General features: G+C 38.2%; 1 protein-coding gene and 1 pseudogene across 4 annotated transcripts; both read right to left on the minus strand.

The window, feature by feature from the left end:
- Window positions 1-8,968: 8,968 nt before the first annotated feature.
- Window positions 8,969-18,118, minus strand: LOC147848810 (uncharacterized). 3 transcript variants are annotated; one of them, XR_015531871.1, is made up of 17 exons: window positions 17,961-18,118; window positions 17,273-17,364; window positions 17,088-17,193; window positions 16,298-16,426; window positions 16,118-16,209; window positions 15,982-16,035; window positions 15,840-15,911; window positions 15,601-15,675; window positions 15,411-15,503; window positions 14,819-14,968; window positions 13,921-14,019; window positions 13,231-13,335; window positions 10,418-10,513; window positions 10,215-10,294; window positions 9,478-9,565; window positions 9,090-9,405; window positions 8,969-9,027 (listed from the first exon to the last, which is right to left on the minus strand). XR_015531871.1 is itself a non-coding variant. In XM_087338086.1 (16 exons), exons 1-16 carry the CDS (start codon window positions 18,082-18,084, stop codon window positions 9,322-9,324), a joined length of 1,539 nt encoding a protein of 512 aa, XP_087194212.1. In that variant the 5' UTR covers window positions 18,085-18,118; the 3' UTR covers window positions 8,969-9,321. The 3 variants fall into 3 exon arrangements, 2 of the variants coding, with proteins under 2 accessions (XP_087194212.1, XP_087194213.1); XM_087338086.1 differs by having other exon boundaries at window positions 8,969-9,405; XM_087338087.1 differs by lacking the exons at window positions 8,969-9,027; window positions 9,090-9,405; window positions 9,478-9,565 and having other exon boundaries at window positions 10,215-10,336.
- A 2,430-nt stretch (window positions 18,119-20,548) lies between these two features.
- LOC147848811 (BEACH domain-containing protein C2-like) lies at window positions 20,549-49,855 on the minus strand (annotated as a pseudogene). The gene is made up of 34 exons (XR_015531870.1): window positions 49,759-49,855; window positions 49,416-49,475; window positions 49,129-49,262; window positions 46,045-49,017; window positions 45,165-45,961; window positions 42,966-43,650; window positions 42,744-42,878; window positions 38,851-38,955; window positions 38,630-38,755; window positions 38,008-38,084; window positions 37,123-37,204; window positions 36,680-37,015; window positions 35,884-36,548; window positions 34,720-34,804; window positions 33,927-34,121; window positions 32,504-33,055; window positions 32,272-32,415; window positions 31,674-32,180; window positions 31,437-31,585; window positions 31,117-31,186; window positions 30,870-30,953; window positions 30,613-30,669; window positions 28,003-28,071; window positions 27,831-27,917; window positions 27,564-27,680; window positions 27,052-27,201; window positions 26,524-26,608; window positions 26,332-26,452; window positions 26,142-26,238; window positions 24,860-24,973; window positions 24,393-24,762; window positions 23,469-24,298; window positions 21,261-21,383; window positions 20,549-21,154 (listed from the first exon to the last, which is right to left on the minus strand). The product of XR_015531870.1 is annotated as a BEACH domain-containing protein C2-like (transcript).
- Between the last annotated feature and the right edge of the window lie 2,104 nt (window positions 49,856-51,959).

Raw genomic sequence — 51,959 nt, forward strand, 5'->3', positions numbered from 1 at the left:
AAGACGACGTTCTTGCACGTTGACCTCGAAGAAGAGATCTACATGCAACAACCAGAGGGGTTTGTCAAGAAAGGGAAGGAGCATATGGTATGCTAGTTGAAGAAGAGCTTATACGGACTAAAGCAAGCTCCCGGACAATTGTACCGGAAGTTCAACTCCTTCATGACCGATCAGGGATACCACAAGACATAGGCTGACCACTGCATTTTCGTGAAGAAATTTAACAGAGGCGACTTCCTGATACTTCTGTTGTATGTGGATGACATGCTAATCATTGGACCAGACCGAATCAAAATCAGGAATCTAAAGAAGGCCTTGAACCGGACCTTCTCAATGAAAGTTCAGGGTCCAGCGAGACAGATATTAGGGATACACATAGTCTGGGACCGGACGAAGAAGTTGTTGTGGTTGTCACATGAGAAGTACGTGACAAAGGTGCTCCAACGATTCGGCATGTCGGATGTTAAGCCGGTCATATCAACACTTCCGGCAAACTGCAAGTTGTTCGGGAAGCAAAGCCCGAAGACAAAGGTAGAGAAGTTGGAGATGATGAAGATACCATATGACTCTGCCATGGTGTGTACCCAGCCAGATATCAGATATGCAGTCGGAGTGGTTAGCTGGTTCACGAGTAATCCGAGAAGAGAACACTGGACCGTGGTCAAGTGGATACTCTGGCACTTGAAAGGCACCTCGAGTATGTGCCTCCGATTCGGCTCCGGTAAACCCCTGTTGGAATGCTTCACCGATTCAAACATGTCGGCTGATGCGGACACCAGCCAGTCTACATCTGGATATGTCATGACATATGCAGGGGGAGTCGTATCGTGGCAATCGAGGCTGCAGAAGTCCGTTGCACCGTCGACAACGGAAGCGGAGTACATGGCAGTCGTGGAGGCTACCAAAGAGGTAATCTGGATGTAGGACTTCATCAGAGAGCTAGGGATTCAGCAAGAGGAATTCCGGCTCTATTGCGACAGTCAAAGTGCCATCCACCTTGTGAAGAATGCGGCCTACCACTCCCGGACTAAGCACATCCAGAGGAGATATCATTGGCTTCGGGAGAAGGTAGAAGACAAAGAGTTTTCAGTGACGAAGATTCATACAGAGGAGAACGGGTCGGACATGCTGACAAAGGTGTTGTCAGCCGACAAACTGGACACGTATCGGAGACGGATCGGACGAATGAGACATCCTATGCCAGAGTGAAGGGGGAGTTTGTTGGGAAACAGGTCCCTTTGGATGGGATCAGGATGAGAACCAAACGAGTCGGAAGACAAGACGAAGGAAGGGACCGAGCCATATGGATCCGGAAACTATCCGGGTACCGGATCAGATGGATTCGGAAGCAGTCTGATTGGACTTTGTATGAACCAGCAAATAGGAACATTTTAGTAAATATGTTCAAACGTGAACGTTGATGTCATATTTGTGAATAGTCCTAAAGTTATATAAGTATAAATATAACTAGGGCAACAACTTTTTGTAAGGGGTCGTAGTGATCATCATTGTAGTTGCTATCTTTGTTGTATCATTGTACACACACATAGAGAGAGAGAGAGAGAGAAAGAGAGAAAGAGAGAGCCTAGATGGATGTAGCTTAGTCGGTAAGGTTGCCCAATGGAGACCAGGTGGTCATGGGTTCAACTCCTACATTCCACAGTGGCATCTAGTGAATTAAGAGATATATATGAAGTATATAATAGAGAGAAGTGAGAAAATTGGGTTTCGAACCCAAGACGTAGTGCTTGCTTGTAGTGTTAACAACTTACCACTAGGGTAAGCTAATTACGATAAAAAAGAGAGAGAGAGATACAGATACAGAAAGTATTTTCTGTTATAACCGCCGACTAGCAAAGACATAGAGCTCGAGGTCATTGCCTCCGAGTCTCGCATTGTATCCTTCCTCTCATAATGATAGTTGGAATCTATGGGCTCCCGTGGTTTTTTCCGATTAGGGTTTTCCACGTTAATATCAGGTGTCGTCTTATTCTGTGTAAGTGTAGTAAGTCTTTATTTCTATTTTGATTCTTCCATTGTGATTAAGACTCAATTGTGGCCGAGCACTATTTCTGCACATAAGTAATATTGCGCGTAAGCCATGAATATAGATTGCACTATCCGCAATCTGACATGGAGTGGCCATGTTGCAATCTTCCAATAGCTTAGCTTTTGTCTCACTTTTTTGTAGAACCCATTCAACCTTTCTTTTCTCTGTTTTGGAAATCATGCGCTCGACCTTCATTCTTCAAATCGCTTTTGAATGCATTGTGTCTTTTTGGGTTTCGGAAATCTTGTGCTCAACCTTGATTCTCCAAATCACATTCATTTGCATGCATGCATGTATCAAAAGGTGTTTGGGAGATGGGTTTAGGGTTCAAGGGTCATGGGTGTGGGTGTAGGTTTATGGTTTAAGAACTTGGTTCTTGTTTGCCAAACATGGGTTTAGGGTTTAGGGTTTTGAGTGTTTTAAGGAAACGAAGATTTTTGACAATGATGTGTGCACGCACGCTTGTCGAGATTAGGCTTCAGAAATAGCTAAGCAACCCAAGGTTCTGAAACCCATTATGCTCGATCTTTTCTTGGAATTGTGCACACTCCTAAACACATTGTCTTTTCTTAATCACGTTAGAGAATCTATTACAACTTTTCAGTCGTTTCGTTCACACAGAGAGAGAGACTTTGGTTGGAGGGTTGCACATCAATTGGAGAACGTCTCGTTTGATCTCTTGTACTAAGATCAATTTACAAAGTTTGGGATGGCTAGGATCAATGCTTTATAGGGGTATACATTTTCAACATCTAGGGTATCCATCGGGAGTTGATGTGGTGAATTCTCAAATAATTGAGTGGATTTACAAAAAGTTGAAAGACAAGTTTATGTATTTGAAGTCTCAATCTTGGGCATTCAATGTATGACTCGAAGTGGTGCAATGTATTTTGAAACCCATGCTTCTATATTTTTTTACCATTGTCTCCTTGGACTAAGAATTCCTTATTAAAGAAGTGTCTTCTTTGATTTATGTTGTGGTGAAAGAAGGAAATTAAGATGGAATTGTATGGAATCATTTAGCTACTCTTATGTGATGAGGTGGTTTGGCAATACTAAATTTGGATATGCATTTGATGGCTCATTGTTCTTCATTGTTACTAGATATATATGATACAACAATTTATTGAGAAAAAAGGATTGGTGCATGGGAAAACTAAGATTAAGGCATCATGGTAGCAATAGGCACACTTCTCTTAAAGTTTGACACTTTGTATCAGTAGAGGAGTTAGTAAGATTGTAGCAATAAGCTTTGCCATATTTTGAATGGGCACCATCAAATCATCAAGAGAAAATTGGTTGTTTCGGTTAAGTGTTGTTTGAAATTGGCGATGTAGTTCAGAAGAAGTGTCAAAGGTTGTTAGAGTTTGATGATCCTATAAGATGGTTATGTATTCCACCAAATTAGGGTTTTATCTGGCAAAACTTGTGAAGTATGACATTGTTGCAATGATGTTTGCCTATGAAGATGGATAATCAATCTTGGGTATTCTAGTGGTACAAGATCGTTAATGGTCAGTAATGATCATTTTGTAAATTCACTTTCATGGCTCTCATCTAAAGCACAAAAGTTTGGGGATCTAAGCAAGTTTGATGCAAGGCAATGGAAAAGGTTAAAACATACTTTACATGAACTCTTTTGTAGTTTTGATACAAAGCTTTGGTTTGGAGAATGATGATTTTGACCTTTCTTTAGGTTCAACCCTTGAGAGGAGAGGGTTGATGTTACGAGCATGACCATATAATATCTCGTGGTAAGATTGTACCATAGTATTCTATACATGTACATAAAGTGTGAGGGTTAAACGAGAGTGTAAAGAAGGGAGGATTACTTTTAATCCCAGGAATTGAGACAACCCATAAGAGCCAAGTGTGAACTTGCTTGGGGCCCGTAGGTCTAACTATAAATATGAGGGCTAGCTACCCTCATTGACACATCATATTGACTACATCGAGACTCTAATCATGTGGTGAAGAGACTCTTGTAATGAGTGGGCCAGTACCAGGTACGGCTCGTTGCCACAATGGTGGTATGGGACGCCGATCGAGGCTCGAGTCCGTCTCGATCCCTTCGCTCGGGAGTGTTCGGGTGGATCGGCACCCTTCTTTTGAGTCTCACTTCTCTATCTATCTATCTATCTATTATTTCCCTATCTTTTGCTTACATTAGGATTAAGCTCTAACAATTGACGTGAGGCATATTTTTCCTTTAGACGATCCAATTGGAATACAATATACATCGATTCATTTGATTTCCTATTACACATGCTATTAGAAAATATTTATCAGAAATATGGCAAGTTTTGCTATGTATGATGCATAGACAATGGAACTTTAGTGAATATGTGCATGGACCAACATATGAGATGGAAATCAACTTCCAAAATTTAAGGCATTGGGATTTGCAACACCATTGGAATATGTGTAGTGATTTCATGTTTGATGGTAGGCATGGAGTAAATGCATATATTTGAGACTTGAAAGGCATACTTAAGTGCGGTTGCCAAATGTGGATGTTAGTTCATGTGGGGATTGTTTCGTCACGTGAGTATTAAACTTTTTGATGGCATAGGGGAATGTATCTCTCCCTACGCACAAAGAGATGACATCAATATTGTAATGGTGGTGGTTTTGACATACAATCAATTTATTTGTGCGGTTTATCGAGATAGATAGATAGATAGATTCTATAATCGTCTTTGGAGGTCAAATATGACTTATGAGACCAAAAATATTACATTTCATGTGGTACATGTGAAAGTGAGTAACAACTCTCGATGTTCAAGAACTTTACCAATGAATGTTGTAATCAAGAGTGCACATTGTGGTTGTGAGAGAAATTCGTGCAAGGATTGTGCTCAGTCAAAGATATGTGGAAAGCATGGTCAAATGCAGAGCATTGTATCAAAGTATGATACTCATACTCTCAAACTTGTTTAGAGCAAAGTGTGCATAGCCGACCACTCTCATCACTTGTGCCCCAACGACCCTTCTCACATCGCAATGCATGTGAGCTAAGTCGCATGGAAGTAATGGTTCAAATGGTAGATAACGGGATGGGTTCTAACATGTATCAATGTGTACGGTTTCCCCGTTCCGCGAAGAATATGGTTTTGTTGTTAGGTGCAACATGTGTAGTATAATGTTTGAAGCGTGAGCCTCCACATTTGTCCCATGTCATGATACATTAGTGCTGCAAAAAAGCCTTATTTACAGAGGAATCTAGGGATGCATCATGAAGCAAGTGTCTTGCATCCCATCCACCAAACCATTTTTCCATATTTTGCATCCAACCGGAACACAAAATTTTCTTTTATGTGTCTTTTGAATCTTTTGCTTGCTTCCCATACAATTCTAAGAAGTCGATGTGAGGGAATTTTTTGAACCTTAAGCATGTATTCAACAACCCTTTCCAAGGCCATGATCTCAATGGGAAGCGATCCCGTCTCAAGGAGGAGGGTGTTGGGCGTTTGTTTCTTAACTTGTAGAAACTTTGTAAGAAAATGTTTTTTGGACATTTTTAAACTCTTTCCATGTAGATTTAGGAGCTACCACCCCATAGAGAAGCATCAGTGTCACCAAAGCGTAGAAAAGATATTTCTTGAGGACCCAACACTTAATATCACCATGATTGCATGTGTTTTCAAATGCATAATATGCTCGCTTACCCGCCTCTAAGCGGCTTGTAGCACATTCATTCCATCTATGATTTGAAGGAACTTCAAGGCCAAGATATTTGAAGCTTTCCACACATTCAAGTGGCTCAGTATTGTACATAATGCATGGTTTATCTCTTTTTTGGGTCTTCACAAGCATAATCTTTGTTTTAGAGCTATTGACACTTAATTTAGTATGCATGCAATTTTTTTCCAATGCCTTCATAAACTTTTGTGCATCTCCTAAAATATTTGCAAAAAGCACTACATCATCCGCATATAGCAAAAGCATAATGACAACATTCCCAATTGTAACTTCTTCAACACTTTCTTCCTTTACAAACTTGGCAACCATTTCTTCCAATTCATCAATGCATAAACCAAATCGTGTTTGTGAGAGTGGGCATCCTTGCTAAACACCAATAGTGCTATTACAAAAATTTGAAAGTCTTATCTCTCATACACACAACATATCCTTCTCATATATTCGGGAAATTGCAAGCATACATTCACATGGCACCTTGAGTTCTTCCATTCGCCTCCAAAGATGCTCACGGGGTACCATATCAAAAGCTTTCTTGAAGTCTACAAAGCAACAACATAAACCTTTACCTCTAAGGCAACTTTTTTTCATTAATACTCAAAGGGTGATAAGGTGATCAATAGTGCTATGGTGTTTTCAAAAGCTAGCTTGTCCATAAGCTCTCTTGCCATTATTTTAGCCCATACACTTATCTTTGATTCCATTATACATCTAAATAGTTTTGCCATTAATGAGACAACCATGATGGTTCGATAGTTGTTTGCATTATTTACATCTCCACCTTTATGTAAAGGTTTGATCCAATTAGTAGTCCAATTATATGGCATACCATGTTGCAATGCATCATTAAACATATCGCTTATCCATACATGTGCTTCCTTTCTCGTCCATTTGAGCATTTTAGCCTTTATATTGAAGATTTCTTGCCTTTCGAGAGGCCAATTTCTTAAGTCCTATGCATATATCTTCAATTGTAAAGAAGGGAGACATATATGAAAGAGAACCATAACCAAAATGTGTTTGAAAAGTCGTTTAGTAAATACACCTCGTCACGTACATGACATTGATGTTATCCTAACCAAAGGTCAACTTTGGAAAAGGAATGAACATCTTGGAGTCGATAAGAAAACTAATCAAATTGCGTAAATCAATATCCTATTTCATACCACGATTGAGTTTAATGCAAGATCATTGGCATGCATTAGAATGTTTCCTTTGTTTTTCTTAGCTAAGAACATGGGTGAGGGGAAGAAGATGGACAAATGAAACATTGGTCTAAATGTCCCTTAAATTATGTTTTGCTTTGCTATGCTTTCCTAACACACAACTTCTTCACCAACATGTAATTGAGGAAATTAAGAGTCTATTTGTCATCGGTTGAAACATTTGCATTATGACCTCTAATAATGACATGAATAGGAAACAATTGCAAATCTCGATTTTTGTTTCCCTTGCGACAGACCCTGTAGGGGGGTACTTGCCATGTGTTTGCTTGAGATCACGTTGGTTTAGGCTTGTTTTGGATGCATAACGCTACATCAGTAGTTATATTTCACTTTAGTTGGGCTCAAACAAAGGTTGCCACATGCAAGGTGGCAACATTACAAAAATGCATCCGTTCACAATGACTCTCTTTTTCTTTTTCCCTAATATACAAGTTCTTGGCCAACATGTAATTGAGGAAATTAACTTCACTTGTCATGTGTTGAAATATTTATATTGTCACCATTAGTAGTGTTATGCATAGGAAACAAAGCCATGAGGTTCAAAAGAAGTTCGCCACATACAAGGTGGGAATATCACAATCATTCTCTTCCACTTTTGAAAATTTCAATGTCTCTACACAATAGTAGCAATGGGCCCGGTTCGGTTTCAATTTCTTTGCCTTGAAACTGAACCGAACTAAATCAAAACATTTATATAAAACAAAAACCAAACCAAACCATTTAAGAAAAGGTAAACCAAATCATTTAAACCAAAACTGTTTAGGGAAAAGTTGAAACCAAATTGAACCATGTGTAATAAAAAGTTTAAACCTAACCACATTTAAAACAAACTAATTTAAAAATGTAAATAAACAAAAATATAGTAAATTAAATAATATTTAAGTTTAAATAAATAAATAACATTAATTAAACCATTAAATTACATAAACATTTAAGGGAATAAAATTTTATCCCAAAAACCAATAAACCTTCAAACCAAACCACTTAAACCTATAAACCGATAAAACCCAGGTTTTAGACCACACCAAACTAAAATGGAACCATTTATTAATAATTCAAACCAAACCAAACCGTTTAATTATTTTGGAACTAATAAACCATTAAACCATGGCTTAATGGTTTAGTTCGGTTAGGGCCGAAACCGAGCCCATAACTACACGATAGCCTTCGTAAATCACAACATTACAACATGCTATTGACATCCAAAATATAGGCATCCCTCAATGCCCAAGCTTTATTCTTAGGTTTCACAAATGTGCAATTCTTGATTGACCCCTAAACATATGTGTATTGTGTATGATTATCATATAGGGACTATCATTGTCCTCATACAATAAGTCCTTGAATTTTAGAATGACCAATGGAAATTACATCTAAGGTGTGTCGCCAATTTTGGAATAAGTTATTCTAAAATTTCTTACATGCAAACAATTTAAGCAAGAGACTCCCCTTTAATTGTTTATACGTAGGAGGCACATCGTACTAGAAGTTGAATATTCAAAGTTAGTGAGATAGATCACCAAGTTGGAGAAGAGAAGGCATGAAATGATAGTGAGTATAGAGGATGGTAATTGAAAGGTCAAAGAGTTGAATGGAATAGGGAGAAATCACAACAGCCATATTAAAATATCTTACAAATTGCATGTTGATAGATTGTTCAAGATTCATAAATTTTGTCATTAATTGATTGGATCTTATGTACTCAAGTTATCTCAATAAATATTCACCATTACCATGCATATAGACAATTTCCAATACTTTTCATAAAGAAGTCAAGAAAATAGGTTGGATAAACATGACTTTTGTATGTATATTGATTTTTCTACCATAAATACTTGACATATTTAGCTTGTTGGTTTCGATAATTAAGGTCAGTTCCAGACATTTCATCAATGAGCAATGGCCTCTTCCAAAGCTTTTAGGCTTTTGTATGTATACATCTTATCACACATACTTTTAGTAATACATTATATTACTTTGCAAAACATTCACAGAAAGAAGCTTTATGATGAATCATTGAAATTGAGGAATACAAATACATCTGTCAAATAACTGTCATCTTCCTTCGAATGTAGTGAGGAATTTTTTTTCAACTAATGCAAGTTGCACTGGACGACAGCTTATCTGACCAAGATGTCTATCTTGACATTAATGCACCTTATTTAGTCGGGTGGTCAATATGTAATAGGGATTTGATGTTGGGGCATTTCAAAGAGTCATGAGACATGCATATAATACACTTAAAACAATGATGGTATGGTTTTAGGCTAGTTATTTGGATGGTCCTAGATATTATCCATTGAAGGTCCAGGAACAAATGGCAAAGGTTATCTTCGGTTATTCCTGCTATGGAAAGATGCCACTAACTTTGTAACATGTCGCAATCCTGTCAATTGCAATGAGATATGCAGCTGTCCGAAAGTTGCAACCCTACAAAAAGAATTTATTCTCACATCATATTATTTTTCTCTAAAATAAATGCTTCATAACACAATCTTTTACCATTTGTGTTGCTGTACACCTTACGTTTTCCCAGCTTACAAGCATAGTCTCCTCCAAACCAGAGGACACAAAATCTGCTTCTGTATTACTACACATCATAACAATAATCATATTTATAAATTAGATAATGAAGTTCACTGTTACTATTATTATTATTACTATTGTCAACAAACTCAACAATTTAGAGACCCAGTTAATAGAACATACACAATTTGTGGCCAACAATCGTAAAAACAAAAAATGAAGTTCTTATCAACATTCTCAAAAAACATTGGATACTGACCAGCTAAATAGAATATATCAAATTTGCAACCAACAATCACAATACAATACATTAATAAAATATACAAAAATTTGTGGCTCCACAACAATAACAACAATACACGAGACCCACTAATATAATGTTTTCACTTGTATCATTTGACTCTCATTCAATAAGTAAATAGAAACCTTTTATCCAATTTAATCTCAAAACATAAATAAGAGATTCAATGAGAGATCAACCAAATTAATAAAACCCTTGTTAGACAACTTAAAAAAACTTCTAGGTTTTCCAATTCATCAAAAAATTCCAGGTTGTCACTAAGTATTTTTTTTCTTTGACATGATGCTATTCTTAAATTTCCATTTTTGCCAAGGACCTCTTCTACAAGTTTTTTTAATTTCCAATCTCACCAATATTGTTTTTACCCTTTCACATGATTATTTTTTTCATGTTACTTTAATTTGTGTTTTACCCTTTCACAAGTTGTCGGCGAAGGTCTTCCGAAAGCCTATGCCCCTTTCCAAATTCAAGTTCCATTGCATCCAGAAATACCTAGTATAGTAGTAATAATAGTCATAATAATAATAATACAAACTAGTTCAAAAATCCACAGCATTCAATCAGCAAATTGAATTTTTTATGTATGCTCAACCTGTGTATCGAAAAAAATATCACCTGTTTGTCACGTTCCTCCATTCTTCGGCTCATCCGACCAAAGGGCATATGATTGAGATTCTTCAACCACTCAAAATACGATGCAATCACACCGCCCTTCCAAAAGAAAATACAGAAAAGAAAATGTTTTTTTCCTGTCTCTAAAATTCTTCTTAGGTATACTTTAGTCTATATGGGTGTGTAGATGTCATCCAATGAAATCAAAGTGATGCAAGAGTGTGTCTCTCTTCAATGCATGCAGGTCATGCCCATCTACACGACCACTCCAGTAATCCTAATCATGGACAAATAAATGCTGGCATAATCCAACCCGAAAGGTGCCTCCCTCACTTTGGAAAACTCTTCATCTTGGATTGACCCATGTTAGAATGTTAAGTTTCACTTCGTCTACGTTCAGAATCTTAAGTGTTTGGCTAATGAGATCCTTTGGAACCCTCGGGATTTATAATAATTCAATTATAATTATTTTGGCTTGCTGTTCTCAAAGACAAGACAACATTTTAAGATGCAATCTGTTGTTCAGTTTCATTGGCCATTTGGCCTCTCTCAGTAATTTGTCATGTACGTAGTAGGCCCTCATCTGGTGGACCACAATCTCACCACCCTTGTCATTCGATAGATAAAGGCCATTATTCCTGCCATTTCAGGTGTTTCCCTCATTTCGGAGACCTCTCCATACTGGTTGGATTCAACCCACGAGACCTTTTGAAGATAAAAATTACACTTTATCTCACTTGAGAATCTTACATATGTGTATAGATGACAAGATTCTTTAGTCATGTCTTATTCTCTATTTATTTACTTATTTTATTTAGTTACATTAATTTTGGTTTGTTGTTCTCAAAGATGAGACAACAATTTAAGATGTAATCCTTGTTTGTTCTTATACACCATTTTGGCTTCTTAAAAGATGTTGATCTCTCTTTATCTCTCTCTCTCTCTAAATTGGGAGGATAGAGGTTTGAGTCCTATATGGACCATAGGAGACCAAGTAGATGATTGAATGGAATGGTGGACATTATAATTAGCTTTGGTCATGGTGATGACTTTGAGAAATATGGATTGCATATAACACATATATGCACTGAGCTGAATCCAATTACAGAGTGTGGGAAAAAAGGAGATTCTGTTCTCAACCTAAGTAGTGCAATGCAAAAAAGAGGAAACCTTGTGGATGTGATCCTCCCTAAATATCCAACTTTGAAGTTGGATGAAGTTCAAAATGTGGGGGATTCAGAAATCTCTAGCTCTCCCCAATAGACATGGAATCCAATGGGAATCAACGAAAAAGATCCAAAAGCAAAAACTTGTGTACCATTTAGATGCAAGATATGGAAAAATGGTTTGAAAGATGGGATACAACGAACTTCTTCATCATGCATCAATAGATTCCTTTGTGAATGAAGCCTTTTTGTAATGCCTATGTATCATGACATGGGAAAATTGTGGAGGCTCATGCATCACACATCAGACTACAAACGTTGCACCTAACTACAAAACCATATTCTTCATCATTAAACAGGAAAACTGCACACGTCAATACATGTTATAGTACATCCCATTATTGTGCATCCAAACCATTGCTTCCATATCACTTATCTCACACTCACTAGGATGTGAGATGGGGAATTGTAGCACAAGTGATGAGACTAGTTGAATATGCACACTTTGCCGTAAACCAGTTTGGGAATTTGAGTATCACACTTCGATACAAGCTCTGCCTTTCATCACATTCAAGAATGCTGTCCACACATCTTTGACTAAACCCAATCCTTGCATGAATTTCTCTCAATGTCACAATGTGCAATCTCAATTACAATATTCATTAGTAAAGCTCTTGACCATTGAGGGCTGTTACTCAGTTTCACATGTATTATGTGAAAATGTTATAATTTGGTTTCATAGGTCATATTTGACCTCTGATGATAATAAGAAAATCTCTCTATCTATCTCCAGATGACCAAGAAATCCCCTTCATTCCCACCTGGGAAAACATGTCACTAAGTAAAACAGACCACATGTACTGTGAAGAGGAAAACAAACAATGGCCGTCTAGAACCAAGCACGCAAATATGACTTTGACCTTCAAAACTAAAATATGCCCAATTTGAGATGAAGCATAACAAAAAATCGGCCGTTTAGAATGAAGCACTCAAATATGATCTTGACCTTCAGAACTAAAATAGGCTCAAGTTGAGATGAGGCCTAGCAACCATTGTGGCCATTTTTTTTCATTAATGGGAGTGATATCAGATGGAAAAAATGAACATCAACTCTGTTTTGAAAAGTTTATATATATTACAGTTGGTTCAACTGGTGTCACCCCTGACATAATGGTAATGTATTTACATGATGTCAATGAGCAAGCTCTGGTATATGCACTGTGCACCATAGAACGGACCAACCTAGGCTCTGTCTACAACTACGTTAGTAGCTAGGATGGGAATTGTTAGTAGATAATCATGGGGTTTCACAGGACATGAAAACTTTCCAATGGCGCATTAATATACTGAATGCCAATAATGAAATGGCAGGGAAATGCTGATGGGACAATCACATGATTATGAAGACATTACAACCACCATAAGAAGGCTCACATGAGATATATATGGGATGACGATAAGGAATTCCATCTTGCCGAGGCAACCCGTGTTGCCTGGAATTGGAATGAGGCTAGCAGGCTCCCATAATAGCACTATAACATTATCAATTTGCATGGGTATTAGTGAGAAATGTTCTGTAGGGACCTAGACTGTGTTGATGCCAATAAATTCATATGATTACAAAATATACATGATTCTTCATAAGCTTACTGCATTGAGTAGCAAATCAGGTAGTATGATGATGCCTTTATCTTCAAGAATCTTTTCTGCAGGGGGAGTGACTGGTCCATTGGCAGCCTCAGCTATAATCTTTGCCTGTCACAGTCAACTAGCTGGGTGATTTATAAAAAAAGACAGTATTCATATGATATTTCGAGAATCATGAACTCCGAACAAATAAAGACATCTTAATAAATATACATCCATTGGTCATACAAAACAACATTAATTCTAAAAGCTACAAATCTACTTAAAATCTCTAAAATGTGAATGCATAAGTCATACCTATTACACCTATCAGTTATTGGTGGATGGATCATGCAAAGGTCACTGCTATTGAGAGACTTCACATAAGTCTCAATATTGAACCATAATCTTTTAATGGAAGAAGCTTGCAACACATAATTCAGCACTATGAAACAACTTTCGTATGATTCCATGATATAGTGCATTAAATAATCCATAGGTTTCAAGATATGAACTGCCAACCGTTATGTAAATACACTGCTAGTTTCCTTATAGTATGGAAGACAATGGTCATGTCTGAGACCATATTTGTCCTTATATAGCATTCACTCTAGAGTGGCAATTAAAAGAAAATATTAACAGATTAAGAAAGTCCTTATCAATCTGATTTTAGCAGCATTCCCTTTATGCATTTGACATCCCATATTGGGTTACCTTAATTTTAGTAGCATTCCCTTTATGTATTTGAGATTCTAAAGCAGCTGGGATCAGTATATCACAAGGAAGCTCCAAAATCTGGGAAGTATCAAAAACCTGAAATCCCAAGAACGCATTTAATCTGATGGAGACATAATTAGACATGACTAAATACACCCAATCACAGAAAAGAATCTCTGTTGTATGTCTAGAAGAGACATTTATGGTACATTCTGTTAAGAGAAACATGAGAATATGAAAGTATCCTCCAAACACTTTGAATTGTTTTCCATATCCTATTCCGCACGTACTTAAATGAAAGTAATTTACAAAAACGTTTCAACTGCTGCCAGCTGAGCTTGATGGTTGGATGCCAGAAATCTGATAATGACAAGAGAAAGGGCTACATGATGGAAAGAGAGAGCTTTATGGTTCAGATCTTAATATACAAGTTTTCACCGAGAAACTCCTGTATAATATTTGCATACCATGATTGATCAAGTTTGCACTCTGCATGAACGAGAAAGAAACATCCATATACTAAGACAGAAAAGATCAGATATGTACAAATCCCTGTATCTGTATTGGAATCCACTTGTTTTCTCAACAACATAATACATGTCTAAAAAACTTCATGTCATGGATTGGAACCAGTAAATCGCTGTTCTGATGCATGCTGTGAGAGTGGTACCAAATCAAGTCAAACTCTGAATACTGGATGTGACCATTCCACAACCATCCTGGCTGTGGAAAGTATGCCATTACGCTAAAACTTGTCCCGGATTTCAATATTTTCTAAAATCTTTCAGTGTCCAATAATTTTTATAAGAAAAGAGTAACTTGTTTGCCATGTGGAAACCTTCCTAGTTAAAAAAATTTAACCTGCCTTCCAAAGCAACTATATAAGATGCAATACCGTTTGGCCTCCTGGAAATCCGATGATTGTGCCATTTTCCTTGCGATATTTTTTAAGTTTTGCAACATCTAGCCCCTTTCCTGTCTCATCAATTATACCTCCATCAAGCTCAGCTATAGCAATTACACGTCCGCCTGCTGCCTGCACAAACTGAACGATGTACCATACCTCTACAGATGAGATAATGTTATAATGTAATTTGAAAGATTAAACCAAATTAATAGAGAGAAGCCAAAACCTAAAGACATAATGCATTAATGGGATAATTAGGCTAGTAATCATAGCCTCATTAACTTGTATGTGGCTAGATGGATAGCCACAGTTTTATGGACCTGTCTATGGCCTCAATGAAACCATTAATGCATGACTACTGAAATGTTAATAATGAATACCCTACATGACATTCATTTGGATAACAATCTCAGCATGTTCAATATCATCAATCTTAAGGTTGTATCTAATTTAGAGGTATGGTAATGGCTATTTTCTAACAGCCTAATTGACAAGAAATATATGTAACAAATCATCACGTCAGACCATCGAAAAATACAACACATCCATCAACAATAAAACCACCTCAATATTAACTCACAGTACTGGTATGTTGACCAACATTGCCAAATCCTTGTACTACAAAAGACTTTCCTCTAACACCCAAATTGAAACCCAGTTCTTTCATGCTTTCCTGAAAAAGATAATATGTTAGCTAAATTCTGGTGATCCTTCCTCTTCATGTTGATAATCTTAACAATACACAATGAAAAGACTCAGAATTTCTGGACCTGATGGTTCAGAAACTCCCTCAAGCAAAAATACACTCCGAGTCCTGTAGCCTCTTGCCTACCATGGATTCCACCCTAAATTGTATTGATTAAACAGTTTCAGTACTCATTCATCATTACCCAATGGTAGATTTTTCAACGAGATACAAGCTTATCCATCAGGTCTTGGCACTATATTATTTCTTCATTATCATCACATGTTAATAATGTAAGAACAAGCTGTTGGTTGTCAAATAGACCTCTTCAAGGGGCTTTCCAGTTACACAGGCTGAGCTATTGATATCATCACTGCACAGTTGCTCATATGTGTCCTGAAAGGGAAAATAAATGTTATAGATAAAATGCAGTGCAGACAAACCATGTGTGCAAGGATTATCTTACTTTAATCCAAGCCATTTCTTGAGATCCCGTTCCATAGTCAGGAGCTGGAACATCCTGCACTATATGCTCAAATAATGAGACACCTGAATACCAAAAGTGTAAACAGGATACTCAGGATGATCAATCACACACTCACAATTGCTGGACCAATAAAGTTCTTCTTCACCAGTTCACTTGTGTATCTCCTTATCAGTGATTCTTTCTCGCTTATAGAATACTTGGTAGGATCTGATAATATAAACATTCTACTCATATCAATGGAGATACACATTATCGTAGAGAGTTCATTGAATTTTTTTTCCAGACATAAGCATACCAACTCGAATGCCACCCTTTGCACCACCAAATGGAACATCAACAAGAGCACACTTGAAAGTCATTAATGCTGCAAGAGCCATGGTCTCATTGGCTTCCACATTAGGAGCCATACGAATTCCACCTTTCACTGATATCAAAATGAGAAGAAATTTGAGTTAGATCTACATATATCACATGCCATTTTAAAAAATATACGTTCTGGTATCTTAAGCTACCAGGTGAAATTAACTAGAGGAATCATGGCTTCATCAATTGACAAGTGATTAAAGTAGATTCCAGGTGATATACTGACAAAGATAAATTTCTAGCATTGATCCGTAAATAGGTGAATAAAAGAAATATGGAAAACACAATAAATTTCCTTTAAATATATGCACATTTGAACTATTTTTTAATAGTAAAATGTAATAAATAAACCCCCTACCAATGCATAAACAAATTAATAACGATACAATTTAAACCATGTCAATTGACGTTTGTATCCAACCATTCACAACAAGAAAAGACTTCAAACTGACAGAAATAACTCTTTGATGAAGCAATAACTACGGTAGTTAAACATAAAAAATATCATTTTGAAAAAAAACGAATAGACATCCATTAGAAGATGTATGTTATAGATGTACACTACGACATCCCTATTCACATGCTCAAGAGAAGAGATGAGTGTTGGACTTCTAAATACACATCAATCAAGAGTATTGAACGAATATAAAACTGATTTACCCAGACATACATTCTGTACATTTGGAAATGGAAATATATGGTTTTAGGATTTCGAAAAAAACCTGGAAGACGATGATGAGAATGTTGAGCTCTGTAGGCTTCGATAAGTTGAACTGTCCCATCAGAGCGTTTGAGTGGGAAATGAAGCTGGAGAATATTATTACAAGCCTACACAAGAAAACATATCTTACATAGGTATTCACATTCACTTAACCAATTGACAGTGTATAAAACCAGACGAATATACCTTGATTTGAGCAAGGATATCTGGTGTAGTTGATGTTAATTTAGCTGCTCTATCATAGTAAATATCAACCGCTTCAAGGAAAGACAGTTCTCCTAGAGAAATAAGGTGTGAATGATGAGTCCCATCATAGTTTTCATTTATATTATTATATTAACCAATGCTTCTGAGAAGCCTAAAAAAGTAATGAAGATTAGCGTTATTAGGTGCCTTCTCATGTCTTCATTCTTACGCATCAATGCATTACTTATAGTTTGCATTTACTTGAAGTGTATTAATCAATGCTTCTGAAATGCCTAAAAAGTTCATGAAGAGTATCTACTCATCACTTACGCATCGAGTTGAGAAAAGTGGCAAAAGGAATAAATAATAATGTCATGCTGCTGTTTTCTAATCATAAACACACACAGACCGATGCATAGTAAGTATGCAGACAAACACATGTAGCCATGTATCTGTGCCATGTGTGTCGAATTATTTATGCATATAAATACTCTGTTCACCATTTTGCCCAATGAGATGAGTGGAGAGATGATAATGTTGTCTAATTTTAACATTCAAAGTTGATAGAGTATACACATCAGTGCAAAATAAAAAATCAGATGCTAAAAACCCGTTCTTCCTCTTTCATCTAAATAAGAAATCAGATGCTAAAAACCTCTTTCAGCTAAATAAGGAAGCATACGCATACCTTCAGGACATCCATGCAAGAGAGCTTTCTGAGGAATGAAACGCTTCTCCGTTTTGAAGGCCGCATTCTGCTTCCATAAAGGAATGGTACGAAGAGAAACATACCTTGGCCAGGGCTTCCACATTTCAGTTACCTCGGAGGAGGAGGATAAAGAACAGCACGATTTCTGGTAACTTCTGTTCTTTCTCCTTCGATTGGGGAGAGCGGATCAAAATGTTCGAAGGGGAGGGAATGTGTTAGATATTTGGTGTGAGGCAGGAGAGGGAGAGGGGGAAGGGGAAGGGGAAGGGGAAGGGGAAGGGGGGGGCAGTTGCCATAGCCATAGCCATGGCCCCAACCCTAACCCCCAAGAAATACACAGAGAAAATCAGAACCAGAAACAGAAACAGAAACAGAATAATTCTAAGAAATTACGAAAGTAGCCCCCTCCCCCCCAAATTTGGTTGCTGGTTTCACACCTGTCCCTCACATTGTCCCACCCACCCACACACACTGTCTCTCTTTCTCTATATGTGTGATATGTGTGTATACAGTGTATATACATACATATATGTGTGTGTATATGTATATTTATATGTATATGTTTAGGTATATGTATATGTAGATGTATATGTATATGTATATGTAGATGTATATGTAGATGTGTGTGTGTGTGTGTGTCTTCTTTGTGTCTGTGCCTGTGTCCAACCCCGGTCTTGCTTGTGCACGATGGCTATGCAAGGTATACTACAACCAGACATTTGTAGGTACTTACCTGGGGGCTTCCTTCGAACGGATTAGAGAAAATGGGCGCACTGCAACTAGACATTTGTAGCGTTCCCGAGTATAGGGCTCTCTTCCCTTCGGAGCCCCTCCTATTTTATGAAACCTATTTACAACTTTGTAATTTGCCCCATGTGTGTTTGCATTGCATGTCTATTGTTCCATGTACATACAAAACTTATGTCACCGCTTTGCTTTTCGGACCAAATTCTGATATGAATGGAAGGTGTGAAAAACTTCCCCGGTGAATGAGATTCTAGATAATAATAAAAACTTGGACGTGATCTTTGATCGTGTTGAATCCTCTTCTAAGAAAAATCACATATTATTTGATCTTTCGTTCCACACATATCTAGCAAGGAGCACTTATGAATTCTGAATCAACTCATTGTTTTCAACCCACATTTCATTAGTAAAAGGCATACGAAGCTATAGCCTATGACGTTGTTTGAGATATCAAGAAAAATGATGGTCCATAATTTGTGAAATTCCATCAATAGACATCCAAATTGAAGATAATATAGTATGGACATTTAGATCCAAGGATAATTGCTATGAATATGGATAACTCTTGGTACGCTCTTTATCATTTTCATTTGGGATCAAGATGCAAGTGGCACAATTTGAATGCAACATATGGATAGAACCATAATTGGAAGGATAGCCATGTGATGTAAGCATAAAAAATATTTCTTAGTCAATCCCAAACGAGTTGTTTAATGAGCTATTGGTCCTTTAGATGCTTGAAAGGTCACATGGTTCCATAAATCGAATAATTCCATCCTAACTTATTGCTTGCACGAACCACATGGTTCCTCACAAAAGGTTTGTTGTGAACCACATGACTAGTATATTAATGTTTGTTGCATCATTTGAATAAATCTAGGCAAAACGAAGAGCATTAGGTGGATTGAGAGCTTGAGATGGTGTTAGGTAAAAGTGATCATGTGACATTAGATGCATCTACATTTTGAAAGACAAGCTCCCCAAAATAAGCTACTACTTCTTAATATATTATATGATCAATACCAGTTTGGAAATATGTAAGAATCAAGAGCACTATGTAATATAATTAATATATGCCAAAGTTGTTGCAAATTAGTTAGTTGTTAGTTATGTGGAAGATTGTTATCATCTTTTTTTTCAAGGCAGATGAACAATTCACTGAAGCATCAAATATTTACTATTATTAGGCATATTAATTTGTCATTCCAATGAACCTTCTAACTAATCAAACAAATGCAGGTTCAAATGATTCAATTCTTTTTGAGGCTGCCTACTTCTAATGTCAAGGAACCGGTGGGCAATGGAACCTTAGAAAATGGAATGCACAAAATGGAGATACCCACTCCTATGATTAATAGATAATATATGTTCTGGAACTTGCCAAACAGCCAACTCCTGTGATTAAATAGATATAGTGGCCGTAAGTTGGCCACTCTCATAGTTGGACTGGCAAGTCGAGCAGCTCAGATCAGTCCTAAACATAAGCCCTGGTGCAGGTTCAATGATGACTTTCCAATGAATGTCAACTAATTACTTCATCAGGTGACACAAAAACCATTACTTAGGGTATTATCCCAGTAAAAATAATTGTTTGAGCAAAGACAATTTATTTTTTTATCCTCCACTTTTCTAATTGATACACCACCTTTACTAGGTAAGGGAATGATGACTTTTAATTTTAAAAAAAAGATGGAAACCTCATGAGGTACTCATATGGTATGTTTTATGGAAAATTTGCAGTACCTGATCTTCGGTGCATATAACAAAATTCACATAATTACACATGATTCATGCTCAAACACATCAAACTCATTGGAACATTTAATGAAAAAAAATCAAATAATTTTCCACTGCATGTCTACAATGCTCATAATATTATCCCTCATTTGCTGAAGTCAAAATATCAGTGTGTAAGAGACCCCAGTCTCTTTGAGGCAAACCTCCAGACACAGGCCATAATGTCATTTATCATTCATCACACTGCATCTTTCGATATATAATATACAAAATAATCACCTCCCAGAACATTAAAACAGTCGGTATTAAAGAATGATGTACTACTTTCTCTTTCATCGCATGAGATGCAGAAACTTTGAAGATGTGTCCCCCATGGCCTCAAAAATGGTCCCCTGAATTTCTTTCTTGTGCTCGAAAATGATCACTAATGTAACTGCCGCAATTTATTAATAAAAAACAAATATATTTGCACCCATGGATCGAGAAGGGCTATACAAGGAACCTCCATCTTTGGACCAACAATTTGGGTATGTACTGATGATTGCATTTGGGGAAATATAGTGAACCAATAGATACAAACAAATATCGAGATTGTTGATTCTATTCTACAAGAGTCATCAATGATGAACTGAGAGACCCGCTCCTTGCCATCCAAGACGCAGCATTTTGTCTACCACCTTGATGCTCAACTACATTGCAGCACAAGAAAACAAAAATTCCAGATTATATTCTGTGGAGTCTGGAGATCGAGATACATCCTAGTCAGACATCTTCATTGATAACCTAGCAACTTACAGTTGGATCTGTGTAAACAAAAAGCTGCCCATCAACTGTTGAGACTACCAAGCTAGTTGAATCGCTATTCAGTGCAAGTGTAGTTACATCTTGACCTGGCTGTAACTTGATCTTATGCATGACCTGATTCATTGTTAATCAAAATTAACATAACATTAGACAAACAAATATTTTATTCCACACACATGCACTTAAATAAGCTAGGTGAATCACTTTTCAGTGCAAGTGTAGTTACATCTTGCCCTGGCTGTAACTTGATCTTATGCATGACCTGATTCATCGTTAACCAAAATTAGCATAAGATTAGACAAACAAATATTTTATTCCACACACATGCACTCAAAATAATGCTGCTAAATTTCCGAAACAAGGATTTGCGGCCTTGACGAAATGTAAGAGAACAGGCAACACATAAAATATGCAGAACAGGCAATACACTAAAGATGCATGTCCATCCATACAGGATAATAACAAACAGACAATCCAACTAGGAGATAAAACCACATCAGATCAATCCATCAGAGAATACCAGTGAAAACAGGACTACCGTAGGAAAAGGAAAAATAAGTTACACAAATAAATAAAACTTCATCTCACTGCCACGACCATCACGTATGCACAAAAGAAGATAGTTGCTTTACAGAAGCTATTACTTAAAAAACAGACAGGAACAATGAGATTTAACAATTGAACAAGAATAAAAGAACAGACTGAAAATGATGGGGATACAAGAAACCTAAACATCAGAGAAGGGTATAAGACTGAAACAAAGTTACATGCGACTGCGAAATTCATTTAGAGTTGGCAATTCAGAGGGTGTGAAATGGTACATTTTAAAAAGCCATAGGACTACTTTAGAATGATAGTGACCTTCGCTCAGACAACCAATGAATGGCCCTTCAAAACTACTGTAACTGCCATCCAAACTGTAACAACATGTGTAAAAAAACAATAACAGAGTTTGATAATAGAAAGTTATCATCTTAATCGTGTATGCTGTGTAATATATCTGCCATTGTCCCTGTCGTATATCAGTGTATAAGCATTCTGATTGATTTGGTGTAAATGGTCTAACTGGTGTAAGTAACAGTAAGCTACTGGTAGGCTTCCACCTTAACTCTCAGGTTCCGGTTGAGTGTGAGACAGGCATAGGGAGGTATCAGCTGAAAGGACGAGGAAAGGACATTCACAATAGGATGTTGCTCAAGGATCCTGACCCTCATCCAGGATAGTGGGCGAAGTAGGAAAACCTTTGGCTAGACAATATTTTACTGATATTAAGGCATATTCACAGTTGGTATCTACTAGTGATTGTTTTATGCAGAAGTCGGAGATTAGAGTTTCCTAGATATGACAGTCTGGCATAGTTTATAGTAGTCATTGTTTTGTCCAGAAGTCGGAGATTAGAGTTTCCTAGGTATGACAGTCTGACATACATAGCCAAACTCACGGCCAGAGGTAGCAAAAAAAATACTGACATACATTTAGCATCATACCTTCCAGTTTAACAATGCTTCCTAGTCGAGTTTCTTTAATATTTTTATGGGACCATGAGTGTGTATTCTCAATGTTGTAAGGTTTCGTTCTTTTCTGTTCTGGAATGGTCATCAGACTTGTGATTACATCTTTATAATCTTAATACAGTACATAATATGATACAATAGCTTCTACGAAAAAACAGGAATGACCACCCACTTGCAACAGCAGCACTCTATTCCACACTTGGGTCAACTCAAATTCTTAATATTTTCTACTTGCAAGGGAAACATTTATTTAATCTCACTTGCAATAGCTTCTATGGAATAACAAGAACCACCACCCGCTTGAATGGGAAGTACTCTATTCCATGATTGGGTCAACTCGATTTCTTGATATTTTGTTTTCGAGATTGCTTTCTTGCAAGGGAAGGGAAGGGGGCAGACATTGGCTGCTTTATATTGTACATAATATAATGCAACAGCATACACAAATGAAAACAAAACAAAATAAAAAGGTTGGCTGCACAGGATAAATTCTTATTGGCTTTCATCTTACGATTATCAAACGAATGGGAAAAGTGTTCACCACATTTCTTTTGATCTATATATATGGATATAAAATAGACAAGAGACACAGCAATATAAAGGTATTTAATCTCCACAACTGTATAAATTACAAATTTATTTCTACTTGCATGAAGATTATGGACAGTGAAGAGCATGAACTCACATGAAGGTCATGGACAGTGAAGAGCATGATTATTGGGGATGCCTGAAGGTCAGATTCTGCCTCTCCTTTGCCTTCATACTTCATGCTCATCTTGCCTGATGAGGACACTGAAAGCGTCATGTCTTCCATTGACTTTTGAAGTGGCTCATTAGATACACCAGCCTGTATGTACCAACTTGAATCTGGTTGTTGATGTTTTTTGCAGCTCGTACCAATAACAGCATATTGTCCATCCACAGACACAGCAATGCTTGTAATATCCCCATCAGCAGGAGATAGATCAATCGAATTCAAGAAAATGCCATTAATATTAAAAGTTGACAAACTACGATTGATCTTATTCCAGATAATTAGGATGCCCTCAGATGACAATCCCACAAGATTTGCATTTTCTATATGTAAAGATCTCACAAGCCTTCCTCTTGTGACAGAATGTAAAAGAACACCACCCATTCGTGCACAAGTCACTGCAATGTCCAGATCAGCATTTACACAACAACATACCAAATCGTCAGTGTGACCTCGCAGTACATGCAATGGACCCTCAATCCGGGTTCTCTTGGCCTCTGCATGAAGATTAGTATCAAGTTTATCTGTTACAGATGAAGTTGCTGAACTCGCTGATACCATTAATCCAGGTTCTGAATTTGAAATAGCTCTATTATGTATTCTCCATAGAATTGCAGTTGAGTCACGTGATCCAGTGAGACACACACTTCCGTCAGGAGATAGTGCAAGGCAGGTAATTGGAGCACAATGTCCCCATGCTGTTTCCACGGCCCTTGCATTTTCACCTGATATCAGCTTCAGACTGTTGTCTGCATGTCCACCTAGACATTACACATAACTTCAAGTTGAGATCGGAGGTTTTAACACATGATGATGTTAGTAACAACAGCAAATTTCCCAAAGCTGCATGTTTACCAGTCAATAAGTATCCATCCAGTGTGATAGCGACAATATGATTACTCTCAATCCCTGACGCAATACAAGCAACTGCCCGAGGATAGCGCCATTCTCCCAATCCCACTCCACTCTGCCTACTAAACATACGGCTCAAAGCTCCACCACCAGATGATGGAGCTGGTTTAGCATGCTGGAAGTGGAATGGCAAACCATGTCCATCAGGGGTATGTGGCTGCCACTTGTGTACAGCCACAGAGCAGGCAGGTGATTTCATATCCACTGTAATGACTGATTCAATTGTAGTGCATATAGCACCTGCTGGTACATTGCATCGTTCAGGGTAAGGTACTGCATAGCACTGGACAGCTGAAGGATTCCTGAAAATTGTCTGTCATGATATAAATTGAATAGCTATGGTTATATTTCCCAACACAAAATGAGGAAAATTCGAGAAAAACGGAACAAATGTATAGCTCTACTATCACCTGCATATGAAGGACTTCTTCCAACGCCATTCGTTTGATGTGAGGAGAAGTCAATAACTGAGATGGTGTCTGCCCAAAATACGCTATCTGATCTTGAGTACCTTCTCGGATAACCTGAGTCAAATATGTCACAGCACTGCATCATTCATTTTCCATACTATTGTGTTTATCAGCAATGAGGGTCATAGAGAATTTTGTAGTCTTTAGAGATTAATCGTTGTGCATGGACTTGGATAAGACATTGAGTTAACGGCTGCAATACTGCCATATTTGATTGGGTCCAAGTCTGAAATGCATTCTTATTCCGCCTCTTCAATCGGCAAAAACAACCAACCGGGAAGCGCCACTCGAAGAGCTGAAGCTCCGGTCAAGGGCCATCCGTTATAGAACGAGTATAGACAATTGTCAACTCGTTATAGAACATGGTTTCTCATCCCTTTTATTGCTATACGTAGCAAATAAATATAATGTATGTATGCTTAGATAACCACACAATAAACTTTCGCATTCAACTGTTGACAAGACATGGGAGCTCTTCACTATTGACTTATGGAAGTAGAGCTCCTCAGACATATGTCCCATCATATACTTCGAAGAAATGAAGAAAACTAAATCAATATACAATATAGATAACAGGGTGTTCAGTGATTATAGCACTAGACTTGTTCAGAAATAAGTTCATGCCCATGCTTTATTGAGCACCCGTATGGTTGGAACTACATATCCCTACAATCGCACTTTATTCCAAGTTTACAAATTTTCATTTCTTCTAGCTGCCTATATTATGTTTAGCAATGGGCACAGTTTCGGCTCAAACCGAACCAAACTGTTAAGCCATGGCTTAACAGTTTATTGGTTCAAAGATAAATAAACCATTTGGTTTGGTTTCAAATATTATGATCTGGTTTGGTTCGGTTTTGAATTTCATGGTTTAGCGGCTTATCGGTTTATAAATTTGGTTTGGTTCTAAATTTTTCATAAACGGTTTGGTCTAAACGGTTCAGTTTAAATGGCTTCATAAAATTTAAACAGTTTGGTTTGGTTTTTAATATAAATAAATGGTTTGGTTTGGTTTCAAGGCCAGGAAACCAAACCAAACCAAACCGAAACTGAACCGCGCCCATTGCTAATTATGTTCAAACATATAGTAGGATACTTCAAGAGAGCCCCCTTTTAACCTACCAAACTGGTCAAATTGTTTGTCTTTTTATTGATAAATATATCAAGTTCACAATTATAACCAAAAGAACATAATGTCAAGAAAAAACAAAATGCAACTTACTGGATCCGTTATTTTGTCTATGTCTACGGCACCCTCATATGTCATGTAAAAGAAGACATTATTAGCAGTGACAGCATCCTTCCCTCTTTGCTTATATCTATACACAAAACATATAAAATTCACCAGGTTTTGTTTCATAAAGAACAATTGTCAGTAAAACAGGATTTATACTCCCAAATATCTTGCTCACCCAAATATCAGATCAATCCACTCATTAAGATGATTAGAAACATGTTCACTCTCAAGAGCTGCACGATGTTTGTGGATAAAGTCAACTGGATCTTTTGCCCAAGGAGGAAGTTTGACATCACCTGAAATTTTGATGAAGATTAGCACTGTAACAACCTCAACAAAAACAAGAATATCAAGTGAGAACACTTACCTATCTGTTCACCTTTCTGAGTCTTCCCTAAATTGATGTTGTTAATATTCATCAATGTCTCTGGGGAGTAAAACAGCTCTGGAACCTGCACTTTTGATTACAGAAATCAGGGATATTCATGAATATTTGTCATAATGCACTAGAAGAACATATATGGTGTGGGTTATAGGCCATCTTATATAGTCTACATTATCATTGACAGAGCCCAGAGATGGATATTCATGACAATTTATCATAATGTACTAAAAGAAGTTATCTAGTGTAGGTTATTGACCATGTAAGACCATTTTTAGCAATCGTCCGTTTATGAAATAAAAGAGATGAGACGATAGAGAGAATAGTTTCAACCTCATAATGATGTGTCCCACAAGTATAATTATGTAGTACCAAAAAAAGACCATATGTATTAACTTTAGCAAACAATCTTACAATGAATAACAAGCTCATTAATGATGACCTTACCAAATACGTCACAACAAAACAATATACTGGAATTCATACAAAAAACTACAAAAGAGAGAACTGTACCAGCTCCTTGACATCACTCATGTCCTCCAATACACCATTCCAGGTTGCTCCAATATCCCCAAACATACGATCTGCGTGGTCAAATTTCCCCCCTTGCAACTGAATAGAGAGTGTAGTGAAGGGCTCCACACGAACCAAATAATATAGAACCTGTAAAATAAGTATAAATGAGAAGAGAATTGATTCTGTTCACAGGTTCATGTCACTGTAAATACAGTGGACTTGTGAGTTGGATTCATAAGACTTGTAGATTGAATTCATACAACTTGCTAAATAATACCTTTGCCATTTACATCATTTAGTTCAACATGCCCATTTTTCTTGCAAGTTTTATTACATATCGAAAATATGTGCACAGAATCTTGATATGAATGATCTACTTCAGAAGGAAAAATCTAATTTTTTAAGCATCACAGAGTAGCAACAATGAAAGACAAGAAATCAAATAATCCCTGACATTCTCAACTTCAGACCACAGACAATCTCAAAAAACAAGGGAAAGGTCACCTAACTGTACCAGCACTTGAATAATGAGAACCATAGTGAAACTGGGGAATCACTGGGTCGTCGAAGTTTTCATATCTATCCAAAATTTTATCCAGTCGAGTGGGATTCAATGCTCCAACAGGCTGCAAAAAGGAGCACAGTTCATACAAAACAGCACTAATAATATTTTCACCCTGATGTAGTCTTTGAGTACAAACTTTCAGTGGCCCAGCAAACACATGGACAAATAGATGCAGAAGATACAAATGGGTATTCATCAATGTGATTATTACCTTTGAGAGATCTCTATAAATGGCAGGGTTATCCAATTCAAGAGTCTGTGAAGAGTAATCAGCAAGAACCCATGGGAAGACAGGGTACTGTCCAACATGTAGCTAAAATGTCAAACCCAAGAAATAACTTGCATACGAAGTACAAAACTGTGTTTAAAGTTCAAAACAAAACCTGCGTGATGTCATTGTAGCTTCTTCCAGCCAATGTATTCAATTGCATCAGATACTCAAAGTTGCTTATCTGAAAATCCATATCCACACATGAATACCTATTCTCCACAGCACAAACCTACTAATACCTATATTGATGTTCTAATCATTGATTAATTGAATACCATAAACCTACTCTACTCAGGGGCCCATCGAAAACTATCATAATAAGAAACATAGCTTTTAAGCTATCAATAAAATGTACCTGTTTTGTTCTCTTTGAGAAAGAAAGAACACTATACTAATGTCTTTTAAGAGGCCAAAATGGCCAAACAAATTATTACATCTTAAAATGTTGTCTCGACTTTGAGAACAACAAACCAACCAAAATAAATGTAACCAAGTAAAAAAATAAATAGAAACAGCACAAGACATGAATAAAGAATCTCGTTATCTATACATGTAAGATTCTCAATTCACATATATTGCATTTTTGTCTTCAAAATGTCTCTAGCATAGGTTAATCAAGAATGGATAAGTCTCCGAAGTGAGGGAAGCACCAGTGATGGCAGGTGATAATGACCTTTTATCTATCAATGACAAGGGCGGTGAGATCATCGTACATGAAACCGGGGCCTACGTGTACGATAAAACGCTATTGCTTGACATATTGTAACTCCTTTGCAATGTCTTGGTTGGAAGTCCATTTTTGCAGCCCTTGATTGACTTGTAGCATGAGTAGGAAAGAAAGACAGAAAGATATATTAACGTCTTTTAAGAGGCCAAAATGGCCTATAAGACCAAACAAGATATTACATCGTAAGTGTTGTCTCGTCTTTGAGAACAACAAATAAAAAAAAGAGAGAGTAAATAATACCCTGTAAATATAAAAGTATATAAGATAAAAAGAGACGAGGGAATGTGGTTTTCGGCAATGTGAGATTCTCAAGTTAGATATATTGTAGCTTTTGTCTTCCAATGATCTCTAGCATAGGTCGATCCAGAATGGAAATGTCTCCGAAGTGAGGGAAGCACCTGCGATGGCAGAAGATAATGGCTTTTATCTGTCAATGACAAGGGTGTCAAGGTCGTGGTCCATGGGACCAAGGCCTATGGGCATGGCAAATTGCTATTGCCCGATCAATTGTAACCCCTTTGTTATGTCCTGGTTGGGAGCCCATTTGTGTATCCTGTGATTGACTTTTAGCATTAGGAGTGATGGGGCTAAAGAAAGTTGTGACTGTTCTTTGTGCATGAGCTTGTGTGGCTGTATTCTTCAACAAATTTTCCCCATGTCTCTTGAGCTCTAGCAAGAAAAGTTCTAGGCATCGTTGGTCCTCATATTCCATTACCTTGCGTAGTGGGCCAAAGCCTTGTTTAAAGAGGCAATGGTATCTCCCTCTGATTTCATAAAAGACACTACAGTGACAAACATAGTGTTCTTCGGATTCCACTCCTTGATGACACAATTGGCAAATTCTCTCTTCTAGGGGTAGTCGTGTATATCTGCCTATCTCAATCTGTAACTGATGTGATGAAGTTCGCAGCTGCCCTATCACACTATGCAACACATAGGATAGATATATGTCCATATAAGGTGGCCTGATGATGAATCCCTCCTCCGATGTGTGTAAGAAGTGTGTCTTATAGTGGGCCATGTTTGTACCAAGTGGTATTTTGGGGCTGATCCATGTTATCTTGTTTTCCAAGTTAATAATATCAGGAGTGGTGGGGTTAAGAACGTTGTGTTGTTCTTGGTTGATAAACTTGTGTGGCCTTACTGTCATCATATTTCATTACCTTGTGTAGTGTGCCAAAGGCTTGCTTAAAGAGACAATGGTGTCTCCCTCTAATTTCATAAAACCAATACAATGATGTGAAGAAGTTCACAGTTGCCCTATCACACTACACAGCACATTGGATAGATGTATGTCCATATAAGAGGGCTTGATGACGAATCCATCTGATGTATGTAAAAAGTGTCTTACAGTGGGCTACCAAGAGATGTGACGGGATGATTCATGTTATTTATTTCCAAGTTGATAATATCAGTTCAGACAACTCTTTTCTTTTCCTCTTTGATCATGTTTAGATGAGGGATAATTCAACCTATATTGGAAAGGTGGTATTGCATTTATGCTTATGCCATATTATTGTGTTTCAACATACAAACAGAACTAGATATCTTAATCACTACTCTTGGCATCTCTATTTGTGTAGTATTGTATAATGATCCCTGACAAGCACCATCATGCCATATATTAGAATCTTTCATTGTGTGCAGGTCCTCTGATTAGGTCTACGCATCAGATAGGTGTCTCTTTGATTTTTCGCCCAACAATCAAAAGCTGTCTCAATCTCTTCGAACCCCCTAGAGTTGTGATCAATACATTATACTTACCTTTGTCAACATTAACAGGCATAATCCCTAAAATCTTAAATGGCTGGATCCAGTTCACAAATCTAAAGCAGCCAAACAGCATACCAAGAAGAGAAGAAATTAGAGCATAGGATTTCTATCAAAAAAAACACAATAAGCTGAATTTTTTTCCACAATTCTACAAACACAAAGAAATGCAAGAAGTTGAAATCCAGTCTAATTAAAATCATTAAAATACAGGGTAATGCACACCTCCCATCTAGCCCATCGTTCTGTCAACTGAGTCCTCTTCAATAAGTGCTCTGGTCTCTGTGAAAAATGCACCAGCAACAGAATAAGTTCTTGCAAGATTTAAAATTGGGAAGAAACAATACATTAAAAAATTCAAACTTCAGAGCATAATCACAGATCATCCTATTATTTGGTGCATCAATTTTTGGTCCCATATGCCTAACGATCATACAAGTTGTAAATATGATTTTCTCAGTTTCTATTGATTAGTACTTTACCTGTGTCGCAGCAAAGAAATTTTTCAAAAATGGAGGTCGAGCCTGCATAAGGGCTTTACAAGCCTTCTTTCTTCCATCTGCTGTCTGCATATAGGAAAACATAAAGCAAGCAAGCTCACAAATCCTGGTAGGCACACCTTCTTTGAAATTAAACAACACGTCAGGCACAACTTCGAATTTAGGGATAGATGATACCATTCAAATATTCTATTATACTGCCATCAATCGCAAGTAATTTACAACTTACCCCAAAATTGAAAAAGTAGTTTGACCGGTCAACCATAAACAACTCCAATGCACTTCTTCTCAGCAGATACCTGCAGTTAGAAAAGTTATAATATGACTGCTGAAAGCATGCATAACAAACTGTAAAAAAGACAACAATCTCAGAACTAAGTCTGCATTAGTATGATACTGATCAAGTATGATTTTTTATCATTCATATGACGAAGCAAGCATTCTGCATATTACTTTAAACAAAACTCGACACCACTTCATAAATCACCAGAGCACCATACAAAATTTGGTAACAGCAAATTCAAAGCTAAAATACAAATGCCTACATACCTTCTACTGTACACTTCTCTTAAAGCAGACATGGGCCAAACCCTTCCCTTCCCTTCTTTCTGCTTCACATTGATTTCTGAACTGTTACCCTCAGAATGCACTATAACTGCATTAGAGTCAAAAACAAAGTAGATCCGTCTGCTTGTAACCTGAGACAGCAGCACATAAGACAAATAAATTGATTGGAAGAACAGAAAATATGACATACTTCTATAAACTTGTTTCCTTGAGCCTTACGTGGAAGATCCCCCTTGACACTCTCAAGGGATGCACCATTGTTGCCGGGATTTCCAGCAGAAGCTTCTCATGAGGCTCAATGACTTCCACATGCGAGTTTCCTGATATAGCTGAAGCTAGGCTCGTTGAAGGCCCCATGGTTGCAGCTTGGTCGTCAGAAGATGACTGCTTGGAAGAACTACTAAGACGATGTTGATAGTCTCTCTCTTCTCTACGATCCTCAAAATCTCCTACATCACTTTGCAATGTTTCATCATCTCCCAGTTCCTCAAAAACAACCTGCTCTGGTAAAAGCTTTGCAGCCTCAGCAGTAGGGATGGGTGTGCTTATTGATGTCCCATCAGATTCTTCTCCGATACTAGGTGGATTGTTGCTAGATTTATTAGCGTTTGTTTGAACATCCAAATAATCAGCTGCAGCTCCATGATGATCATGACCTTTGTAGTTCCGCTTCAACCTCTTTCTCATTCTCACAGAATTCTCGACTGGATCTAGCTTCCAGAAAACCTATTGAATTTTATATTTCCAATTAACACTAGAATTATCATCGAAAGTTTTGAAGACAATTACAGAAAATAAAAAAGAGCCGAAGACCAACATTCTGACTGCTTAACAGGTCGCATGATACTAAGCCAATTAATGTTCCAATTTCTAAGAGACGCCGAAGAAGTAGCCTCCATGCATGAGATCCCAACATTTTGTCATTTTCCTCTGCTGCAATGAGAAGTATACACCTTCTCACCTACAAGTTTAAAAATAAAATTAATATCAAACAATGGCTGCAGAATTAGAGTTCCTCCAGGGACCTAAGTAGAATTAGGATAATATACCTCCATATTCTGTAAACCTCGGGCAGTTTCCATGATTTCAGATAATGACAAAAAAAGCTTCAAGCTTGCCACATTTCCATCACTATCTCGAAGATCGTGTCCAGGACCTGCTAACATTGCACAGCATTCTATCCATGCTGTGTGCATAGACTCAAAAATTCCCCATCTTTTCGCTCTATCCCTATCACTGCTGGTTCGTCTTTGAGCAGAAGATGCCATAGCCACAGCCCCCAGGCCCCGACCAGAGCCAATTTTAGCTGCACGTTCTTGATCTCGAGCTGCAGCTAGAGCAGCAGCTTTGGCACCGGCCTTATCCTTGGGAGGGGGTGTAACCTTTCCAGATGGTGATTCCGGTAGCTTTTGGAAAGAAGTAAAGGTGCGTAGACGTGTTGTCTTTCTTTCAAATACTGGATGCTCACGCCTCTGATGACTTCCTTTGGACGCATTGAAGTCACCACCTCCTGCTCCAGCGGCAGCCATAGCAAGTGCCATCGCTGCTGGTGGTGATGCAAATGCAGCGGCCCATTCAGGAGTTACCATAGCTGCAGCAGCCTGTGTGAGAAAACACCAGAAATTGTCATGAATGTTTTTATGCACTCAGAAAGTTACTAGAAATAGGCTACCCATTATCTGTTTTTATATGAAACTAGTATAAGATTTAACATGATCATCACTTTGACGTTCCCTGTTAATTTATATTTTTCTTCATATTAAAGGGTTCAATAAATGTTCCATATAATATTTTCCTCTATTATTGAATGTTCTTGAATATTTTCTGCTGCAACATTTAAAATCGTGAGATCTTTAAAAACAATAAACACTTAGGGAAGTTAATTCCCTGTATTCATGCTCTTCTAGCCTAAAAGGAACCCACTAAGAGACTCTTCTTCTATAGTGATTGCCAAGCCAAACATAAATAGCAGGTCATAAACAGCTGCCCCCAAGGTACTCACATTCTCTTATTTGCTGTTTTTGGAAAATGTCAGCAAACGATGTTGAGTAGACTCTTCTCAAATTTTGTTTTTCTCAAGTCACAATATCACTACAAATGTTCTGAAACTTAGTATTTCCATTTGCCAAGATAATAAAGAGCACACCCTTTATTTCTATTCCATGATTTTCCATATTTTTGCTATTCCAATAGACTCACGCAAAAGAAATTTTCAGAAAAGAAAGTTCTTAGGGGCAACAGTAGTCATCCTTGCCCCTTTGCAAATTCATAAACCTGACACAGCCAAATACTGTGTACAAATCAAAAGGAACTCTGAAGACACATTGTACAGTATGATTTCCAAATAGAGAGAAAGTCACAAACACAGAGGACTGATCTTGGAGAAGCAAAATCACAATTTCCCTTACAACAATATATTGAAGCACGAAATGCAAAACATACACTTGAGTTATATGCCTACATTATAGCTACCTCCAAAGGATGTGCATCAATGGCAAGTGAACGATCTTCAACAGCTAAAGGGCTTTGTCCATCTGCATCAGTCAATTCATGCATTCCAGATAACAATGGTCTCCATCGTCTTAGAAGGGTTGCAAATGGTGGAACAATCATCTCAAGATAATGCTTTCGGAGAAGCTTCTTATCAGCACTAACTGCATGCCAAACCTGCAACAATTTCTCAATTGTGAAGAACAAAGATGAATTTGTCTGATTATGCAAGTCAAATGCAATTAACATTAATAATTAATTTTTATCATCTTTAGACATTTTTTTATGAGATACAAATCATGAGATCGTCATGCTTAAAATTTTCACAAAGCCATGACTTCAACTATTAGGCATCCATAATTTACTGTGCAAGATACAAACATTTATGAACATAAGAATTGCATATTATTTCTCCTTCATGCATAAATATAAACAGTTTTCAGGTGTCTCCAAAGACTGAATAAATCAGGTGCCACTGAATCCTGAATGGAGCCCCTTATGTCTAGAAATTTGTACAAAACGCGTTACTTTCTAGACATAAAACTACAATGTTAAATCTCCTTAATATGCAAGCATAAACAATGTTAAATCACCTTAATATGCAATCATAAACATACTAAAATTAAAATGCGATGTATTGATAGCATTTCACATTACTACGATCAAAGCACTATGAATTGTGGATCAACACAGGTTGTGCATTTAGCTTCAAGCTAGAGCATAAGCTAATTTTGAAGGCAGAATGTAAGCATGTAATTTACTAAAAATATGTTACCTCTGAATACAGAATGCAAGCTGAAACAAGTACACGCTGCCGCCTTGATTCTGTCAATGGCATTGAAAGGAGGGGAGCAAGAACACTGCTCACAGATAAAAAAATTTAGAAAGATATCATCTTAAATTCATCCATATAGTATAATGCTTCAAAACCACACTATGAAACGTAATATATTGCCCAGCATGTTGCAGTTTACATAAACCTTTAACTCGATACAAAATAAATTATGCTCACAACAGGTTCTATGAGCATCGAAAGTTGAAGCTTAAAATCATTTACACAACAGAACGGATGCCCTTTGGGGGAATATTTGAAAACCAAATACCTAGGGAGTCAAACCCAGAATATCTACTTCTATTCTTGTTCTATGTGTCAAACCAAATTCCTCAGCGTCAAAAAGCATGAGATATCTACAAATCCCCAAATCTCATTATGACTTGAGATTTGTTCTTCTCAAGCTACTGGGGGATGCAATACAATCATCTTTGCTTCTTGATGCTAATTTCCTTACCCTCAACATACATGTATAATGAAAGAAACTAGAACGCTTTGGTCCAAAGAAACCAAGATGTAAGTAATGAATAAACATGTATTTTGTTTCACTGATCAGTCCTTGGACAGTAAAAACTAAATCCAAATGCTACGACACTACCACTCCTATACGTTGTGTGTACGCAGAGCCTCATGGACAGGCGCCCAGAAGAATCATGACATATGATGCCTTGGCTCAAGGATTAGTGATCCCATCCCAAAGTGTGACTATTTAACCATCAGTCAAGAATGAAGGCATGGGTGAGTGCTATCTTGATAAACGATATTTTCAGAGTGACTTTCAGGGAAAAAGTGAAGCTATTTGAACAGATTGATAGGATTTCCCCATTTCCTAGGAAGTTTTGTGGTCTGAGCTCAAGAAATGGGATGAATTACTGTTACTCAGTCTGCATTCAAGTATGTAAATCACTGCAGAATCCTTTTTCAATGGGATAGTAGAGCGTCCCACATTGCCATACGAATGAACAGCATAACCCCCCACTATGCTTTAACCCATGCAAAATGACATAGTCATGAAATCTATGTTTTCAATACTGTGTAAAATAATGCTGACAAAATAACTTGTATTGTCACCCATAAAGCAGATGAAGAATGTTTTAGAACACTTACCACCAAAGCAATGATGCCTTGTTTCTATTATTCTGCAAAGCGGCAACATGCCCTCCCACTGTTGAGAACGAATCTACCCTTGACAACCTTGAAGAAATATTGTCAACATCACTTCTGCTCCTATGTAAGCTCGGAGAACTGTCAACTCCTTTGTCCTCTTTGGAATTGCCAACTCCTTTGTCCTCTTCTCTCATTGAAAGCAACACCATCCGAAGCATAGTGAAAAAGGGCTGATCACTATCAAGAAGTTGTTGCAGTATATGCATACCTCCAGTTCCAGTTCCTGCTCCACCTCCATAACCAAATCCACTACTTCCAGCTGCCACACCAGATGCATCCAGTAAGAGTGCTTCTAACATTGAGATTGACTTCTCAACTAAAGGGAGTTCCACCCAATTTCCATTCTCATCTTTCTCTATAACAGATTTCCATGAGTCCCAACCACTCCCTCCTCCACCAAACACTATCCCTCTTGTGGGGAGTCCAACTCCATACCACAAATGACTCCTCCTTTTCCAACCAGCTCCAAGATCTACACCACAACTTCCATATGAGATGAATGCACAACGGACAGACTCATAAGGTTCTGCAGCAGCTGCTGCTGTCAGACGTTCCATTGCAGCTGCTGAGATCTGCCCATTAGAATCTGCCATAGATGCAAGTACCTGTTTTTGAACAAAATAAATATACATACAACCTTAATTGCATTTTTCACTAATGAGACTTATTGACATATTTTCTTTGAGAGAGATATTTTGGTACTGAAAAGTACATGAAAACAGGAATCATGACTTACATCAAGGGAAAGACCACCACTATCATTTGTTGTCGAAAATCTTCGAGACCCAATAACTTCTGATCCATCAGAGCTAGTCCTGTTCAAGCCTAAAAGACCTAGACTTGGCATAAATGCACGTGGAGAGGCTGGTCCACTTCCTGGTGCGGACGAAAGGGAAGGATTAAATATCTGGCATTGCAATCTCAAATGATCCTCAACAAGCATCAATAAGACAATTGCATTCTCTGCCAAGGACATGGACATATATGCCGCTACATCAGCTTCTGCTTTTGCGGCCCTAGGAGATAATCCTCCAGCAACCACACCTGCTGCTGCTGCTGCAACCACCTGTGTCTGGCATGCAATCAAACACAAAGAAGCATTTACTCATGAAAATCTGATCCAAGGCATTTTGAGGAGGGGTAAAACCAAAATAATTCAAATCCTTAAGCCACATATACCTGCAGCTGAAGTTCAGCAGCTGCAAAATCCAGGAGACCACTCAAAAGCTTTCGCTTTATGAGAGGAAGTGACTCTTCCCGCCTAAAATCAACAGTAGCAGAATATTGGGAAATTTTCACAATATTGTGCTTTGATAGCATGCATAAATGATTTTATAGGAAGATCATGGGTTATTCAAGATAAAAGTGGGAGGTTTCAAGAAGCTGAAAAACATTCAGGAAGATGGATTTTCAAATGTAATATATTAACCGCGAATGCAAAATGATACTTTGAATCTTCTATCACATTGGATTCACTTTTTTGGCAAAAAGGAACGGAATTATTTCCGGAATGAAGTTGCACTACATGAAGGTGTGACGGTAAATGGAGTAAACTGTACTCTTCCAATAGCAAGCCAGGAGACCCACATCTAAATACAGAATAAACTTCAATTATTTGGCCCACAACTATCACTTCACTACTGATTTTGATGTACATTCATGTTTGGTTTGACATGCATATGACTAGTTGAGAATTTTATGCCAACCTCTAATCTAGCTCAGAATCCTATACCCCAACTTAACTCAATGAAGGAATTACAAAACATAGTCAGTAGGGACAGTACATAAACAGATATATTTCTGAAAGTTACATCTAACAATTTTGCATTGAATAATATCTTAATTGACAATGTGACCCTTCTCAAAATGAACGCAAGAGAACCTATTGAACTAAGAATGAATGAGCATTTCTTTCAAAGTGTAAAAAATGCCAAAGGAAAAATGCTACATTCTCAATGTTGGCATATTCTGAAAATCACAAGAGCTTACACCATCTTTCTAGAACAAATTAAATTTATGATCAGAGGAAAGCCTTTCTGTATATTGAACATTCTCAACACTTACCGCTGTCGTTGTTCTCCTGTTGAAGATCCACCAATCATTGCTAGCCATTCTGCACAGTGAATCGTTGACTCCACATCCTACAAAATGTTATATCAGCACAACAGAAACGAAGTCACTCAATTTTCAAATACCCACATATCAGCATGGTAAGTTATGGTTATAAAATAGAAACAAACCATACAAAGGCAAGTCTGTTAATATACATGAATGTTTTTATTTCCTATTTCAAGCAGACCTCCCTGACACTAGCTATTTTCAGATATATTTTGAATCCCCCTTTACAGACAGCATTCTTTATTGTAGTACTAACCATTTAAATTGCAAATCCTCAAGCGAGAATTGTTCCTCTTTTTATATCTAGACTGTGCCCTTCCTATAGCCCTAAACTGTTAATAAAACTTAGATCCTGCACAATATCATTATTTACAAGTTACATCAACCTCTAATACATTATTATTATTCAGCAAGTGCCATTCTTTTCGGAGCTATGAATTACTCCCCTCGACTCAGCCTGTGTTTGAGGCCGATTATATAATTATAAAATAGTTATACACATGATTGAACCAGGATTTTTAGTTAACTACCATAAATCTCCATCACAATCGAGTAAGGAATCATATACCTTCCATCCATCTTTCTGCCGCAAAGAGTGCTCGAGAATAATCATCAAGAAATTATACACAAGATCCTCAATATCTGCAACACTTCCAGAAACTTCTTGCAATTTCGGTGCACTAGTTTTCATACACTAGCAAAACAGCAGATGGCAAAACAATAAAACTTGGATCAAACGCAATGTATCATGCACACGTTTCAACCATTGTTTATCATAAAAATACGCACTTCGTAATTGGACATCAACATTTCAAGCAGCCATTCTGGCCATTCAGGCATTGCTGTTAATATGGCTCGGTTTTCTGAGTGGATGCAGGCAAGGAATAGAATATCCTGCATAAGCCAATGTCAATGTCATGTTAATTAATTAATACATATAAAATTCACCAATAAATATCTATTCAGCAGAAAATATGCAATCTGGAAAGACACTGAAGAATAAGAATATGAAGGTATAACATAAAATTACTGACAGGAAGAGGTGCATCTATGAGCAAATCCATGCATCTCCATCCGGATAGTTCTATTTCAACTTGTGTGATTCAGGAACATGTGAAATCAATTAGTCTTGGTTACCTATGAGCATTCACATTGTACAAAGAATGTGGCAGTATTTTTTCCATCAAGTGATCAGAAGAATCATCAAGGAAAACTCATAAATACATAATTCGGGAAATTTTACCATCCCGTGGTCAATATAAAAGAACTTGACAATAAAATACAATTCATATGTAGATTATGATAGTTTTCAGCCATTAGGTTTGTGTACGAGTTCTCTCACTAGCATGTACATCACCCACCTTCCATTTGCTGGTTTTAGCTGAGTCTACCTTTTCTAGATGCAACGTAAGATTGTCAGCTGTCCCCACATTCAAAAAGTTTAGATACCTCTTTATTGCCTTGCCCTCAAGGATGTCTTAACCTTCCATTCAAAGTGTATGAACACAGTTTCAGATTCTCAAACATAATGGTTTACGGCTTTTCCCAGCCATTTTGTTAAATCATGACCTTGCCTGTTCCAGGATCATGATGGATTGGTAGGTGAGCACTTTATCTATGCCCATGACATATTGCTCCCATTACTACCACACATCTTTACTAGATGGACAGAACATACCACCGTGACAATCCTCACGAGTGGAGACCCCTTTGATGCTAAGCAACTATAGGATAACCATTAGTTGGCTAAACTATATGGCTCAATCCTACAGCCAGAATTGAGTATATAAGTAACACGAAATGACTGCCATCCAGCTGGACAGGCAGGCTTTTGGAAGGGGGGGCACAACTTTGTATCACATATTGACCCTCCGAGCCCTTATCAAGGAGGGCAGAGCCCATAGTAAGAGGATATTGCTGCTTTGTGGATTTCTGACAATCCTTTGACACTGTGCCACTTGCTCGGCTCATGCAATGGGTATGATGATATAGTGCTGATTTCTGACCCTCCCGAGGAACTATAAAGACATCTAAGCGCCTAAAAAGTACTTTGTACGGAAAAAGGATTGTTGATCAACATGGATAAAACTAAAGTGATGGTGTTTAATGCCATTCAAGCATGGGTAACGAGATCAGAACCAGAATTCTTCTTGGAGGAGGAAAAGGTGGCATACACCCACTCCTACACATACCTAGGAGTAACATTTACAAGCCTAGGTTCTCCTTATGAGAGCCTGCTTGTGCCCGACTTTCTCGTGGATATGCAGCCCTTGGTGTTCTCGAGAGAAAATGTGCATATTTGCAGTTCTAAGCGCCATGAACTAAACTATGGTTATTTGATAAACTTGTCACACCAACTCTTCTCTAGGGAGCAGAAACATGGGGACTGAGTCTTAACAAAGCGAATCGAGACCTTTAGCGTCAATGATTTCCCGCATGATAAGGAGCAAAGCATCGGTGCCCCACGATATAATCCGGGCAGAGATGGGAGCGCACCTATAATCACCGAGGCATTGTTACGATCAATGCAGTTATTCATTGTTGGTATGCAGAAATGGAGATATTCATTGTTGGTATGCTGAAATGCAGCAATGGTTCGAGTCACATGGCATGAGTATAGATGCACTACCCCCGTTCCAATATAGCTTGGACTGTCCCCATCTAAATATTACCAAAGCGGAAAAGAATAGAGTGATCCGAACTGATATTATTAACTTGGAAAACAAGATAACATGGATCAGCCCCAAAATATCACTTGGTACGAAGATGGCCCACTATAAGATACACTTCTTACACACATTGGAGGATGGATTCATCATCAGGCCACCTTATATGGACATACGTCTATCCTATGCGCTGCGCAGTGTGATAGGGCAGCTGCAAACTTCATCACACCAGTTACAGATTCAGCTAGGCAGATATACACAAATACCTCTAGAAGAGAGAATTTGTCAATTGTGTCATCACGGAGTGGAATCCGAAGAACACTATGTTTGTCACTGTAGTGTCTTTTATGAAATCAAAGAGAGATACCATTGCCTCTTTAAACAAAGCTTTGGCTCCCTACGCAAGGCAATGGAATATGAGGATCAATGGTGCCTAGGACTTTTCTTGCTAGAACTCAAGAGACACGGGGAAAAGTTGTTGAAGAATACAGCCACACAAGCTCATGCACAAAAAACAATCGCAACTTTCTTTAGCCCCATCAATCCCACTAATGCTACAAGTCAAAACCAGGACATAACAAAGGGGTTACAATTGATCAGGCAATAGCAAGTTGTCGTGCACGTAGACCCCGGCCTCATGGACCACGACCTCATCACCCTTGTCATCGACAAATAAAAGCCATTATCTCCTGCCATGGCAGGTTCTTCCCTTGCTTCAGAGACCTTTCCATCCTGGATCGACCTATGCTACAGATCTTTTGAAGACAGAAGTTACAGTACATCTAACTTGAGAATCTCACAAGTGCCGAAAACCAGTTTCCCTCGTCTCTTTTTATCTTATTTACTTTTATATTTGCAGAGTAATATTTATTTTATTTTGATTTCTTGATTTGTTGTTCTCAAAGACGAGACAACACTTAAGATGTAACCTCTGGTTTGGTCTTATAGGCCATTTTGGTCTCTTAAAAGACGTTAATATTTCTTTCTTTCTTCCATTCTTTCTTTCAGGTTTCCATGAAAACTATGAAGAGTTTTACTTTCTTTCTTTCTTTGCCCAGTTATGTATGTGTTAGCTTCTTAAACCTGGTGCTCTTCTTATGTTCAATAGTTAGTTTCATCCTTCATTTAAGAATCTAACTCATGTCCCGTTTTACTCAATCCTTGCTTGCAATATCTAGATGGATTATTTTTTCAGCTTGCTAATATAATGGAGCTTGACTTTTCCCATGTGGTGAAGTTTTCGAAAGAGAGTATTCTACTTGTGGGAATGGGGTAGTATGGAATTTGAAACCATGGCTGTTGAAATCATTTTCTTCTTCATATTTCCATGGTATAAAGAAGACATTGGTGTTTCTCATAACTATTGATACAATAGCAAGGATTCCAAAGGTTTTCCTCGCTCCTAGAAGCCCACAGAGACGGAGTTGATGTTCCCATATCCATACATAAATAGTTAAAGCAAATAAATAATAACTCATATATATTAAATTTATTATGGTACCTCACAAATGCAAAGCCTCTCTACAGCTGAAGGATGAGCACATTCTTAGCCAGATCACATTCACAATTGCTCTCGGAGCTGTGAAGATGGTTACTAATATTTTTGAAATTGTCCTGATTCTATGAACCCAAAAGCCTAATGCCTTGAACTCAAAACAAACAAAAAATGTAGCAAAATAGGCAGCTCATAAGAAAGTGCTAAGATCAAATAAGATCACATAAAAACAAGGAAAGGAGAAAGGGGTGAACACGTTAGTCTTGCTATCATAACATAGCAGTGCTGCGCAAACATGAAGTACAAACTTCAGCACTGTAGGTCCTATCGAACATATTTGACAAAATAAAAACATGGCAATGGGAGGAACATCAACACGCTAGTTTCTGTCTATCAGTAAGCATGAATTGCCAAATTTATTTTCACATAAATCTTATATGAAACATTAAAATAGGAAAAGAAATTGCCATCCTCAAAATAGGAGCAATTTTACTAATCAGCTTGCAAACTAAAGTGCTTACTTGTAATGCTCTGATTTGTAAAGTTTTGGGTCCAAAAGGAAGCACACGAAAAAGCACTGCCAGGAGTTGCGTGTGCTCAAAACTATGGAATGAATCATAAAGGTTCAGATTAACATCAGATGACAATGTGCCTGCCTGAATAGAGAAAAGACAAGTTTGTTAAGAATAAAAAAGGAACAGCTAAAATCATTTCTTTAACCAGAATAGTGAGACATGTTTCACCTCAGACCGAATAGCTGCTGCTAATAAAGCCTCATAGACACTATTTGTAAGAAGCCTTTTCGGAGCTGCTTGAAAAGCCTTTTGCAAAGCATAAAGTAGCCAAACACTGGAATCAATGCTTGTGCTTGGTATATGATCTCCAAGAGTTGCAGCTGAAGGTATCAGTGGTGCATTGGCAGACCACAATAATGAAGCCATTGAAGAAAGCTTCAAATGATCGCCAGATATAAGAGCACCTATCACGCTGATAATACCAACAACTATTCCATCCCCACTGTCAATATTTCTGAAATTATTCTTTGCATTGTCGGCAGTTATCGATAACCCTATGCCGCCTAAATTTCTCCCATTCAACACACCTGTGAATCGACCCCCAGGATCCAAAGATTCAGATCGTGAAATGCTGTGAGATACATTTGGTGGTGCACTGGCAGCTCCATCAGGCTGAGAGCCATTAGTATCTTGGTCACTATGTACTTCACTAGTCCCAATTGATGCAGTTTCCCCGTTTCTATCACTGCCATCTTGTGCCTCCTTTTCATTATTCTCTTTTGCATAATGAGGAGTCTCTCCACTTTCATATTCCCGTTGCAGAAGTGTCAATAACATTTCAATGCCACCATAATGAAGAAGAAGTATTTGGTTGAACTACTAATCTGTAAAGGAGGTGTAGAACACGAGCAACCTGTAAAATATGTGATCATTTCAGCATACAGTTTAAAAAAAACAGAGTTTGAATGAACAGCTAAGAAGCATTGAAAATATAAGAAAAAAATCTGTGATTAGCAGAGGAAAGGCCATCTAAAGCATTTCACAACAGTTAGAACTTGAATATATCACAATCAGACTGTAGAAGATCACCAAATAAGAAAATAAAAAATGTACACACAAAACCTATGAGTGCAAGCTATGCCTATTCAATTCCCAACTCAATGCCTTTTACAGATCCTAATTTAGATATTCTTTATGTATAATATTGCATTCAATTCAGCTAGGTGTAGATAATATCTTTTAAATTGTCTGTGCAAGCCAAGATTTGCAGTGCACCATATCAATCTTTTTATAACTGAGGTAGCAGCTGATCTGTTGAGAAAGAGAAATCTCAGACTTATTAAGCTCTCCAAGGCAATGGTCACAACCATAACCAAAACTGTATAACAATATTATCTGAAAATAGCTATTGGTGAAAGAAATTTGCAGCAGAGAGATGTTGAAAAGAGTATTCCAAGTAGACAGGTCAAATACCATTGCTTGTTTGGCGGATCAATAGCTAACGCCATTACAAATATGATTAGAGAACTAGTCATTTAACATTATTAAAAGACACAAATACAGATTTCTGGGATAACACATAATTTATAAGCTTCACAGATTGCAATGCATTTAGCATACTTTGCAATGCACTGGGCTTACATTCATTGTACCAATAGGCATAATCTTCTGAATCACAAAAAAACACGCATGGCTGTACAGGCAGGTCTGGAACCCAAATGCTGTAACAAAACTATGACGAGATGTCGTAAAACTACAAAGCAATACTTGAAAGGATAGCCTTCAAAGAACAGGTCATACATAGACAAATCAAAACTGGCGAGTGGTGAGAGGAAAGCATCAAGAACTGTTACCAAAACAGAGGGCCAAAGATAAGGCAGAAAGCACCAAGAATGGTTGCAGAACTCAACCAGTGGAGGAGCTATTGCAGGAAATTATGCATAAATACAAAGAGATTGTCCCTGAAAGATTTCTTGATTTGAATTGTTTGAATTTCTCAGGCTCCTCACAGACATGGGGAGCTTCTTTGGAGAAAACATCCCCTATTTCTTTTGGATATAGGCTGATCTATTGAAGGACATTATCCCCAATTTGGACCAAATTCAGGGGTGATCCAGTTTTCATTAGAATAAGGACTATATTTATTTGTTTTATCAGTAGACGTCACTATTTATTACTTCAGTTGATTCCAGCATGATTGATATTATATAGCTTGTATACCAAGTTAAAGTATAATATTTATGAATTTATTAATTTTAAGGGTATGAACAAAAACCACTAGATCTCCTTTTCTGTTTCTCTTTATTGCCAACTCAGAAACTTATTAATTTTTAGATAAGTTCTATCTATCCGAAAACATCTTTGATGCAAAAATAAAGAGGAATAATACACATCTCGAGAAAAATAAAACAAATTGTCAATGATTACCTGATTTGGTTGTGGACAGTCCAGCAAAAACTTCACCAATACTTGCACATCTGTACTGGCAACAGCTCCCTGGGAAGTCCCTAATAGTAGCTCCACAATAACCAGTAGTTCATCAATCAAAGCATTTAGCTCTCCCACTGGTCTAGGGTGTGTCCCACCTGCAAACAAATGCAAGGAATCCGATTCTGGAACAACCCAGTAGCACTTCCGGCATCCATCAAGCAGCATCTGCACTGCGTTTGCTTCTCGCATGGTTGCAGATTCTGTAAAAACCATGTCAGCCAGGGAGGACAATAACTTCTTTTGGAGACCATATGAGCAACGGCTCCATAACTTCAGGTCTAGCAATAGTTTACTGAACAGTGGAACCTTTAGATTGTCATTGAATTTTGGGGCCTGTGCTAGTAGCACAACAGCAGCAACCAGCTCTTCATTTCTCGCATCAGGTCTTTCAATGACACTTGAATGTTTTTCAGAAATCGGCACACAAAGAAGGTGTGCGAGTATTTGTGCAAGCAATTGTGGTGCATGCCATCTAAGCAACTCTTCAGCATTTCCAGGATGCTGCAATGACAGAGATAAGATTCGTAAAATGGGTGCTGCAAGGACTGCAGCCTTAGATGATACATGAGGATTGACAATTATAGGTTCCATGGTGTCTTTGTCAACTCCCCCGATTGCCAATGGAAGCAATGATAATGGACCCCCTTCCCCTCTTGCCCATATTGTTTCTACAGGGCGAATCCTCGCTGCAATATGCACGTGGCCTAGAACTTCTGCAGGCCTCCTATGTGTGCCTGAATTTAACATAATTTGTATCAGCTACAAATTACAAATAAAAGGTGCGCTTTTATCATTAAATTTGAGAGAGAATTACTACCTGCTGCACCTGCTGGAGATGCATCTGGACATGAGTGCCCCACTAGAAGTTTGGGATGATAAAGTAAATGCAGTGAGGGCTCTAATTCCATGTCTAAAGTCACAGATTCCTCAGCTGCCATCATCGCCACTTCATTAAGTGAGAAACTAGGAGATCCAGCTCCAAAACCAAACGCAGGGACAACATCACCTCCTCTTGCCGCTAACCTAGCCATTTTTTCTTCACCAATTGGCTCTCTGAAAATGTAAACAGGCCCCATCTCCGCAAATAATGGGCACAGCCTCCTTCGTCTCTGAAGGCCAGCCATTGTAGGTGGAGGATTGGTACCAATGCAGCAAAAGGCTAGCGGTTTTGACACTCGGGGAAACTCAAATGGACGGGAATCACATAGATGGCCATCCACATATAGCTTCACTTCACTTTCTGCTTTTCCTAGAATGCTTTGTCGATGGACGTGCTCTATTCCAATGAAGTACCAATGTCGAGGCTTAAAATTGTATGTAAAATGCAAAGAAGCCTTCTTGCCTTTCATGCTTGCACTCTCAACCACTAAAAACTGGCTATGGAAGTATGCTTCGAGGCCCTGGTTATCTGCTGAAAGAAAGCTAAAAAGCCTTGGCATGTGTGCAGTACCCTCTCCAGCAAGAGCACTTGCAGCAGCTGCTGCAGACATAGCTGAAGATTTTCCAGACTTGGCCACAGCTGCAGCAGCAATTGCTGCTGCTGTTGTCGCAGCATGTACTGTATCAGCAAAAGACTCAATATAAAGCCAAGTCGCAAAGGCATATCCATTCACAAAAGGCCATTTGCTTTCACCAGGACCTAGCAACCCTGAGCTTTCCCCATCGAACTCAAACGTGTGAGATGGTCCTTTGGTTTCCTCCCCCGTCAATGCCCTTTCCAATGGGAGAATAAGGGAAAGTGACCTACCATCAGAAGTAGCATTTGCAATTGCTCGAAGCCATTCTTGAAGATCCGAACCGGTAAGGCAATGTGACCCTAAGATTGTCAATAACTCGAGAAGTGGTTTGGCATCCCACTTCTCATTCAGCCATAGGCTTGTCTTTGTGCCATTTGCAGTGGCAATGCTTTGAGCTGCTGCAAGAAGCACTTGAAGAAGACCCGCAGAAGAGCACATGGATCTATTCCGAGTACAAGACTTTAAAATAAAAGCTAATCCTCTCACCATTCGTGTTCTTGGACTCGGTTCATTCTGCGAAACATCTCTTGAAGGAAGCCAAGGAATAAGCTTCCCAGCAGCTAAAGCAGCTCCAACACTAAGCATCATCCTTGGAGAACTGTCAGATTTTTCATCATATTGCCCATCAGGAGCACCCATCTTTGCTAACAAGATCTCCACCACAAGTTTTGAAGTGTGATATGTCAATCTCTCTTCGTCAAGCTGCTCTTCTTCTGATATGATGCTTCTCAATTTGTCTAGACTGCTAGGGTCAGATCCCTGAATTGCTGAATCTATCAAATGGATGAGTTCTGCGGACGCATTTGGAAGCATTGCCTTGCCTTTGTGAAGTAGTGGCGAACCTAGTGGTGAAGGGAAAGATGAGTTGTCAAAAGATAAAAACTTATGATTTTTATGGGCTATAAGACTGTCATCTAGGTTCCGATCAGCATGGTTCGAGAAAGCTGGTGTTAACACATTACTTTCATCTATATTCTCAACATTAGGGTTCTGTTTTTCACTGCTTTTTCCAGGAGATCTGGGCTCTTTATCATGTCCAAAAGTGCCAAAGCCAATCCTCTCTAACAGAGAAGATGTGGTTGAAGTTGTGCTTGTTGTTTGAGGATCTCGCAAAGAAACCTGGAAAAACTCGTTATCTTGTTCACTTTCTTGCTCAGTATTTGGAGGAGATACTTGCGATTTCTCAATGGGTGAGGTCACCCAAACACTCTGGTCTGAAGAGGTGGCACCTAATGCTATATATTTCACTTCAAAAGGCTCATCAAATCCATTGGGATCTTTAATGAAATTGTCATTTAGATTAGTTCTTCTTTCTCTTTCATTATGCTCCTCGAATGTGTGAGACATTATTGATTTATCTATCACATCAATAGAGCTGGGAAACTCCTCGTCAGACCTTTCTTCCAAATCCGATATCGAACTCAGAGTTATAGGGTCAGGTGAAGTACAAACAGCCTGATCAACAAAGGAAGAATCGCGTGATGCTACAATCACTGATTTAACTTCTTCCGAAGTGATAAGATGTTTATGTTCTAAGACATCGCCATCATTCCCAGATGTTCCTGCAATTTTGATAATGGAATTATTCTCTTCAGAAGTCACGGGATCCTTATATTCCAAGTCATTGCCATGGCTATCTCTTCTATGTGTTCCTCTCTCTTTAACTGATTGGATTTCTTCAGAAGTGACAACATCCAAGCTATCATCGTGGCTCTCTCTTCTGGCGGATCCTGCACTTCCTTCAACTGATAGGGCTACTCCATAAGTTACTGGATCCTCACCATCTATGTCTTGTGCGCTCAATCCATAGCTATGGTTATCTCTTCCACTCATTCCTGCATTCTCTTCAGTGGATTTGACCATTTCAACTGATATTAACTCTTCACTTGATGATTTTATCTCTTCAAAAGCAGGAGGGTTCTTATGTTCGAAGACTACTCTGTCCAAGCTATTTTTTCCCGTTGTTCCTGTAAAATCTTTTTTGTCGAGTATCTCTCTAAAATCCTTAAACCCTGTTGAAGAAGATCCATCATCCAGCATTTTTATTTGATGGTTCTCATCGATAATTCTGGTTTCAGTGGATGAGACACTGTCAAATGAATCCGAATCTGATGGAAACTGGGTTCCTTTCAAGCTCTGAGAAACTCCAATCTCAAAGCCATCTTTACTTTTTCCTGAATCAAGATTCTCTGGTTCATCTGCCTTGACATAGCCATCATCCTTCTCATCCATCGCTAGATGAGTGATAACACCCTAAATGCAGATCCTTGATCCTTTATTTTAAAAGCTTCAAATCAATTACAGATCCTCAAATTGCGAATTGAGTTTATGGTCATCAAGCATCACCATACAAAATTAAGAATTTTTGCAGAGAAATCAGGTACCTTAATCAAAGAAATCCATGACATTTGTATTTCGATGCCCATTTCTCTGCCATTGATAGATGAGCAATCAAAACCTACACCTGGATCGTCGATGCTTCATTCAGAAGCTTCCAATCTCAGGTGGGCTCTGGCAACTGAGCTTGAATATAACAAAAGGAAACAAATTATCTGGACAAATCGTATATATCTTGAATAGAAAATGCTAAGAATAGCAGAAAAAATAAATAAATTACGTAGAGAATAAATGTGAGTTTATCAGAATTATATAAAATCTGCAAAACTCTTACCCCTAACCTTTGATCCTTCATTCATGAACTTTAAATCCCAATTGAGCTACACTAATAGAGCTTGAGCATCATGATAAGAAACGAATTACACACGGAAATCAGATATACTTGAATCAAAACACACCTAACAGAAATACATTAATGTAAGGAGGTGCAACAGTTTTCAATAAAATTCCAACAAAAGGGAACAAAGGCAAATCTGTACCAGAACCTAAATGCAGACCCATAATCTTTAATTCAAGGATGCTGCTATAGCTATAGATTTTAAACATAGAAAAAACAATATATGCATATATATATATATATATGTATGTATGTATACGGACACAGAAATCAGATATACCTATATCCAAACTGTTGGGGAGCTTGATATACCCAAAACTTAAAAAAGAGCGAGGAAGGAAGAAATGGGTGATGCAAAGACGGATCTGAGGGGGGGGGAGGAAGAGAGAGGGAAGAAGAATAGAAAGACAGAGAGATCTGGCAATGGATGGGGAGGAAGCTCGAGGATCTCGTTGTTGTTGTTGTTGTTATTGGGGGAAGAGGCAGGGGGGGGAGTGAGAAGAAGGAATGGGACTAGAAATGGAAAGTAAGGTTTTGGGCAGAGTCAGAGACAGAGACAGAGACCACGTTTGTGGGTCATGCCCAATGCAAAATCACACACGACCTTCCTTCCTTCCTTCCTTAGTCGTAAAAGGAAGAAAAGGAAAGAAAAGGCCTTCTTCTTCTTCTTCTTCTTCCAAAATGAAGCTACTTTCCCATTAGTTAGGAAGGATTATTACAAAGAGATTGTACAAGGAGGCTTATACACAAATCGGGGAATCTCCCTCCGATCAAGTTCAAGAAAATGAGACTACTTACCTCGCCTTTCAGACTGACTACTTGATGTAAGTAGATACCTATAGCTAAAAACGGTGCCTTTCAGTGATGGCTAGTACGAGACACCTCCTGGGGTCGACAGCGGAGGGAGTGTGTGGTAAGTGAGCCGGAAACAGCCAACATGGGGGCTGGTAGTTCCACCTCGGGCCACTTCCTCCTTGTGTCACCATAGGCGTGTTCCGCCATTTCTGCCAAAAGCGCAAATGGACAGTAACCACGTCATTGGAATGGCTACAAACCTCGTCCAATTGCCCTTGTAAGCAGCTGATCAGCGCAAACCATATGTCCATTATCACTTCCTCCAGGGGTCGCACCAGATCCTGAAAGACCTTTAGGCAACGCGCTTTCCATACATACCACAGGGTGAAGCCTACGATCAGCATCCAAATGTCCGAGAACCTAGGGGGTACGAACTGCAAGCCTCTCTCAAATCGAATCTTGGCAAATTTGCCTCTCATGCATACGTAGCACCAACTATCCGCATTGAGGGTGTCTGTCCACCTATCAACGGAGTGATCAAGCCATGTCACAGCACTCCACGATGTTGTTCCTTCCACTTCACATGTCGCAAGGAGGCGAGTCACTCTATCCCATACCTTTTGAGCTTGAGGGCAATCCCACAGACAATGCCTCAGAGTCTCAATATATTAGAGATCTAGGTACTAAAGTAAGCTTAAGATAAGGATAAACTAATGATAGATAGAAAGGAGAAAGAGAAAGAAGGGTGTCGATCCACCCGACCACCCCCAAGCGAAGGGATCGAGATGGACTCGAGCCTCGATCGGCGTCCCATACCACTGCCATGGCGTCGAGTCGTACCTGGTGTTGGCGCGCTCGCTACAAGAGTTGACCCACCACAAGAGCAGAGTCTCGATGTAGTCAAAAGATGATCAAATGAGGGTAGTTAGGCCTCTTATTTATAGCGATACCCAAGGCTCCCAGGCAAGTTCACACTTGACCTAATGGGTTGTCTCAATCCCGAGGATTAAAAGTAATCCTCCCCTTCTTTACACTCTCGTTTAACCCTCACACTTATCCACATGTATAGAATACTACGGTAAATTCTCACCACGGGATATTAAATGGTCATGCCCGTAACATACTCCCCTTCTTTAAAACATTGCACTCTTGCAATGGAAAGTTAGGGAAGTTTGTTCTTAGAGTATTCTCGCGTTCCCATGTGGCATCTTTGATAGATTTGTCCATCCATTTAATTTTAAATTCTCGGATTTCTTTTGTACATAACTTTTTTGTTTTAACATCGAGAATTCTTTCTAGTACATGTGGTTTCAAAGATAAATCTTCAGAAGTAACCAAACTTTCAGTTATAACTGTGTTGTCGCTAGAACCTAGAAGTTCTTTTAGACGACTCACATGGAAGACTGGATGAATTCCTACACCATCGGGAAGAGCGAGACGATAGGCTGATGACCCAATGCGTTTGAGGACTGTAAAAGGTCCACAAAACCGTGGGGCTAACTTAGCGCACTTACCTATAGACAATGTCTTAGAATTGTGAGGTACACGTAAAAATACCTTCTGTCCAAGGTTGAATACACGAGGTTGCCTATGATGGTCGGCATAAAAACGGGCTCTATCTTGAGCAGTTTTTATATTATCTCGTGCAATATGCAACATATCTTGCATATCCCAAAGAAAGTTTTG

This window comes from Azolla caroliniana, unplaced genomic scaffold (genome assembly GCF_043228905.1).
Source record: "Azolla caroliniana isolate FFs.n. ecotype wild unplaced genomic scaffold, voAzoCaro1.0.p SCAF_213, whole genome shotgun sequence".
Taxonomy (NCBI): Eukaryota; Viridiplantae; Streptophyta; class Polypodiopsida; order Salviniales; family Salviniaceae; genus Azolla; species Azolla caroliniana.

Excerpts from the sequence above, each read along its gene's own strand:
- LOC147848810 (XM_087338086.1), bottom strand. The coding sequence starts at position 18,084 with ATGTGGAAGCCCTGGCCAAGGTATGTTTCTCTTCGTACCATTCCTTTA. Across the intron at positions 17,194-17,272 it reads ATATCCTTGCTCAAATCAAG|GCTTGTAATAATATTCTCCA; the intron begins GTATATTCGTCT and ends TTTCTTGTGTAG. Across the intron at positions 16,036-16,117 it reads ACTTTATTGGTCCAGCAATT|GATGTTCCAGCTCCTGACTA; the intron begins GTGAGTGTGTGA and ends CATATAGTGCAG.